Raw genomic sequence first — 72,089 nt, forward strand, 5'->3', positions numbered from 1 at the left:
TAGAGGATATTTACCATTTTAAACTAGGAAAAGAAAAAACGAAAGAAGTTATATTTTTGTCAATAAACAAACACTTTTTTCATAATTATAAATATTTTAATTGAATTGATAAAGAACAATATAAAGTGGTGAACAAGAGATAAAATAATTTTATTTATCTATTATTAAAATTTTACTCTGTAAATTAGCCCATGATTTACACATGCTTTGAACTTGTGAACCGCCTTGACCAAGAATAATTTTTATTTTGATGGTCAACAATTTTATGGAAATTAATAATTCAACTTAAATTCTGGTTTTTACTTTTAATATTTCAACATTTTTTTAAAAGAAAGTTATTCAAGGCCAAGGTCCATTCATCTAAATTTGATTTACTTTCAATGAAATTATGAAGGACAAGGGTTTCATTTAATGTAAGTAGGGCTGAATTGGCATTGAGCCAATATCAAATAACGGTCAATTTGTGTTCAGTTTGAATTTAATATGACTAGTTTGAGTTCGATTCGTTTGAATTGATAATAATAACACTAAAGAAGAAGAGTCGTCCACGGATAAGAAGAAAAAGAAGTATTAGCAAAAGCTTTAGTGTAACAACACCAAGGCAACAATTTCAAGTTAAGGTGTACTAATTGATCTTTCTTCAGATCAACCTCGTCTCAAATTTAGAATGTCCACCTCGAGCTTGATTTGTTTGAACTGGTAAACAGTAAAATTGATAAATGCAAAGAATAAACCAAAAAGAAAAAAAAATAATTGGCGGGACAAGCTCTAGTACAACGACACCGGTAAAATGTCAATCTTAAGCTCAATGAACTGATCCTTTTTCAACTCAAGATTGCCTTATACGAGCCAAACATTTTCTCTACTTTTCTTGGTAGCCAAACACCTTCTAAGAACTCATAAAGAATAAGAAGATCAATGTCATAAAATAAGCATCATTTACTTCAATCAGCAATACACAGTACAACATGCTAGAAAACATGTTTACCTCATTAAATAGAGATGCTTCAATGGACGAGTTGAAAGCAAGATTATGGAGGCATTTACATGTTAAGCAATCAGTAATTGCCCGAATCAGAGAGACATAGAGCAAACCTCAAACATATGTGACCAGTTTGAAGTAGACAATAAGATACACAGAAAGAGAAAAAAGGGCAAGGACATGTTGCCAGAAGAGAACTGCTGAAGCCTCCTTGACTGCATAACCCCTCAAGCTAGCAATTGCTCCCAATAAAATGGCACTCGGTGTTGTGTACTGCAACAAAAGCACGAATCTAAACATTGTATCGCCATTGACAAAAATATTCCATTTAGCAATTGATGCAATGATCCCAATTCCTATCAAAGGAAGAACTAAAAGCCTAGCGATGATTATACCGATTGTAGTTCGATGCCCAAGTTTAGATTCATTTGGTCCCTCTGCAAGCATACCACCAAGAACAAGCATCACAGAAGGCACCATTGCACCACCTAAAATTTCTAAAGTGTCAGTGATGAAAGATAATGGAGCATCATATCCGAAAACAAAAGCTTTTAGCTGAGGGACAGTCCCAATAATGATAGCGAAGAGAGAAGCGATTGTCGGAGGTTGAAGTATGTGTTGGATCGGAGTTCGTTCAGCGACAACTCTGAACTTCCTGACAACCCGGGGTTCAGCAAGACATCTAATGGACCTAGGACTGCTAGCACTGGTAGCTTCATCTGTGAGATCAATGTCTGGAAAATTGGTCTGAGATAGAGCAGAGAAATTGTTGAAAATCCTAGCAATTGAGGGTTTCTTCGAATGCTCAGTTTCTTTGTCCTCAATGCCTGGCCATTCAGCTTCTACAAGAAGAGGCCTACTATGTTCATTAACAGCTGGTTGTTCCTCAATGACATCGCCTTCCTCAACAATCTCGTAATACTCCAATGGAGGCTCCATCATGTGATATACAAGTGTGTACACAAGAATAACAGAAACCCATTGGGCAAATGAAACATATGCCACCCCTTTAGAATGGCAATCACTTCCAAATGGACTATCCTTCGTATGACAAACCGATCCAACAATGGCCAAAGGCAAATTCCCACTATTTCCAAAGGCAGTCATGATAATTGTAAACCTATTGAACTCTGGAGGTGGCCGGCATATAATCACCACCAAGCAACCGAGAAAGAAACCAACAAGTGTACTTACCAAAACATTAACAGGGATAAACCACCAAGAATAAATGTTCTCCAGACTAATGCTTTCACCCAATTCAGTAAAGATCAAACAAGGCAAAAATAGGGCAAAAACCAGCTTACTTAATAGCTTAAAAGTTGCTCTTGGGATCATTTTGGTTTTCGGATTTGCGAGAATTAATCCAATAACTGTGAGGGACAAAAGTTTCAACAAAGGAAGTATAGCGCTAAGCGCATCTTGCCCACTGGACTCCATACTTTTATGATAAAATCCTGCAAGACAATCCAAGATTTCTCCAATTTTAATCACTTTCAAGATCAACAACAATACACAAAGCACAATCAAATTACATTCAACATCATCTAAAGCTCAAAAAATTCGGAGTTCCAACAAGGGATCCAATTTATAACACCAAATCAATGCAATTAAAACAAGGGTTTCATAAATCATTCACAGAAATTATCAATATCCCACGAATAAAAATCAAAACTTTAACCTAATATTCAAAACAGGCGACATGGGTTCTGCATATTATCAAAAAATGAAATAAATTAAGCAAAAGAAAAAGAAACTCGATAGAATTGCAACAAAAAATTATGGGTTTCATAGCTAAAGCTAATCTGAAAAAACTGGAAAAAAAAATTGAAACAAAGAGACGAAGATGACTTACAGGGGGGGCGATATGATAAAAATAAAATTAACCAGAGATTCACGGGAAATCTTTCATATTAGTAGTGCCAACATGCAAGTTGTCACATCCAATTGCAGGACGAGGATCTTAATCCACACAAACACGGTTATGTGAGCAAAGCCCACTCTAATAATTGAACCAGAAATATTTACATATATTAAAAAAATAAAAAAAAACTTTTGACAGGATAAGTTAAAAGAGTAATAATATATATATATATATTTATTTTTAATTTTAAATTAATCAATCACATATAAAAGTATTTATATATATATATATTTATGATTGATTTATAAAATATTATTGTTTTTTAGATAATTTTTTTAGTTTCAAATTTCTAAAATAATAATTATTTATTGTTACAGTTTTTTTAAATATAGAATAAAAAGTTCTTAAAAGTTAAAAAATAATAATTTCCTCTTCTCAACCTTTCAAGTTAGAGAGACATGAAAATAGGGTTGACACTGGGCCTTGTCGTTTTGGGTTGGGCCAAAAATGTACTATGTCAAAGCTCACGATATTGTGTTGACCCACCAAATATGACCGGTTTGGGGTAAATTATGTCTTTTGTGGATTTTTGTAGAGAATTGACCCACAAAAAAATATTTTTTATTTTTTAAAATTATCATAATTGCTGTGGATTGTGGTAAGCTAGCTCATGTGCCTTCCCATGAAACCCCAATACAACCTGCTATGTTTATGAGTCATTTCCAAAAGAAGTTGGTCATGTCAACCTATATACTGGCATGGCTCACAGCAAAGTTTACCTGAATACATCTTTTTCTCTATAAAATTGAGCTCAAATTGAACAAATTGAGTTTAAATTAAAAAATGGACACGTTTACATAAAATAGTTAGAGTTTGAACTGACATGAATATTTGAGTTCGAGTGCTTTGGATTGATAATAATTTAGTGAGCCTCAAGTCATTGATCTTGAGCCAATTAAGATTGAATCGAATCTTTTAAATTCAAACGGTTCTCAAATTGGGTGTTGTTCAGACCCAAATTGAATTAAATCTATAAAATTTTAGACTGAATTGAATTATTTTTTACTTGTGTTATATCGTATGATATATGCCAAATATTATATAATATTAATAACCACAAGAGACGTAACTTTATCATTTTAAACCATTAGCCATCTACCGTCCTGATTTTTCCATCTTAGGCTAATTAGCCAACAATTCTCCCTTCAGACTTCTGCATCTCCATTATTACATTGAGGTCAAACACTTACATTTGGCCAAAAACTATAACTTATAACAAAAGCAAGTCTTATTTCTTTTAACTACGAGTTTTCTATTAGAGTTTCAAGTCTGGTTATATTTAAAGGAAATCTTTATAAAATTGATTGAGAGTCATTATAGATATAGCCCCTTATGAGGTTTAGGGTAATACGGACTTATTTATAATTGTACTATCCTAAATTTTAATATAAATTTCTTGTATTTATAACTATATATATGCATTATTAGTCCAACCATGTAAAGCTATATTTCACTCAATGCATGATTTAATTTTTAGATAAATTATGTGATCATGTATCCATTATATCAGAACGAAAGAGAATCATAAAGAGAGAGAGGGGATTTTTAATATGGTTTGATACATTATTTAAGAACTTATATTCATAGTTATATTATTTAACTCTGAAAAAATTGTTCGGATAGAATTTATTTAATATTTATAGAAAGAATGCCCTAAAGGAGACGTGAATTATTTGAGATCTCTTGTTAGGTTTTTTTTTTTAAAAAGAACTCTTCCTTTATCTTAAGAAATCTATTGGACATTGATCTCTTAATTCCCTATTGCCCTTGATGGTTATAAGATGACGAGGGAAAACTTCATTTGCTAAAATCTACTATGAAAATATTAAAATTAATAATTTTTTTTTCTAATCAGACCGAAATAAGGATGGAAGGTGATCTAATACACTTCACTTGCATGCCAAGATCCAGTCAATACTCCTCTACCTTCTTGTTTGATTTGGTGTCATTCTATGAATTTGGTAAAAGTGAAATTTTCCCTTATGACAATAGTTTCTTCAATTTCTTGCATAAAGTATTCAACATTTTTTTGTGTGTCAAATATCTTGGTGGACTATTTCCAGAAATCATCTCAGAAGATTGAAGTTCTCAGAAATATCTTGCTGGTTTTGCATGCATAAATTTGCAGTACAAGAGGGTAAACTTATTAGCTGAAAAAAGGTTACAAGAAGATGGAAAAAAAATCAGTTCTGAATTGATATAGTTTCTGAAAACAAGGCACACTTGAAAATGCCAAGAAGAAAAAAACAAGGAGAAGAGTTTGTACTTAACTCCTGATGGTGAAATGACTAGTGATAAACTTTCTTCAGGACTTGTTTGAATGATTCCTTCTTCAACAAATCCAGTTCTTTCCTGGCAGAATGCTTTTGCTTTTGTCCTATGGAGTTATTGATTTTGCAGAAGACTTCAAAGTCTCGCTTACTGTTGCTTTGGCGCCGTGGGGTCTTTCAATTTAATATTACAATTATTACCTAAATACAAAAAAAAAAAAAAAAATTAGTACGTGAATTATATAGATATAATATAATGAATAATAAAAAATATGTTTGCAAAGAAATATTTTTAAAATTTGTATATAAAAAAATATAAAATATGTATATATGAGTTTGATATGATATATTGTTAATAATATATTTTTAAAAATACGATAATATCATAATAATTTTAATACTTTTCATGAATTTTTTATTAAAAATTAATATTATAATTAAAATATAAAATATTTAATTAACTGTTAAACCTAATATAACATAATATATAATCAAAATTCTTTGTTTAATAAGAAACGTGTCAACCAATTGAAAAAAAAATTAATTAATTAACTTAAATTTCAGACTCAGATCAGAGTAAATCTTTGTACCGACCATAGGGAAGAAAAACACAAAATTAAAGTTATAAATTAATAAAGAAATATTGTTAAAGTTTTTTTAAATGGCAATAATATTTTCATAAATAATTGAAAATAAAAAAGATAATTTTGTACTTTAAATTTAACAAAAAATTTAAAAATATAATATATAATTCACGTTTAATATTAGAAGAACATATAATATATGTTTTATATGTTTTAGATTTAAAATTTTTTTTGATCATATTCAATATGTGAATAATACACTAATAATTTACGAATTTACTAATTAGGATGATTAGAAGGAAGGGGTTGATTCCAATTAAGCCAAACTGAATAGGAGCAAGGTCAAATCCATAAGGTTTATCTTGAATTGGAGTTTGCCCAAGTTTGGAGAAATATTCTGAAAGTGTCCTGGAAAAAACAGAAGGATCACTAAATAAGATAATAAAAAATTCGTCAAGAAAAAGAGTCGTGGAGAAAAAAAAAGGAATATTAAAAAAATGTAAAATCATTGAAAAAATAAATTTATAAATGACTTTTCTACGAGTTATTAGATTCAAATTCAACTGAGACTATTCTAATTTGAATTTAATTTCTTTTCGGTCGAATAAAGTCCAAAAGACCTATTCCCACCCTAGGTTATGTGAAATTTTTAATTTATATCTTTAACTTTTAAAAATTCAAATACGTATTATTCTATTAAATTTTACTAATAAAGTTAAGGATAAAAATATTATTTAGTTAAAAATATTTAAAAAACTAAAAACTTATTACTTTTTTCCTCTTTAGTTTAAAAATTTAATAATTTTCCCTATTCTAAAGTTTAAAAAGTAATCATTTCTATCATAAGATTTTGAAATTGTCATTGGGGACGATAAACTTTGTTGTTTTTATTTTTAGTCTCTCTCGTTTTCTTTTAGCAAACTTACCGATCTCTCTCTCTCTCTCTCTCTCTCTCCCAAATTGTCTTCGTCTTTAATGAAGACTGCTGACGATAGAGGGCGAGAAAACATGATCAGATACGGTGATAATTGTCGAAAGTGATGATGATTTCAAAACCCTAAAGGGAAATGATATTTTTTAAACTTTAGGTGAAAAAAAAAAACTGTTAAATTTTTAAACTTAGAGAAAAAATATAATAAATTTTTAATTTTTTAAATATTTTTATATAAATAAAATTTTTATTTATAATCTTAATAATAAATTTTAATAAAAATATAAATTTTTAAATATTTAAAAATTAATATTCATAAGTTTGGATTTGTGCTTAACCTTAGATGCGACTAAGACTTTGGGCCTTTAATTATTGGCATAAATATTATTATGCATGTGGTGTCACTTCAGGCAAATTTCTGGGATTTTGTCCACTAATTTTACCGCAAGATTCTTACCTTTCTCTTTTAGGCTTCTCTTTGTCAAAAAGAGTCAGTGATTTTTGCTGAATATACACCTTGTACCATGTGACCTACTCATCTATAAAATTTAAGCAAGGAATAATCTCTATATACAATTATGAGGAGATTGGAAAAATTAAAATGAACATTATATATATACTACAAAATCTTTGTGTCTATTGCAAACGTGTATATGCAGTAGTAAACTGTTCCCTTCCAACTTGGGCATATACGTACTACATGATTTAAAAGCAAATCGTGAGTAACTAATAATGAAAAGGAAGTAAAGAGGTGGCAGTCTAGGGCAACCAAGTGAAGGCAAACGGGCTTATAGGTTTGACACGGTAGAATTGACTGTGTTGTGCCTCAAGTACAGCCATACTCAGAGATTCAGCATTGGGTATTCTTTTTGAAAGGTTCAAGCTAGGTTATAGGTTTTGCCTTGGTTTAGACTTACCAGGAGTACAAATCTCTCAACCAATTTGTGTAAGGATAATTTATTTATTTTTCAATGTTGCACATGAGTACTCCACTCCTGCACTACTAGATTCAGAAGCAACTATCCCCACCTTGAACTTTAAATCTAAAATCTAAACCCTAATAATTATAAAGTTATTTTATCTTCTGATTAGTTTGTATAAGAATGATTTAATCTATTTTTCAGTGTGACACATAACTCCACTCAAGCACTCCCTAAACTTGAAGTAACAACCATTTTGAACCCAAAATCCTAGACCTAATTGTTAGGAAAACGGCTCCAAGTCATGATGATTTTATGAAAGGATAACTTAATGCATTTTTCAATGTTAAACATTACTCCACTCTTGCACTCTCCATTCGTGAAACAACTTTCCATCTTAAAACCTAAACCCTGATTATTAGGTTAGTAATTCCAACTATTGATCAGTTTATGTCAGGATAATCTAATCTTTTCTTTAATGTTGCACATGACTCCACTCTTACACCCCCAATCTTGAATAAACTCTTTACCTTAAATTCTAAATTCTAAACTCTAAACTCTAATAATCAAAAAACAACTCCAATTACTTATGAGTTAGTGTAGAAATGACTTAATCCCTTATTCAATGTTACACATGACACCACTCCAACATTTTCCAATATTAAAACAACTCCTCACCTTAAATCCTAAATTATAAACTCTAATTATCAGGAATTCGACTCCAACTATTGATATATTTATGTAAGGATAACATAATCCCTATTTTAATGTTGCACATAGCTCCACTTCTATACTCCTCAATCCAAAAACAACTCCCCACCTCAACCATAACACAAAAAAAACCTACAACCTTATGCGCTCTTCTCATGTTGATGCCCATATCACAATGATTTCATATGATACCGTGACAAAATGCCTGGGAAAGCAAGAAAGTAGAATAATTCCTGGTAACCAGAAAGAGAGTAGTAACTAGAAAAGCCATACAAACAGAAAAGGTTTTGGATTCCACTGTAGTTTCACTTAATGATTTTGCGCCATCCAGCTGTATTGAAATGATATATTTACCAGATCACTATACGCACGAAAATTTTGAAACAGTAAGGTCTGATCTCCTTACCCAATTCGAAAGGCCAAAAATTTCATATAATTTTCAAAAAAAAAAAATCTCTGTTACTGCCTTAAATCTAGAGCTCAGCCTGGCACTAGATTTGTATTTCGGCGTTAAGATATTCTTTTTTTCTATTTAGAGCTTCGGGGTTTCACTCTTTCTTCCTCGTACCTTGCATTTCTAAGCCCTCCTATAATATTTATTCTTCTTTGAATAATTTGGTTCTTTCTAGGGCGGGCTCTTTTCAGTAGGGTTTTGTGAATAAATGCATGGAGGGAGCTTCTTCAGTCCAGTCCGAGGCAGTGGCAGGCTGATTTTTAGCTGCTGACTCGTTGGTTCAATAACTCGTCATCAGAAGAAGAAGAACAAGAGGAAGAAGAAGAAGATGGATATATCAATTAATGATCAGTTTCTGATCCGACGATGCAGGAGCTGAGTTCAGTCATGGCTGCCACGTCTTGGACTGAAGGGAGCTCCCTCTTTTGAGTTTCATTAAAATCTTATATATTTGCATATGGGATCATTCTACTTCTACACTGCCATCATCCTCTTCTTCTTCTTCTTTCATATCTTCATTAAAATCTGTAAATTATGGCTAATCCAAACGAAGTTACATAAGTATATATTCATACTAGCTAGATATGTATATATAGTTTCTAATTATTTGCAAGATTACAGAAATTAACTTGAAATATAATGTTTTAAATTTGAAAATTAACAATTTTATTTTTCTAATCAGACACGAATAAGGATGGAAGGTGATCTGAAACACTTGCTTGCCAAGGTCTGGTCGCTACTTCTCTACCTTGTCATGTCATTCGGTGTCATTCTGTGAATTTGGTAAAAATGAAATTTTCCCTTATAACAATAGTATCTTCAATTTCTTGCAGAAAATTTTCAACATTTGTTTGTATAAAATATTTTGGTCACTATTTCCAGAATCATCTCAGAAAATTGAAGTTCTCAGAAATATCTTTGCAGGTTTTGCATGCATAAAATTGCAGTAGAAGCTGGTAAACTTAATAGCTAAACAAGGTAATAAGATAGAAAAAATAATAATTTCTGAATTGATACAGTTTCTGAAAACAACTACAAGGCACACTTGAAAATGTCAAGAAGAAAATAACAAGGAGAAGAGTTTGTACTTAAACCTGGTGAAATGACAAGTGATAAACTTTCTTTCAGGGCTTGTTTGAATGATTCCTTCTTCAACAAATCCAGTTCTTTCCTAACTATAAATACAGTCTTCATGGAGCAAGCATATACAGATCCCTGGAAAAGAATTCTATTCTAACCGAGATGGTTCATTTCTAACTCTATATATCTCAGAAATTTGCTTAATTTTATTATATGAGAGATATTGTTGTAGAAGTGTTCCTTGGTCTTGGCAGAATGCTTTTGTTTTTGTTTTATGGAGTTATTGATTTTGCAGAAGACTTCAAAGTCTCGCTTACAGTTGCTTTGGCGCCGTGGGACCTTTCAATTTTATATTACAATTATTAGAAAAAAGGGGTTCATTCCAATTAAGCCAAACCGAATAGGAGCAAGGTCAAATCCATTAGATTTATCTTGGAATTTAACCACCCCTCCCTCTCCCCGAAAAAACCATCTCTGATATCAACGATATTCTCTCCACCTAAAACTATTGATCTGTGTATAAGAAGCAATCCGATGGTGGTCAAGCGGCAAAGAAAAATTTGAAGAGAAAGAGAGAGAAAAATGTGATTTTTCAAAGCCAAAAAGTTATAAAGAAATGTGAAATGATTAATTTTTAAAATTTGAAGAGAAAATATAATAAATTTTATATTTTTTAAATATTATTAATAAAATAATAATTTTATCTTTATTTTTAATAAAAAATTCTAACAATAATTTGATTATGTATAAAATTTTAGATTTTTTAATTTTACAGATATAATTTTGAAAATACATTAAAACTTGAGTGAGAAATAGACCTTTGGCCAATCACTAAACTGAGACTATTCTAACTTGTATTCAATTTCTTTTGGGTCGAATAAAATCTTATCTAGCCCTAATAATTAAGAAGGAAATCACAAGCTTAAATGATCATGATAATAATTTAATTATTGGCCAAAAGACTTATTCCCATTAAGGTTCGATGAAATTTTAAACTTATATTCGTTAATTTTTAAAAACTCAAATACCTATCACTATGTTAAAATTCATTGTTATAGTTAAAAGTAAAAATATCATTTAACTAAAAATATTAACAAAACTAAAAATTTATCACATTTCATCTCTTAATTTAAAATCTAATAATTTTCCTTCACCCAAAGTTTAAAAAGTGACCATTTCCCTATAAGGTTTTGAAACTATCATCGGAGATGACAAACTTCGCCATCTTTGATTGTCTTCATCCCTAATCTCTCTCTCTCCCTCCCTCCCTCCCCAATAAACTTACTCTCTCTCTCTCTCTCCCTCCCAAATTGTTTTTGTCTCCAATGAAGACAACTGATGATAGACGGAGAGAGAGAGAACATGGTTAGAGGCAGTGACGACCGCAAAAAATGGTGATGGTTTCAAAACTCTAGGAATAAAATAGTTATTTTTCAAATTTTGGATAAGAAAAATTGTTAAATTTTTAAATTTATGCAAGAAATGTATAAATTTTTAATTTAATATTTCAAGTTAAATAACACTTTTACCTTTAATCTTAACAATGAGTTTTCACAGAATAATGAGTATTTGAATTTTTAAAAGTTAACGAGTATGAATTTAAAATTTAACCTAACCCTAAGTGGGAATAACTCTTTTGGCCTTTAATTATTCATATAATTATTAGGCCAAAAGACATTCTCATCCAAGGTTTGTTGCAAATCCAAATTAGTATCCGTTAAGTATTGAAAATCTAAACTCTCACTCATGGACTATTAAATTTAACAAAAAAGTTAGTTCTAGAGGTAAAATCATCATTTTATCAATAAAAATATTAAAAATAATAAAATATTATTTATTTCCTCCTAAGGTTTACAAAATTAATATTTTTCCTGTTAGATTAAATTTTAAAAAATTATATTTTCCCCCAGCTTCTTTCTCCAGTCCCCTTCTCTATCGATGACCTCTTTGTTTGCCTTCTCTCTCGATGACAAATAGTCTGGTGGACTCTTTAGTTTTGGTATACAAATTTTGTCATCTTGTGGCCACATCTCATTGTTGTCGAATGAGACAAAATTGAACAACGATAAAATTATACATAATCAGTTTTAAACTTTTTGTTTGATCTATAAAAAACATCGATCTAGAAGAATTGTTATCGAAAATGAAGGAAGATGAATTAACGAAGATTGGATTCAGACAAACAAAGTCTTCATCTGTTTTTGTCTCTGATGAGGACAAACATTGGAGGGAAAACATAACCTATATGCAGTTTTAGGGGGGAACACGAGATTCGTCATTGGAGGGAAGCTAACTATTGTAGGCCAAAAAACAGGATGGACTGGAAAAAAAAACTCTACAAGGGAAAAAAATTGATTTTTTATAATTTAATGCTGAAAAAAAATTCATTTTTTAAATATATAGATGCATGTGCTGTCACTTCAGTCAAATTTCTGGGATTTTGTCCAGTAATTTTACTGCAAGTTTCTTAACTTTCTCTTTCAGGTTTGTCTTTGTCAACAAGAGCCAGTGATTTTTGTTGAAGATCCACTGTGTACCATGTGACCTACTCATCTATAAAATTTAAGAAAGGAATAATCTCTATATATAATTATGAGGAAATTGGAAAAATGAACATTATATATATACTACAGAATCTATATGTCTATTGCAAACGTGAATGTGCAGTAGTAAACTGTTCTCTTCAAACTTGGGCACATATGTACTGTATGATTCAGAAGCAAATCGTCAGCAACTAATAATGAAAAGGAAGTAGAGAGGTGGCAGGCAGTCTAGGGCAACCAAGTGAAAGCAAATTGGCTTATAAGTTTGACACAGTAGAATTGACTGTCTTGTGCCTCAAGCACACCCATACTCGAGATTCAGCATTGTGTATACTTTTTGATAGGTTTTGCCTTGGTTTAGGCTTACGAGGAGAACGAAACTCTCAACCAACTTATGTAAAGATAATCTATTTATTTTTCAATGGTGCACATGGTTAGTACTCCACTCCTGCACTTCATAATTCAAAAGCAACTATCCACACCTTGAACTTTAAAACTAAAGCCTAAACCCTAATAATTAGAAAAGCTATTTCATCTTCTCTTATTAGTTTGTGCAAAGATGATTTAATCTCTTTTTCAATGTGGCACATTATTCCACTTATGCACTCCCTAAACTTAAAACAACTCCCCATCTTGAACCATAAATCTTAAACCTAATTAGGAAAGCGGCTCCAATTTCTTATAATTTTGTATAGAGATAACCTAATCTCTTTTTCAATGGGAACAATACTCCACTCCTATACTTTCCAATCCTGAAGGTTGAAGCAACTTTCTACCTAAAACCTAAACCCTAATCATCAGAACAACGGCTTCAACTATCGTCAAGTTTGTGTATAGATAATCTAATCCTTTCATCAATATTGCATATGACTCCACTCTTGCACTTCCAATCTTAAATCAACTCCCCACCTTAAATTCTAAACATTAAACTTTAAACCCTAATTATCAAGAAAACAACTCCAACTACTTATAAATTTATGTAGGGTGACATAATCTCTTCTTCAATATTATATATAACTCCACTTTTATATTCTCCAATCTTGAAGCAACTCGTCACCTTAAATCTTAAATCATAAACTCTAATCGTTAAGAATTCAACTCCAACTATTGAGAATTTTGTGTAAAAGATAATCTAATCCTTTTATTTTTTTTAAATGTTGCACACAGCTCCACTTCTACATTCCTCATTCCAATAGCAACTCCCCACCTGGATCACAACACAAAAAAACCTATAAACTTATACACTCTTCTCAAGTTGATGCCCTTAGCACAATTTTTTCTTATCAAACCCTGACAAAATGCAAGCGAAAGCAAGCAAGTAGAATAATTCGTGATAACCAGACAGAGTAATTAGAGAAGCCAAACTAACTGAAATGGGTTTGGTTTCCACAGTAGTTTCACAGAATAATTTCGAGCCATCCAGCTGTATTGAAATGATGTATTTACCATATCACTGTACGTACGAAATTTTAGAAACAGTAAGGTCTGATTTCCTTACCCAATTCCAAAGGCCAAAAATTTCACATAATTTTTAAACCGACTCTGTCGCTGCCCTAAATCTGGAGCTCAGCCTGGCTCTAGATTTGCATTTCGGCGTTTCAAAATAGATATTCTTTCATCATTTTTTTTCTATTTATAGCTTCAGGGTTTCACTCTGTCTTCCTTGTGCCTTCCTTTTCAAAGTTCCTCCTATAATATTTGTTCTTCTTTGAATAATATGGTTTCTCTTTAGGGCTCTTTTCATTAGGGTTTGTGAATGAATGACTGAAGGGAGCTTTCTTCAGTCCAGTCCGAGGCAGTAGAAGGCTGATATTTAGCTGCTGACTCGTTGGTTCAATAACTCATCATCATCATCATCTTCATCAGAAGAAGAAGAAGAAGAAGAAGAAGAAGAAGAAGAAGATCGATATATCAATTAATGATGATTTTCTGATCCGACGATGCAGGAGCTGAGTTCAGTCATGGCTGTCACGTCTTGGACTGAAGGGAGCTCCCTCTTCTGAGTTTCATTAAAATCTTATATATTTGCCCATGGAATTATTCTGTTTCTTCTAAACTGCCATCATCATCATCTTCTTCTTCTTTCATATCTTCATTAGAATCTGTAGATACTAATTCAAATAAAGTTGCACAAGTATATATTCATACTAGATATGTATGCATTGTTTGTAATTATTTGTTTACATAATTACAGAAATCAGCTTGAAATTAAATGTCTTAATGGATTTCTATTACAGATATCAACGCTAAAAAGAGGATAAAGATGAAGATGGAGATGGAGATGGAGTACTGTGAAGGATGTAACTAAGTTGGATCCCAGCTGTCATTTAATTTCTCTGTGCAAAATGCTTAATTGATGTCATTTTGTGTATGGACTGATGAAGAATTTGGAACATGTATAGAATAGTTGCCACCACTATATACACCTTTAATCTCTGTGCTATTGTTTTGAATGTGTGGAAGTCATGAAGGTACTCTCTAGTTTCTGTGGTTTTCAACACAAATCTTTATGTTGTCAAGCCTTTGTAGCAGAGAAAGACTAGAGACTTGAGGTTGTGGGTAAATCATAAGTTCAAATCTCATCTTAATTAATTGCATATGCGATTAATATATATTTTGATAAAGTGTGTTCTTGTTTGCTAATAATTTAGAGAGAGTAGTGGTGGATTTGAGCGGAACGGTTCGTTGTCTAGTTTACACGAGTAGAATTTGAGCTGAAACAATTTTGGCTTTTCGAGCTTCATTCATGATCGATGCTGGTACCAAAACTCACCTTGTCGTCGGTTCTTTTTCTTCTTTTGCTCCCACTATTTTTCTTCTTTTCTGGTGCCACCTCATGAACCCAAAGTCATTTAATAATTTCTTTGGAAGATTGTAAAAATTGTTGTGCAAATTACGCCTACCTCAGCACAAAATTAGAGTAATTAATATAATTAAATGATGTACTTTATAATATATAAGGAAATAACTCAGTCTAATCACCTTCATATATGATATAGCTTTATCTGAGAGAATATGAATCCCAGCTGAAATTCCTTTGTTTATCTCGAACAATTCGAAACAAGCCATGGCAGAAGAAATTAGCACACTCAAAATGATCAAAATAACAATCCCCAAAGCAAGCCTGGTCTGTTATTCATGAATTTAGCTCCTAAAACTTCACATATTATTGAATCATAACTTGTATAGTAAGTTTCTGCTATTGCATCCAATCCTCCGAGGCCTTGAAGTGCTTTTCTGTTCATCTCATGAATTTTCTTTCTTTTGGAGAACATTCATGTTCTCGTCGCTGATTCGACAATAATTCTGATAGTTCTGGCAATCATGAAGATGATGCTAATGATCTAGTGGACTATCTCCTTTACTAGCAAAAACCCTATAGTTCAGGGTGGAATTCAAGCCAAGTCTGGACAATGGTTAGTTTGAACTTGGCTCAAATTTAGAATAATGAGTTTGATTTTGAGCTAGAGTGGACTCGAATGGTGAGCGATGACTAGACAATGAGTCATAAGAAGGAGAAAGAGAATAATAACTAAAGAATGAGAAAAATCATCATAGAACAAGCCAAGGAAGAAAAAGATTTGTCAGAGTAAAAGAGCTTTGGCGAACAATCAGTGATGAATCCTCAAATTCGAACCGAACTTTAGAGTTGCAGTTTCAACATGATTCTGGCTTATTCAAGAAGTGAAAATGATGATGAATCCATGGAATGGGTTTAAGGAACATAGGAAGATGAATAAAAATTATATGTACAAACAAATATTAGTAACTTATTTATACAAATTGAGGCGACAATATATGATTAAGTGGTATAGATATTTATTTATTTTTATCACTTCAAAATCACTGAACCACATATTGTCACATGAGATTGTACGAAAATATATAGAATTTGTTTAATTTATACTTGTAACATTACTCGTGGGAAGATTTTGAGAGGTATTTCTTTTGTAATTGAGTAAACAAAAGGATTAGGCATGTGATTAAGCAAGGAGGAATGCGGTATCATATTTAACTACCAACAGCTGCAATTAATATTTGATTAGTGTGTAATTAAAGATTGATTTTATCTAGCTAATGTTTTTGAATAGTAGTTTAGTTTCATGTTTTAGTTAGATATTTACAACTAGATCTTATTTGAGCCATTCAACCCTAGATCATTATTTAATTCGAATGAATCAAGTTTGAACTGAAAAATTTTAGCTCAAACTCTGTTGTCTTGTTGGTGTTGTTGCATTAGAGATCTTCTCATTGGTGATTATTCTTTTTCTTATTTAACAATATTTTTTATGCGAACAATTCTTATTCGTTGACTCTTTTTTTTCTGTTTTAATGATACTATTCATCAATTGAGCAAGTTAAGTTTGATTTCGAATTAATAGTTTTAAATTATAGTCAAAATCAAATTGATTTTTATTTATACTCAGTTTAGTTTGATTCAAATCTATCCTTAATTGTTATTTATTCAAACAAATAATAAATAAATAAGAGATATCTTAGTACAATTTGTGTTTAATTTTAATTAGAATATGTAAATCAGATATATAAATTTGGGTTAGAAATGTGACATTGCAGGGGGTTTTTACAATAATAGTAAGAACAATTTGTATGTGATAAAAAGAAAAAAAATTTACAATTTCCAATGAAATTGATTTTATTTAGAAACTCATAAAGAAAATAAAATCAATGACTTCTAATATAATATAAGATTTTATAATTATTTCTCTTGTAAAGATATAATAATATTTTAGATATAAATAAAATAATATTATTGGTTGATTTTGAATTAGAAATAAAGTAAATAATTAAATCAATTAATTATACGATGATAAATCAATTTTTTTATTTGTCAAAACTAATCTTAATAATAAAATTGTATACAAATATTATATACAATTTTGTACATAAATAATAACATGTCACCATAAAATTTAATGTTGTTTTATTTTTAATTTAAAATTATTTAATTAGATAATAACATATCATTATTTATGCATTTATCACTTCTCCTAATGTTAACGAACATAATAGTTAAAAAAAAAAAAAAAACCTAAAAAGTCTTCCATGAGAAGGGGCTTATTGAACATTTGAATTAATTGGCTTGACATTTTGATCTTGAGGACTGCCTTTTAATTATTGAATTATTATTAGAATTTAAGTTCCTACAGAGTTGATAAAATCTAATGAATTACTTGATAGATATAAATGATGGGTTCATCTAACTGAGAGAACAATTATAATAAAATAACATTTGAAATTGAATGTGTTCAACTTCCAATTTGATTTATTCTTAATTATCATTTTATAGTTTTATTTGATTTAAACTAATTAACCTTATACAAATATTAAAATAATGCCTTGCATGCTGTTCAAGTGCATGTATCTTCGATGCATTTCTTAGTGATCAAGTATGTGATAGAGTAGTGACTAGGGTGAGATCCAACTCAGATCGAACATGAACAAAGCCAAATTTAAATTTGTTTCAAATTTAAAAGAGTTATCCCATGGTTAGTTTAAGATTGAAAAACTGAAAATTGAATTCAACTTTAAAAAAATTTTACTTCATATTTGATCTAAATTGACACTAACTCAAATGTTTGCACCGACTCAATAAGTTTGGTTTATTTTTAAGGGTGAATTCGAATTGAACCACACCAAACCTAGGCTAATTTGAACTTGGATGAGCTTTGGTTTATCTATAGTGGTGGATTCAAATTTAATGGAGCCAAGCTTGAGGCTAACTTGATCTTGGATCCAATGTGTAATATACAAGAAGAGCTTGAGTTAAACTTTTTCGAATTATCATATAATATCTTGAAAAGTCATTGATAGTTGACACAATGTCATTGATAAAATAAGCAGTATCATAATCTAGGGTAAGTCACTTCAATTCTCCCTTTATGCTTCTCATTGCAAGAGAGTGGCGATGGTAAGTAGTATTCTTTATTGTAAGCACTTCAAAGTAGGACAATAACCGAGTCAAGTCATTCATACGCTATTTACAGCTCAATTCGAATATTGTTAAATTGAACTCAAACCCATTATTCCATTGTTTGATGAGCTCATGACTATAATATTAATAAAAGTTTAAAATCTTTTACTTATTTCCTAATTTTGAATATATGAGACAATTTATAAATATATAAGATTTAATTGTGATTTTTTGAGCTAAACTCAAGTAAACCCTTTTTATCTTGTGCTTGAGTCTAAATCTCCTAAATTTGTTAAGCTGAAGCTCAAGTTTTATATAAAACTAATCAAACCGAGTTCAAACCAATACTTAACTCGATTCATGAAGCACTCAAAAATATTTTTCCAAATGCACTTAGAAAATGTTTCTTCGAAAAGGTCGATGATGCACTTAAACAAAACCAAAAATGCTATGATTTTATATTGTTGTATGCGTCATCAAATTATAAACTGAAGCTCAATTGGCAAAAGTACTCCAATCCCCTCATTAGTCTTAACACTATTCTATTTCTTGCAGAAGTACTTGCGTAGAAAGCACTTTTACATAAAATCACTTCAACAAAAACCCTAAAATGAAACCATATTTTCATTAAGACTGGATTCAAATCGAGCTAGGTTAGAGTCAAATCCATCTTTAGCTCAAATAAGCCAAATCGACAACTCACTAAAGTTCAATGCGTTTGTCCTACTAAAGGCATTGTTTATCCCACCAGTAATACTATTCATCTATTCGATAATATTATTTATCTCACCGATAGTCTTTCAATGATACTATACATCAATTCAAACAAGCTCAAACTATACATTATAAATTTAAATCAAGCTCGAATTGGCTTTTGTTTAGGGTTAACTAGACTCAGTATGAATCCACTCTCAATTTTTCAAAGACACTGATAAAACGTTTGTAGGGAAAGTGCATTAAGAGGCTTCAAGATACTCGTAAAAATATATGCCTCACACATTATCAGATCTAACATCCCTTGAATTGACTCACTACATGCATGCCCATGAACCATTTGGAATAGAAAACCATGGCTTATTTAGGTGGCATGAACTACAAACTGAAGCTTAATCAAAAATAACTTCTATGCTCTTGCTAGTCATAACACTATTCACAAAAGCAATTGAAAGTACTTCTATAAGAAGCCCTTTCAAGTAAAAAACACATAATCAAAAAGCACATCAAAAAACTCGAAGAACTCTTAAGAGTACTGCCTCTTTGTATGTTATCAGATTAATACAATGCGTGAATAGATTGACCAAATGCATGCCCATGAACCATTTGGAAAGGAAACGATGGCTTATTTAGGTGGCATAGAGAGAAGCGCCATGCAATATTATGTTTTTATAGAACCAGCTCAATGTGACCCAATTTAGGCAAGAGGCCCCCCCTTTTATGGCAAGACATCTCCGTTACTTAGCACCTGTATGAGATAAATTAATAACAGTGACTCATCTTATAATGACACTATGGAATACCTAAACAATTACAAACCTTCTAGGATAAATGGAATTACTTGGTCAAGTGGAGGTGGAGTTGGAGGTGGATCAAGCTGCTGGTTTGATTTGACTTGCTCCATCAGAGGAGCCGAGTCAGTTTCTAAAGGTTCAAGTTGTAGCTTCGGTTGCTTTTGCCCAAGAGGCGGTGGCTCAAGCTGCTTGTATTTGGGCTTGTTTTTCTCTAGGAGAAGGTAAGTGATGCAGTACCAAAACAATAAGATTTTACTTTGAGCCATCACTGTATCCCCAATGCGACTTCCTCCAAATGAAAGCCGTTCTAGAGCCTGCAAAATGGGAGGAAAGAACAAATTATCTTAGCAGGTGTGTTACAGTCGATCAATATAAACAATTACAAAAAATATGATATTTTGGAAGTTAATTTAGTAACATGTTTAGCTTGCGAAATGCCCAAGAACATTTTAGGACCTGAATCTGACTTATGAGTTTACAAGGTCTGCGAAGCATCAACATGATCTCTCACAAACTCTGGTTTAGGATTGCAGACTTCTATCAACCAATCCTACCTAAATATTTCTTGTTACAAAACCGTGTATAGCAGGCAAAAATACTCATTGTCTTTGAATCGGTCTCAGGATTTGCCTATGAAGGGCTGCATGTTCAGCAAATGAATATTCATATCCGTATGCTACATTATACATAAGAAACAGCCAACAATTTTTGTATATCATAACACTAAGAAGCTTAAAATTGGAATAAATATCTTACAAAATAGTTTACTACTTCTATAGTTATGTCCCGGTCTGTCAAAATAATTGTGCTCAGCCTTATGACAATTGCATGGTCCTACCATTTTCCTGGTACCATAAAGGGGTTTACAGTATACCCATGGTTTTACAGAATATATGGAATTAAAATGTGAAAATTTATTTAACTTAAATAAAACAGACAGGCTAGTAGCTTCCCCTCACCTGTTCTCCTGTTTGAATATCAAATGAATTCTGATGATCGAATTGAAGACCACTAAATTCATTGATGCAAAGCCCTTGAAAGGCCCTGAAAGAATGTGTAAAAAAATCCTGTTATTAGAATGAAACACCCCCAGAAAAAAAATTTTAAAAAAGAGAGAGAGAGAGAGAGAGAGAGAGAGAGAAAGGTAGTTCACATTGACAAGCAATGGTTACTTTACCATCTTATCAGTGAAACACGGGGAATCCAGCGGAAGATAATTGGTGTATTCTCTGCATTGACATAATATCCTCCAAATACAATAAAAACTGTCATAAGTGAGGGCCCCACAGCCATTGCAGCTTCTGTGGTTGGAACCATAGCCCCTACAGTTAGGCCCATTGCAGATGCAGCAAAAGATTCCATAGTCACTATTCCACAGAACCTTCCAAACCTGAAGAAAAAGAATTTCAAATGAGTATTGTCATCCACTATGATGAAAACAACCAATATAAACTTGCTGCAATATTGTTCCTATACTCTTGAAGATAAATCAGCAGGCCAATCTAGACATAATGAACTGGCCACCTTTCAGAATTTGTAATGACCAGAGTGGTGGAGAGAGATTTTCTCTATTAAAAAAAAAAAAGAAAAAAACCTGGACAAGGAAGGATGAAGACGAGCCATGGGGTACAGCACAGCTCCAAACATTAGAGGAAATGCTGCCCCAACAGGAATCTCAGCTATTAATTTAGAAAGCAGATAGGGGCCTAAAGTATAAGACCCCTTTGCACGTTCCCTGTCCACAATTGCACGTTCTTTAGGAAACACACCCACAGTCTTTGTTAGAGCAGCCATTGCTGTGTTTATAGCAGTGACCTGAAGAACAGAAATGACCATTAGAGGACAAAACTTGATGAGTAGTGTTATGTGCTCAAACAATGACATGTTACAGTGTAATTGTTTAGTTTTAAATTAGAGATAAAACAACACAATCATATGGTGACATATCATTGTTTGTGTACATAGTTTTATCGTATCTAAGACATCAAGGCTCATTGCCACTCACAATTTGTTTATAAATATTGTTTCATTCGCGCTTAGACAAACAACTAATCCAATATTTTTAACTAACAAGATTAGACTACCAAAATTTCAGCCATGCATTTGGCCTCTTCACAGCAGATATCAAAGGAGGTTGAAATTTTTATGGACTTGAACTCTGTTATAAGAAAAGTGGTGAAGAGTACATGGTATTGCCCAACACATCCAAAGAAAATCAATCAAAAGCTTCTCAGTTAGTATCATTTCACCAAATGGCTAACTGACAAACAGATATTTTATATATCCATATTTTATTTTAAAAGAAAGATAGTTTACTCTAGTTTGTTATCACACCTATGGAACAAAGGACAGCCTAAAGTATATCTTCGCTGATGGATGTTTGCTGCAATTCCATAAAATTTTCTTAAGGAAATTTTCTGTTACAGGGGATCAGTAGCACCTCATACCTGAAGCAGTCCCATCCTGTCTTGAATTGATGTCTGAGATCTTCCCATTTTCCAGAAAACTGACCCAAATATTATAGCTGAAGCAACTGACATTCTTGCTCGAACTTTGTTTGTTGGTCCATCCCTAGAGGCCTGGTCAACCAAGTGAAGCCATCATTTAGACAAAAGCAGCAACTCATTCCAGTAGAAGTTTCCACTATTAATTACAGAAGTACGATTATTATTGGTGTATGTTATATTTTACGAGAACTTATTCATAGAGTACTACATTGGTTCATAGCATCTCCTTAATTGTTGCTCCACTGACAATAACTGACTTGAAGTCAACTGAAAAGAACTCTGTTTTAAAAGTATTTGCCTACCTTAAGCAAATGAAGCAGCTTAATGAACAAGCTCAGACAAGATAGTAATTAAAAAAGAATTTTGAATTTATACAGCATTATCATTGCAGTCCATGTTCAGTCCCGCAATTAAGAGGTGGTAGAATATATATGTCGGTCAACTCAATCCATCTATGAATAAAAGTAATGTATTATCAGTAAGTCCAATCATGCAATTCAAGGAGAGTAAAAAAGAAATTTTTTGTATTTGAGTTCAGTGAAAGTAAGCAAATCTATTCAGTGGCAGTTGAAAGGCCAACCTGCATCCATGCACGTCTAAGGAGCAACCAGAATTGCCTCAACCAACCGCCTTTCTTAACTGTAGTATTCTTCCTTAATTTCTTAAAGTTTTTGGAGTCTTCTCTTCTTTTAAGTGGAGTGGCATAAAGAATTGTCGATGACTGTTGCGAGAAAGCCTCAACCAGAGCATCTATCCTTTTCTGAGAAGCGTAGACACTTTCAGAAGAGCTGTAGTCAATGGATATGAGATCAGCAAGAAATTCAGCAGGATTCACATGATCTGGGCAACGATACCTGTAGAATTAACCATCATTAATTTCAGGCAGTGTTTTCAACTATTAGTCAAAATACTGTAACTGACATACACTCTTATGAACAAACTGCCACTACCATGCGTCAACATTCTTTTTCCTTTTTTCCTTAAAGGAAGTCACATGTCTATACATGCTATGCTATTCACAGCAACCAACAATATACATAAACTTATGAAAAGTAAATAGTTTACATGTCTATTGTTCTTTTTCAAGCTATATCCTGTTATATGAAACATGGATAGCCACATGAGTCTGGCAGATTCACTTTGATAGGGTTGCATCTAGCTCTATTTTGTGAATTTCGGAGATTATCCCATACCTCCTAAAATAAGTTTAATTCAATATGAGGCGTTTTATGTCAAGTCTCCTAGCTCACCGGTTCAAGAAGAAGTTTTGCATAATTAAAATATTATAGAATAAAGGTTTAATTAGCAACCCAAATTTTGAGAAGTATGCCAATGGTTCATCACGAGCAGGACCCGCATAAACAAGCACACCCTCTGTTAGCAGCACAATGTCGTCAAATTTACTATACACAGAACCTCTCGGCTGGTGTATGGAGCAGATTACAGTATGCCCATCTTGTGCGAGCTGTCGTAGAGTTTCCATTACTTTCTCTGCCTGAAAAGCGTCAAGCCCTGAATGCACCATAGGTGAATTTGCAGCAGATTAGCAAAACTTCAATTACTTCAGCAGTCAAACCATTTATATTATCAAATTAATGATTAATGGGAAAAAATAATTGACATTTAGTCTCTGTATCTGCATTTTATCCAACCTAGATGCATAAATACAAAAAATTTCCATTTAAAATGGCACTTGAAAGCATCATCAGGCAGGCAAAGCAGCTAAAGTAAGAGATAAATAAAAACTCTCAAGCTTAACTGTTCAATATCCTGCAATGTTGATTTCCAATCTTAAGTTTGTAAAATTACTATATTCAAATTAGATTGAAGTATATTCAAATCAGATGCAAATGGTAAATCAACATTTAATTTGATCAAAATATCCCCTTTGTGCTATGTTGTACTTTTAGTAACAATCTCATGTATTTTAAGAATGCTTAAACTCATGGTATTTAGTTTATATATTTTAGATATTCTAAATTCTGGAATAATGCAAGGAAAAATGGTTGAGTTATTCACAAACTTAAATAAGTAAAGTCTAGTTTTTTTAGCCACTATTATTAGGAATTTAAGTTTGAAACTGAAGTTTAACCTACTTGATAGATTACAAGCCTGAATGAGCCTAAGAAGCTCAGAAGTGGTTTAATTTATTTGAAAGCCATAAAAGAAAGTTCATAGTATCACAGGGTTGCCCTGAATACATGGCTTGATATATGAAAAGATGCTTCATTTATTGTTTTTCTCTTTCTATGCAGACTGTCCATGACTTTTGCATCTATCTCCCTATTTCCATAGCTGGTAAGCATATTTTGACAAAGCCTGTATGAATTTTTAGAGATGTTTGCAGATTTCTTGAAGACATAAATTTTTTGTAACAATTTAGTTAAAAGATGATACATTTCTATTCATATGTACTTATCAAATCTACAGCCAGATCAGATGCAAGACAGAAAAGTAAGAGAGGCAGAGAGCTATCAATACCAATCATAAGAACAGAGTTACATAAAGCACAATTACCAGTAGTGGGTTCATCAGCAAATATGACAGATGGGCTTGCAATCAGTTCACATGCAAGGGATAGACGTTTTTTTTCACCCCCACTGATTCCTCGCACTTTTGCATCACCAACATTGGAGTCAGCACAACTAACCTTAAAAAATAGAATAAAAGTGACAATCACAAAGAAATTTTGAATTAGAATAAAAATAAACGTATAAACCAAACAGAGTATGATTATTATTTATCAACTTATTTACAGTAAACCACAAATAGATGTCATATAAGAAGAACATAGACACCAAATATTGGGGAAATGACCAACATATATGTGAGAAAAAAAATCTTCCTAACTTTAATCGACAAAAAAAATCAAGTAAGCCTTACCAAGCCTAGCTTAAATAAGAGGCTGTTCACATATTCATCTCTCTCTTCTACAGAAGATATCTCTGGAAACTGAAGTTCAGCAGCCAGAGAGATTGTTTCTCGTACAGTCAACTGTGAGAAAAAAAGGTCCTCCTGTCTCACAAAGGCAAACCTGCAACAAATTTAAACACTCAAAATCTGATCACAAGCATAATCACTAATCCAACTTAAGATATGCATCCAAACTAAACATACTTATAAGCTTTGTTGGAATTAGGCCTTCCATTGACCTCCAAAAGCCCAGATAAACATATACGGGGAGATGACATTAGCTGACCCGCCAGAACATTTAACAATGTTGTTTTTCCCGACCCTGATGGTCCCATTATAGCCAATAATCTTCCAGGTTTTGCCTCTCCACTTACATCTTTAAGCAAAAACCGCACCTGTGAATTTAAACCATCAAATATTATGTTTCTTGTTTCCTAAATTATCAAAAAAAATTGCCCTCTATTGTATATAAAGTGGCCATTCCCCACGCGTTCTACCTAGTAAACAAATAGCATCTTGTTTGGCTCTGGAAAAAAGGAAAAAGACAAAAAGAAGAAGAGACTCTTGCTCTAAATTAAAATTTTAAAGCTGAATTTCAGCCTCCATAAGCCAACCTAAAAAGCACTTTTCAGGTAAAAAGAAAAGCACTTACCACAAAAAATATTTCTACAAAATCACTTCCAAACGCACCTCAAGTTTGATTCAAATATAATACAACACGATAAAAAATCATTTCTACACAATTTCGAATCAACTCGAAACAGATTTCAATTTACAAATTAAAAACTAAAATACATTTCAATTCAAAAAGAAAAAAGAAAAAGAAAAAGAAAAAGAAAGAGAAAAAGAAAACTCACAGATTTTGACGATTTATCAGAGAGGGAGCACGTGATGTTACGCCAACGGATGGTGACAGGGACAACTTTACCGTCAACCTGAGCTTCACTGCTATCGTTACCTTCGGCGACGTCGTCATTTTGGTCATCATCGTCACTAACGACAGACTCGTTATTATCCGGTAATAAAGCCGGGCCGGGCCCGGAAAACACGCGGAGCAAAAGCGTCACAGCAACAGCCGCCAGAAGCTGGCCCACACTGTTCCCGCCAATTCCCGCCGCTAGCTGGACCACCTTCTTCCCGCCAAAACGCACCATCGTTCGTTTCTTGTTGAAGCAGAGAGCTTAACTGCCACTGAACTCGACTAGTGGAGCTTAAAGCTTTTCGGCTGAATTAAATGATAATTTAAAAACAAAGATACGGTGTCTGTAACTGTAATTACAGAAACGGTGTCGTTTTGGAAGTTATTTATGATTGAAATGTCAAAATTTTTGCGAAAATCTAACGGGGACCCTGGCTTTAGGACACGTTAGCATTAAAGGATAAGGTGGGTTAATGGGTCAATAACGGGCCTTACTCTACTTTATAGAAATTTACAAATTGTATTTGTTCTTATAAGCGGTGGATTTTCCACCACGTGAAAGAGACTTTGGTCACAAGGCAACGTAAAAACATTAAATAACTTTGGAAATTTGCTTTGGAAAATGGCCATCACTTTGACTGGAGGGGCTGCAACAAGGATACACCATCCTTTCTTCATTTGTAATGTGTACATCTAATAACAATTTTCCCAAGTTCTCCTTTCATTCTCCTACTTTCATTTTTTCCTGCTTGCGTCTACTTTATTGATCTTCTTACCTTGCTTATTTTAATTTTAAAATCCTTTACTTGTAATTTTTTTATCATATTTATAACACATTATTAGTATCATTAATTCAAGTATATTTTACTCTTAATTATCTTTCAATTATGTTATTATTTTATTTGTATATTATAAATACGGATATCCCAATTATGATAGTATTTTATTTACATAATATAAATTATTGATGTTTTAATCATTGTTATCTTTTATTTAATTTTTCATTTATATTTATATTATATTTGTAATTTAAAGTTTACAAAATTATGAATTTGGATTTGAAGTCACGAATATTATTTGTAACCCAACGTTTATAAAATCATGAATTTAGACTTGAAGCCATAAATATTATTTATAATCTGAAGTTTACAAAAATATGAATCTGTGCTAAAAGTTCTAAATATTATTTGAATATTTATTTTTATTATAGTAATTGTATCCGATTTATGACCTGAAGTTTGTAAAATCTTAAATATATATATATATGAGCTCGAAGTGTCAAATTTCATCAAAATCTTTATTTTATAATAACTATATCACATTTACAATCTGAAGTTTATATAAATTATGAAAAATATGAACTTGAAGTCTAAAATATAATCAGAATACATATTATAATATTTTGAATATTAATTACAAAACCAGAAGTTTTATAAATATGAGATAATATATGAACATGAAGTTTTCAAAAATTAATATTAATATTTCTCTTATAAAATTGGTTATTTTGTAAATATGAGATAATATTTAAACTTGATTTTTAAAAGATCAGCTCATCTATATTATCTACAAAACTAGAAGTTTTATAAATATGATAATATATAAACCTAAAATTCTTAAAATTGGATGAATAATATTAAATAAGTTTTTTACACGACTCTCCATCTTGAATATATGAACCTTAAGAAATTGATTAAATAAAATGTCATAGAAGGATAAATACAAGACTACCATTTTTCATCATCACATCTCTGAAGGATTGCAAACTGAATATGTGGATATAATGGTAAATCCACTAGATTCATGAAGAAATTTAAAAGATAAATTTGAACATCAGATTCAATAATACTCCCAGTGACTCTGTAATTTAGTACAACTCTGCGATATTCAGAATTTTTTCCTGATTGACATAATGTGGAAAAGAAAATATTCTCCACATTTTTTTTATAATAATATGCTCCTGTAGTAGCATTATCAGAAGAAAAATTCCGAATTAATATTTTATTGTTAATTAAAAACCATCAAACTGACCCCATAAGTATTGTATCATTTTCTAAAGTGAACGTAACTTTCAAAAGTAGTTATCATGGGTGTGAGTAAAATTATAGATAAAATAATTTTTGATCAAAAAATGGTTATAATAGAAAATCTCGGTCATATCACCAGAAGTTGATTAAGACTGAAACGAAATAAATAATAATGCAAAGTAAACTACAAAACAATAGACGTGGTCATAAATATCATTAGTTGTGTACCTATAGTACACACAGACATTGGGTGGATATATATTACGCATCTATATGAATTAAATTTTTGATAATTTAGATCTTGTTAATCTAATGAATCTTAATGTTTCAAAACTTTTTTCAAGAATAAATTATGAGTCACTTGAATAGTGACATGAATGCCCAAGATTTTTATAATTAAAATCCATCACATATTATTATTTTGGAGTTATGAATATTATTTTATATTTTATTATTATGTTCTTCTTCCTTTCAATATTTTGTATACGTTATGAGTTACGTAATCTTTAAATGAAAGGAAATGGACTTTAAAATTAAAGCATTGACTTCAAAAACTGATAATAGAGACATGTGTTTAGTGGATAGTACAACAACGTACACAATCCTCAAGGAAAAGAAATTTTTCTTAACTTTAGAGCACTAATTGAAGCTAAAGTAAATGTTATTTCAAGATCAATAAATCTAATTGAAGGCTCTGGAAGAGCCATAATTTTGTTAAAAAATGAGACCAAATTAAACATCAATGATGCATTATATTCAAGTAGATCCAGAAGAAGTCTATTTAGTTTTGAAGATATAAGAAATAATGGTTATCACATTAAAACTATGAGTAAAAATGGTGCATAATTTATTTATATAACTGGTAATACCTCCGAAAGAAGACTTATATTAGAAAAAATACCTTTTTATCATTCGGATTATATTATACAATCATAAAGATAATTAAAACTTATGTAGTATCGAATCAAAAGTTCTCTGATCCAAAAGTATTTATACTTTGACATGATCGTTTAGGTTCTCCAAGATCTGTAATGATGTATAGGACTGTTGAAAATTCACATAGACATGCATTAAATAATCATAAGATTTTATTATCTAATGAAAAATTCTACACTACCTATTGTCAACGCAAATTAATGATAAAATCATCTCCTTCCAAAATTAGAGTTAAATCTTTATCATTCCTATAAAGGATGCAAAAGGACATATGTGGATCTATTCATCTACCAAGTAGGTCATTTCATTATTTTTATGGTCTTAATTAATGTCTCTGCACGATGGTCTTATGTTTGTTTATTGCCAACTCAAAATGTTATATTTGTTAAACTGTTAATACAAATTATCAAATTAAAGACACATTTCGTAGATTATTCGATCAAGTCAATACAGCGAGATAATGTTGGTGAATTTATATATAAGACACTTGATGATTATTGCATGTCTATAAAGATTGATGTTGAACATCTAGTTTCGCATGTCTACACTCAAAATAGATTAATTGAGTCTCTTATCAAACGACTCCAGGTAATTGCACATATCTTATTTCTAAGAACTCAATTACCAACTTTTATGTGGGAACTTGTTATATTATATGTTGTAACATTAGTTCGTTTACGACCTTCTTTTTATCATTAATATTCTCTATTTTAATTAGTTTTTGATCACCAACCTGATATATCTCATTTGAGAATATTTGATTGTGTTGTATATGTCTTTATTGCGTTTCCTTAATGCACAAAAATAAGACCCTAATATTGTTTGAGAATTTATGTTAGATATAATTCACTATCTATTATCAAATATCTGAAACCATTAATATGTGATCTTTTTACTATATGATTTATATATTATCAGTTTAATGAGTCAATATTCCCACATTTAGGGAAAAATAAAACATCTCCTGAAGTTAGACATGAACTTACTTGGTACGTACCTATCATTTTTCATCTAGATCTTTACACATCTTAAAGTGAAACTGAAGTGCAGAGGATAATGCTTTTATAAATTATTGTCAATCAAATGTTCGATACATTTGTAAATACGATAAAAGTGACAAGATCACTTGTTTCAGCTGCCAATGCACCAGTAAGAATTAATATGATTATTGAACTGTCCATTCAAATCTTAACTGATTAATCTACTATACGCTAGAAGCTTGGTAGACCTATTGGATCGAAAGATACTGTTCCTAAAAAAAGAAAGACAAATAATCAAACAAATATCAATCATGATGATCCTAAAATAAATGAAAAATTCACACTTTTTAATATTCCTTCAGAAGAGGTTATGATCTCTGAAGAGACTCAAATCTCTGAAGTGGTACAAAATCATAAAGAACAAGAAAACAAAAATATTAAAATATCTTTAAATTATGCTTATATATGAGAAATGTAAAATCGTGAAACTGTTAACATTGATGATATATTTTTATTTGCAGTAGCTACTGAAATTATGAATGATGATGATTTTAAACCACATACTGTGGCTGAGTACATACAAAAATATGATTAGCCTAAATAGCAATAAACAATTCAAATAGAATTAGTTTCTCTAACAAAACGTTAAGTGTTTGGGTCTGTAGTTGCAACAACTCAAGACGTACAACCCATTGGATATAAATAGATATTTGTGAGAAAAAAATGAGATTGTTAGATATAAAGTCAGACTTATAACCTAAGGCTTTTCTTAGAGGTCGGGTATAAACTTTGACAAAACATATGCACCTGTGATAGATATAATCACGTTCAGATATTTAATCAGTTTAATAGTCTTTGAAGGGTTAGATATCTATCTAATGGATGTAGTTACTACTTATTTATATAAAAACTTAGATACTGAAATTTATATGAAATTGTTTAAAGCAAAAAGAGTCAACTCAAGAAGCATGTACTCAATTAAATTATAAAGATCATTGTATAGATTAAAACAATCTAGATGAATGTGATACAATCGCTTTGATGAATATTTGAAAAAGAGGACTATGTGAATGACCTTATATGTCCATGTGTCTTTATCAAAATATCAAAATCGGGATTTGTCACTATGGTAGTTTATGTTGATGATATAAATTTAATTAAAACTCTTGAAAAACTCTAAAAAACTATTGAATATTTGAAAAAAAAATTGAAATGAAGGATTTGGAAAAAACAAAATATTGTCTTGGCCTACAAATTGAACATAATTTAAATGGAATACTTATCTATCAATCAACATATATTGAAAAATTATTAAAACGTTTTAATATGAATAAGGTTTATCCTTTGAACACCCAATGGTTATTCAGTCTCTTAATTCAAAAAATGATCTATTTTGTCTTAAAGAAGAAGATAAAAAGATATTTAGTCTTAAAGTATCGTATCTTAATGTCATTAGAGTCTTGTTATATTTGGTCTAATGCATTAGACTAGATATATCCTTCACAGTAAATTTATTAGCCTGATTTAGCTTTGCACCAACTTGTTGCCACTAGAACGGAATCAAACATATACTTTTTTACCTATGTGAGACTAGAGATTTGAGATTATTTTACTCTATCAAATCTCCTAAAAATCTTAGTTTAGTTGAATATGCAAATGTCGGTTATCTTTCTGACCCCTATAAGGTCTATTTACATACGAGATATATTTTCACTTATAATGACACAACAATATTATGATGCTCTACCAAATAGACTTTGGTTGTAACATCTTCAAATCCTTCAAAGATTCTAACTCTTCATGAAGCAAGTCAAGAATGTTATGGTTACAATCTTTCATCCATTATATCTGGAATACATGTAGTCTTCCTTCTACAATAGACACCTTTTTCATATTATATGAAGATAATGCAACATGTATTGTCTGAATTAGAGGTGAATACATCAAAGGAGACATAACCAAACATATCTCACAAAGTTCTTTAACACTCATGAACTTCAGCAGAGCCAAAAGATTGATGTCAAACAAATAGATTTAATGACAACCTTGTAGATTTGTTAATCAAGACATTACCAACATTAATAGTTGAAAAGTTAGTGTATAACATCAGTATATGACAGCTTAACAAGCAACCAAATTAATCTCAATACAAAGAAGGGGAGCATTCATCAAAGGGAACATTTATCAAAGGGAGAGAATTTTTTAAGTTTATCACATATTGGACAAAATGTACACTGTACTTTTTTTCCCTTTATTAGATTTTGTCCTAGCAAGGTTTTTAATACGACAATTTTAGCATGTCCAACCTCATTTTATAAGACATTAAATAATTATATTCCTTTACTTTGATTTTTATTTCACTGAGTTTTTCCTTAGCAGAGTTAATATAATTATCTGAAAGTAGTGAAAATTCAAGAGAAAGTGTTATAAATGATGGGTTTTCCACCACGTGAGAGAGACTTTAGCCAAAAGATAATGTGAAGATGTTCAATAACCTTGGAAATTTGCTTTGGAAAATGGCCATTATTATAAGCAAACTCCACCAAGGGCAACATTTCTACCCATATAGCTTTATGATCCAAGCAACAAGCTCTCAACATGTCCTCTAAAATTTGATTAACCCTCTCCGTCTATCCATCTGTTTGAGGATAATAGGTTATACTAAATGTCAAATTAGTACCCAAAGATCTTTGGAGACTCTTCCAGAAAGCTGATACAAATCTTATATCACGATCAGATACTATGGTCTTGGGTATCCCATGTAATCTAATAATCTCTCCAACATATAATCTCCCGAGTTGATCTGTGATAGCAGTATCTTTGATAGGTAGGAAATGAGCTGACTTGGTTAATCTATCAACAATCACCCAAATAACATTACATCCATTCTGAACTCTAGGGAGTCCACTGATGAAGTCCATAGAGATATACTCCCATTTCCATTCTGGAATAGGTAGAGGCTGAAGCAACCTTAAAGGTCTCTGGTGTTCGACCTTAATTTACTGACAGGTGAGACATCTAGTAACAAACTCACCTATATCATTTTTTATGCCTAACCACCAAAAATATCTTTTTAAATCCTGATATATCTTTACACCTTCGGGCTGAGTAGTGTAAAGAGAACTATGAGCCTTTATAAGAATTATCTGTCTTAATTCAGTTATCTGGGGAATATATACTCAATCTTTGAATTTGAGAATTTCATTCGATATTTGAAAATCTGTCTCGAGACCCTCTTAAACCTTCTGAACTTTATGTTGACACCATTCATCTTGTGTCTGAGTCTCTCAAATCTCATCTATGAGAGTGGGTTGAATCTCTAATCTGGCAAGGGCTTTAATCACAAGCTCAATCTGCTCTTAGTCCATATCTCTCTGAATTTCTCTCTGGACCGTCAATTGTGATATCATCACGTTTCTACTAAGAGCGTTTGTAACCACATTAGCCTTACTTAGATGATATTTAATATCACAGTCATAGTCTTTTATTAACTCGAGTCATCGCCTCTGCCTCATATTTAATTCCTTCTGAGTGAAGAAATATCTGAGGCTCTTATGATCAATATAAATATTACATTTTATCCCATACAAATAGTGTCTCCAGATTTTCAAAGCAAAAATTATCATTGTTAACTCCAAATCGTGAGTAGAGTATCGGGTTTCGAATTCTTTCAATTGTCTTGAGGCATATGCTATCACCTTGCCTCGTTGCATCAACACTGCTTTTAAACCATCGTGTGAGGCATCAGTGTATAAATCATACTCAACTCCCTCCTCTGGGAGTGCTAACACAAGAGCAGTAGTCAATATTCTTTTCAATTCTTGGAAGCTTGTCTCACAAGCATTTAACCACTGAAATAGTGTTGCTTTCTTTATGAGGGTTGTAAGAGGTCTAGCTAATCTGGCAAATCCCTCCACAAACCTCCGGTAATACCCCACCAAACCCAAGAAACTACGAACCTTCTTAACTATCTTTGGTCTCTGCTATTCGACTATAGCCTCAATCTTATTGAGATCCACAGATATACCCTTTGTTGAAATTACATGCCTCAAAAAGGTAACTCTATCTAGCCAAAATTCACATTTCAAGAATTTGGTATATAGTTGTTTCTCTCTTAACCTCTAGAAGGTAAACCTCAAGTGTTACTCATGCTCATCTCGACTGCGAGAATACATTAAGATATCATCAATGAATACCATAATAAATTTATCTAGGCAGTCATGGAATACCCTGTTCATCAAATCCATAAATATCGCAGGGGCATTTGTCAATCCAAATGGCATCACCACAAATACTGCAGGTGAAAGCTATCTTGGGTATATCCTTCTCTGCCAATCTCACCTGGTGATAACCAGATCTCAAATCTATCTTAGAAAAGACCACAAATCCTTTTAACTGATCAAATAAGTCATCAATCTTGGGTAATGGGTACTTGTTCTTAACTGTGATTTTATTTAGCTCTCTGTAATCAATGCACATCCTCATTGAGCCATCTTTCTTTTTCACAAATAGGATGAGAGCTCCCCAAGGAGAATGGATCGATCTGATAAAACCATAATCTAATAACTTTTGAAGTTGCTTTTTCAATTCTTATAACTCGACAGGGGTCATTCGATAGGGTGCTCTTGAAATAGGGGTTGTGTCAGATGTTAACTCTATACTAAACTCAACCTATCGCTTGGGAGCGAATCTCGATAGCTCACTTGGAAACATATCTGGAAACTCACATACCACTGGCGTCTCATCAATAGTTAGGCCTAACTCAACCTTGCTCACTACATGAGCCAAATATCATGTACACCCTTTTTTCAACATTTTACTAGCTTTTAACATACTGATCATTAAAGTCCGGATATGACTCTCACCAAACTCGAATTGAACTCCAAAGTCCAGGTTAAATCTCACTTTCTTCTTTTTACAATCAATCTCAGCTTCGTATCTCCCCAAAAAGTCTATCCCTAAAATAATGTCAAAATCTGGCATTTTGAACACAACCAGGTCCACTAGTAATTGTCGACCCTGAATCATAATACTCTGTCCTAGTAGCATCATCTCACTAATGATTGACTCCCTATCAGACAACTCAATCATAATCCTCTAGGATATTAAAACGGGTTACAACTTTAACCTCTCAAGCAAACTATTGGTTACAAAACAATGACTAGCCCCACAATCAACTAAAACATAAATAGGAGTATCAAGATAGAGAATCTGACCTATGACTGCTAATGGATTAGCCTTTGTTGGTCCCTGAGTGATCGTATAAACTCTAGTTGTAGCCCTTATAATAGGTTGCTGCTGCTCTACTCTCACTAAGGCAGCTGTACAAAAACAAACAATATGTCCAGGCTGACTACATCTGAAACAAACTGTCTAGTCGATCAGACACTCTATTCTATGTTGTTTTCCACAATTCTAGCAAGCTGGTATCTCATGTCCTCTTTGTTTCTTTCCATTCTTCCAGTTTTTTTTCATACCTTTGAACTGGAGAGGTCGTTTACCCTTCCTTCTTGCTCTGAAGGAGGGTCTCTCTGTGTTAAAATTGAACCACTACTTATCGGGAGAACTGGCATGGCAGTAGGAGGTGTAACCTTTTGCCTAGTAGTCTAACCAAACCTCCTCCTCACAAAAACCTCTATCCTTAAAGCTCTATCGAGGGCCTCTGTATAAGTCCTGGGTGGCTGCGCCCCTGTCATAACATCTCAAGCTATCTTTGGATATAGCCCGTACACAAACTTCTGTATACGTCTTATCTCTGTACTAGCTATCTCAGGGGCATACTGGGACAACTAATTAAACTTTGTGGAATATTCTTTTATAGAATCTGTCCTCTACACTAAATTAATAAACTTTTGGGACCTAATACAAGTAACATTGGTGCCCCTATACTCTGCCTCAAATCGACGCTTGAACTCGGACCATGTCATCTCTGAGACATTAACTGTCTCCCTGACTATGTTCCACCATATTCTTACCCTTGACTTGAAAAGATAGGTGGCATATCTCACTCTTTTTTGGTCCGTCATGTCAAACAGGGTCATTGCACTCTCTACTAATTCCAACCACTCTTCAGCTGTTATTGGGTCCTTTGCACTATCAAATTTTTGAGGTTGATGCATACTAAGGAGGTTAAAAATAAGATGCAATTGAGTCCTTACTAGGGTTGTCGTAGATGCTGAAGTAACCTCTCTTATATCATATCTCTAGGTTGGCAGCGTATGCGCCGGCTCATTTCCCTGTGTCGGAGCACCTCTGTGCTCTCTCATCATCTTTCTGAAAATCTTTAGCACATCATGTGTACTGAGTGCCCCTTAGGGTACCTAGGGGACTGCTCCTTCACTCTGGCTCCTTTGAGAGGGATCTACTAGTGTTCAACTCATAGGTCCTGAAAATGAACACATTAGTCTTATGAAACTCAGCAGGTATAAATGAAAACTTAACTTACAATGATCGACTGCGAGGGTGGTCAGCGTGGCTAGAAGGTATTCTATCTCTATGTTACTTTGGATTACTCTATTTTGTTTTAGAAAACATCTTTTCGGTTCCCAAAATCATGCTCTGATACCAACTTGTAACATTCTTTTCTAGAAGTACTACCTATCGAAGGAGAAATGTTACGAATTAATATCCGGAGCGTCTATTTTTTTCTTTTAAAATACTTTAAATAAATGCATCACTAAAAGTGTTTAGAAAGTATTCCAAGAAAACTAAAAATCTGGAAGCAAACAAAAGATGTATATACTCATATGAAAACTCATCTGAAAGCATTTGAAAATATGGAGTAATCATATACAACTATACAATCATCTCAAAAAGGTTAAAAGTCGACAAGAGCATGTCACTGTATGCATACAATATAAACCAGAGATAACTTACTCCAACCGGATCTATTTTCGCTGACCTGACCCTGCCTCGCAGCTACCTCGATCACCTATATCTGCAATCATGAAAGAAAAGGAAGTGAGTGATAAGAACACTCAATAAAGGGAAAGAATTAAGTAAACTATTTCCTTTCCTATTCTAACTCACTCTCGGGACTCAACCTCACTCATAACCCCCATAAGAAATCGAGGGGATAATCTAGTTCATGCTTTACTATTTGGGTCATACTTTGTCCCATCTGGTGTCTATTTGATACTTTCTAGAAGCTGACTATAGGAATTTAACACTTTCCTAAGCTCAAGCTTTCTTTCTTTCTTTTACTACAACATTTCTGAATCTGAATTAAGCTATACTGCGAGCATACCTTACTCGGGGTCTATATCCTACTATGGACTTGTCTTACTGTGGATGTGCCCTACTACGGGTGATATAGTGTAAAGTGTCTCCTTATAATTCATAGCATGCATGCGTGCCTTATATCATACTATTCTTACTTCCATCTAAATCTACACATAACTCACTAGACAATATTCTTAGGACGAGCACTAAATCTTGAGCCCCAAATTCCTTTTTCTTGCTTTTATTTTTTTGTCTCTCTCCTTTCTTTCATTTCATTTCCTTTCCTTTCTTTTCTTTCCCAAAATCTATGAAATACTGTTCACAGAACAGTCATTTAGCAGGGTGTCCTTCTTTTTCATACAATTTAATAGCCCAAACAGTTTCTAATTCATACAAGCTATATATCATTGAAAAGAGGATTCAAAGAGCTTTTCAACAAGCTATAATAACACTCATCATTAATTAGATAGGACAGTCAAAATGTAAGATGAAATCAATGGCAAAAACAACCTCTCCTCTATTTATTTGGTAAAATAGTCCATTTGGTTCATACAATATTTAATAGTTCAAACGATCTCTAATTCATACAAGTTATATATCAGTGGAAAGAAGATTCAAAGAGCTTTCCAGTAAGCTATAATAACATGCATAATTTCTCAAATAAGGCAGTCAAAATGTGAGATGAAATCAGTGGCAAAAACTCTCCCCTGTTTATTTGGTAAAACAGTCCTTTTGGTTTATACAATATTTAACAGTCAAAATGTGAGATGAAATCAGTGGCAAAAATAACCTCTCCCCTGTTTATTTGGTAAAACAGTTCGTTTGATTCATACAATATTCAATAGTCCAATGACATCTAATTCATACAAGCTATATATCATTGGAAAGAAGATTCAAAGGGTTTTCCAACAAGGTATAATAGCACTAATGATTCATTAGATAAGACAGCTAAAACATGAGATGAAATCAATGGCAAAACTGTAAATATTATCTAACTCTTTGCCATTAACAAAATCACACACATAGGCACCCCAAATGGCAAAACAACATTTCTCAACTTCAAGATCATCATTTATAACATAGATCCAAGGAGCCAAAAGCCTAAAACATGCAACATATCAAAGATGATACCTCTTACCTTATTTCAAACCAATTTTTTTACAAGTTGGCTTTATTTTCCTTGTCTTGCTTTCTTTATCACCAAAATCACCTTAAATCAACACCAGAACATGCTAACATATTCATATAACATGCATCCAATACATATATAGGTAAAGGGAAAAGGAAGAGATCTTTTGGTTACCAAGGCTTTCAAAGTGCTTCATTTTCTTTTCTTTCCTTACTTGTCTTCCAAAACTCCTTCAAATCCTTCCTTTTTCTTCAAAAAGCGAAGAAAAAGCATGAAGAAGGCTGCCTTTTCTGGAAGGGATGGGAAAATGATGGAAAAAAGGTGTAAATGTTGCCTTTTTTGACTTTTCTCTCCATATATAATCTTTATCTTCTTTCTCTTTATCTCTTTTTTTTTTCTTTTTCTTTTTGTATTTATATATATATATATATATATATATATATATATATATATATATATAAACACACCCATACATATATATATTTAAAATGAAAAATATCTCAAAACAGAGTCAAAAGACATAATTATCCCTGGAACATACCTAAGGATATTACATTCTCCTACTTTCATTTTCTCTTACTCACATCTACTTTATTTATCTTCTTCCCTTGCTTAAAGTTTACTTTAATTCTAAAATCCTTTACTTGTAATTCTTTATCATATTTATAGCATTAGTAATGTTAGGATTACTTTTTTTTAAGTATATATTACATCACAGGACTTATTCCCACTCAAAGAATACTTTTTTTTCCAAGTTTTCCCTATTAAATTTAAAATACTCAAACACCCATTCATTTGTTAAATTTTAGTGTTATTATCAAAGGTAAAATCGTTATTTAAAAAAGTAAGAAACTACAAATTTATTACATTTTCCTTCTCAGATTTAAAAATATAATAATTTCACTCCACCCAAGGTTTGAAAAATGATCATTTCTCCTCTAGGTTTTTTTAGCCTCTATTCGATGAATATCTCTTTCTTGGTTGTTGTCGTTCTCCCTCCCAGTTGGATTCTCTCTCCCTTCCAATCTTGCCTTTCCCTCTTTTGGTCCTAGAAGATAATTCGTCATCTTTGTTTAAGAGATGAGGAGGGCTAGGGGAGGCGGTGACGAAACTGAGAGGGAAAGAGAAGCCAATCAGGAGGGAGAACACCGACAACCAAAAAGGAGCTGTTCACCAGAGAAAGGAGAAAAAACCTAAGGGAAAAATTGTCATTTTTCAAATCTTGGATAGGGTAAAATTATTAAATTATTAAACTTAAGGAGAAAAATATGATAAATTTTTTTTGTTAAATAACGATTTTACCCCTAATAGTAATCATACAATTTAGTAGATTGGTTGGTATTTAGGTTTTTTAAAGTCAAGGGAGGGAAACTCAGGAAAAGAGTATTCTTTGGGTGGAAATAAGTCCTTTGGCCTATATATTAACAGAAAAAAATCGAAACCTAAAAAACAAGGCTGTGGGGAGCAACATAAACAATCAATAAAGATGTGTTACTATATCATTGAATGTTAATTTATTTTTAATCTAAAATTACCTAATTATTAAGAAATCATCATTGATATTCAAATCGATATTTATTATAAGTATATCAATTTATTTTAATGATTGAAATAACGTATATGATACATATGATTTATGATATGTGTGGTTGCAAAAAAAAGAGATTACTTTGATAATCTATTTGTTTTATTATTGATATTACTTTTTTTTGTTCATTATATAATAAAATATTAAGATAATTTTATCAAGATATTTAACAATTATCAAAAAAATCTTTATAATAATTAAATACAATAATTATTTATATATATATATATCAAAATATTATTAATTTATACTTATAATCATTTATGTTTAAATTAATATATATTTATAGTAATTTTTTAGTTCTCAAATCAAATACACCCTTGAAGAGTAATAAAATATTAATGGTACATTATGGAAAATAATTTAAAAGGGAGTATGAATGAATACCACCCTTTAGATATTGTCACTATTTTACTTTATTTATTCAATTTTTAAGAGAAAAATCTCTTCTTTTCACTTAAAATAAGGACCCACTTGATTATTTTACTCTTGCTCAATTTTTAAAAAAAAATTATTCACTTAAAACAAGGAGTCATCCAATTTTATTGTGATTATTTTGCCTTTACTTATTATTTTTTAAAATAAATTTTTTCTTATTTTAAATTAAAATAACAAGTTATCCATTATATATTTTTAATCAAAACACAATATTTATACACGTTAATTTAACGGACAATAATAATTTATATATATAATAATCATATATTCATAAGGGATAATAACACTTACAGGTATAAAGTTATCATATTTATTTTATTGAAAGAACTATTTTATTGAAAGAACTAAATTTTCAAAATTTTCAATTAAATAAATTAAATTATTAGAGTTTCTAATATAAGAGCCCCAACTATCAATATTTTCTATTAAAGATATTGAATAAATATAATTAAAATTATTTATTTTATTTTATTTTAAAAATAAAATGATTAATTTAATATCTTTAATAATAAATAATAAAAGTTTAATTATTTCAATGGAAAATTGAAAAGTTTTGCCCTTAAACCCTTGGGAAATAACAATAATAAAGTTTGATCCCTTTGGTAACTAGGGGATAGCTTAGTAATTTTGTCATTTTCATGGTTTAAGTATAAAGTTAAAGGACTGCCATCTTATTCTTTTAAAGAATAGCATATCCACTTAAAACAAACATAGCCGAACATTCAGAAACGCGCTCTTGTGAACCTCCTGCAGTTCAGTTATTCTTCTAGCGCAGCAAGGCAATTTCCTACAGGCACCGTTGTCCATCTCCCTAGAAGCAACCTCGAATCATCTCTCTGCACGTCACACAAACAATAACACCGACCTGACCCTCACCACGTGGCAAAAATCTATATGTTACTCATATTAATTTCCCTACACCTGCACACACCTGCACACAGATTCCATATCCATGTCCGTCAAAACCCTTCACACCAGGCTTCTTGTAGTTGTATTTGTCTCCCAGCACTGTACCTGCAGTGCCTCCAGCACCAGCCAATAGGATCCTGCCATGTCAACACGTGGAGGCGGAGCCCGCCTGATGACGAGCTGTAAATCTAATTTTCCTCCGATCTGCTGATCTTTCAAGATAATGGCGAACAACTCTAAAGAGGAGCCGAAAACGGCGCCGCAATCCGATCGCTGGTACAATCTCACCCTCGGCTCTTCCTTCAAAGACGATTCGTCTAACAAGTACTGCACGCTGCGATGTAAGTCAAGTCGCTCGTATCACTTTTTCGATCCAAACGTAGCTTAATTGCTTGAATTTTGAACTTTTTTTTTAATTGATATGATCGATTTATTGACGCAGTTCTTGATGGATTAGTATTATTTAATTATGATAATAATAATTAATTTATCTGTATTTTTTAATATTTATTGAGAAATCATTGAATTTTTTGTTAATGGTTGATTGATTTTTATAATTAATTTTTTAAAGCAGGCTTCAGTTATTTGATTGCTTGAATTTTGAACATTTTTTGTTGATATTATTGATGCAATTATTGATGGATTAGTGTTATTAGATGATGATACTAATATTTAATTTATTGTTATTTTTTTAATAAGTTTTGGAATTGCTTTTGAATGTAAATTTTCTGGAAATCATTGAATTTTTTTGAATTTGCATTGCTGTAGATGAATTTAAGCCAGCTTCAATTGATAAGACCAAGCCTGGAAGCTTGCACAAGAATAAGGACAATAGGGTTTCTGTGGAATTTCATAACAATCAGTTAGGAAAACCTAAAGTGACATTTGAGGGAAGCAGTGAGGATTACAAAGAAAATGATGCTGTTTTGCTTTTTGATGGTCAGACATTCCGGTTGGAGCGGCTTCACCGGGCAGTCAAGCAGCTTAGGCACCTTCGAATGCCTGGCGAATCTGCATCAGCAGTTTCGGCTGCGGTTGAGCCAAGGTTATCTCCAGTTGGGAAGGGTTCAAAACCAACTCATATAAGTAGAAACACGTTTCCTGCTGTGCCAGTGAGTTCTCTTTAATAGTTGATTGGTTTTCTGAATTGTTCATGTGCATTTAAATGGTTTTTGGGAAGTTTCAAGATGCTAATAGCTGCAATTTGTTTGAAGAGGAGCCAACTGAATGCAAGATAACTCTTTTCCCTTCATAACTTGAAGAATAAGTATTTTAAATATCTGTTGATCATAATAGTGAGCTCTTCTTATGATGTCCAATGACTAGAATACTCAGGTCTCTTTTAACCTTTGTAGGAGGGGGATCAATCCCAAGACCTCATGTATCAGACTAAATTATTGTTCTTAGAAAATATCTATAGTACTATTGAAAATCAAATAACCATATAGACCGAAAATAGAAATTTATGAGTACATGGAAGATTTAATTGATGATAAATTCAAAATCTACTTGGTCATGGCATTTGTTCTGCTTATATGAAATGTATGTTCATTGTTTCAAGTGGATCATCCATATTCTTTTTTTTTAATCTTCTTCTTCTTCTTCTCCCTTTTGTGAACTCAATCATAACCAAGGGTTGAATTGTTTTATTTTCTAGTTTATTTGTTCCAGTTCTATGAATTAAAAAAAAAAAATTGTCATGGTTATCTTCTTTTATGTTTAAAGCTTTTTTTTTAACTGTATTGAACAGGTTGAAGTGGAAAAGATTGATATTGGCCAGCCAGAGAATTCAGGTTTGTGTAATTTGCTTTTGTTACCAGTATTTGCCTTCTGATTATTGGCAAGGATTCTCAGTAAGCTGAAAATTTACTAGCAATTATATAGTGATAGGCACAATAAAAATGAGTTGCAAATTGAGGCATTACTTTAGATTTCTTAATACATAAGATTAGGCAAAATATAATTAAAGAATAATGGAAAATAAAATTAGTTTGTCTCTTATACCACTATTGAAATTAAGTGCTGAACCATGTTTAACAATTTTCTGTTTAAAATCTTATCTGTAATTTTCCCTTGTTTTTGGTTTTGTAAACCACACTAACAAACTGTGGCTTGAATCAAATTTCTCTTGTAATAAAGAAGTGGAGAGTTAAATCTGTGTGTATGTTGAGATAGCAAAATTATCGTTTGCAAGGACACGCTAGTGGGTCTTGGTTCTTCATATATATTATGCTTGCTCATTAGTCATTGTGCATCTCGGTTGTGCCTGGTGACCTTCTTACATGCCTTCTTAGAATCTGTTTTGTTTATTTTGACCAGCAAACATACAATACATAATTTGTTTGTTATAGGAGGATCTACAACCTTCTGTTGTCTGTCTCCTTCGGCAATTTTGACTTCCAGCCATCCTTGATCTTTTAATGAGAGCCCAGACTGACCCATTTTTACATAATTTTGATTCATCAAACGGCATTACAGATAAATGCAATTGAGACAGTTTGTAGTGATCTCGTTGTTTTCTGAGCATTTATTATATTGTAATTCATAATGATGATACAACAATCTTATGACAGGTGCAAAACCTGCTGGTAAGGGGATTGCTGATCAATTTGATCAACCAAATTTGTCTGCCACCTCACCGGGGTCTAAAAATGATGAAGGTGACGAGCATCAAGATATAGATTTGGTTGACATCTTCGGCGATGGAAGCCCCGATGATGGAAATACCACTGAACAAAAAGCAGATGTTGGATCTGATATTAAGGTGCCCCGACACCATGACACTGATGATGAGATTGCTGATGTAGATGATAGTGGTGACGAAGCAGACAAGGGGCCAAATGCTGCGGAAACCCTTAGAGCTCAGGTGAAGGGGCCAAATGCCGCGGATGCCCTTAGAGCCCAGGTGAAGGGACCAAATGCCGCGGATGCCCTTAGAGCCCAGGTGAATGCAGCGGAGGGGGATGATCGGTCCTCAAGCTCTAGCAGTAGCAGTGGAAGTGGAAGCAGCGGTACTGGAAGTGGTAGTGGAAGTAGTAGCAGCAGTGATACTGAAGGCAGCGATGAAGACTCAGTTAACTCTATTTGAGGACTCGAGCTAACCATCGGAAACTTACAAGTAAACAACCTTCCAAGGGAACCAAAGAATACACAAGGTATCAATATTTATACAAATTTTCCTGTCATACACAATGTAATAAGCCATCCTAATTTTCTGGGAGAATGTTTTTGCTTAATTTCTTTAAGATTGGTGTGCAAAAAACTGTAAAGATGTTATGATGGCCCCCTTTCATAAAAGGGAAGCCAAAATTAACGTATTTTATTTATTTTTGTAAGGAAAAACTAAATCCGAGGTGACTGATCGCAACTTTTGCCTGAAATCAATCTGGAAATTTTCTGCCAAATGAAGGAAATTCTTTGTTCAACTTCATTGTTATAACCTAGAACTATCAAACTATCTGGGTTGAATTAAACTTGAACTTAAGTCAATTTAAGTTTGATTCAATTTGAGGATCAAACTTTATTTAAACCAGTTCGAATTTGGTTCATTCAAGGGAAATAAAACTTGAGTTCAGTTCAAATTTAGCTACAATATCTAGCAGAGTTGAATAAGAAACGATTAAAATGACGTTATTTTGATATATATAGATTTAAATGACGTTGTTTTAGTCTATTCGAATAAATTTTTCAAACTTGCGAATTTGATAAACAGAACATCCCTTAAACTGGAGCTCACTTGAGTTAAACTTATTTTAAACTCGTTTAAATCAAACTAATTTTTGAGTTTTTTGAGTTTGGTTAAACTTATTTTGAATCTAATCTTATAAATTATCGTAGTTTTTTCTCCTAAAAATAACCAAATGGATTTTTTTAATAAATAAACTAAACTCTAGTATTTTTTTATTGAATGGACCAAACTCTCATATATTCCTATAAAATTGATTAAATTTTAAATATTTTTATTAAAAATATCGAATAAATAAAATTAGAGTTATTTTTTTTGTTTTGAAAATTAAAAAATTACTTTTATACCATCAATAAGAAATAAAAAAATAGTTAAAATTTAATCTATTCAATTTGAAAAGTTTGACTCTTTAAAAATAAAATATGGTAGGTAAAAGATGTGATGGTTAGATATTTTAGGTGTTGTAATCCCTTATTTTAAGTTGGGAGTTTTTGATTCACAATATTGAAAACTAAAATAGAAGATATATTTTAAAGAGTTTTCTTTATTAACACCCCAAATTAAAACCCAAGAATGGGAGTTTTTCATTATAATTTTAATTTCCCTGTGTTTTATATATATGGAATTAAATAATGAAACACTATATTTAGGGAATTATATAGTACAATACTATAAATATGCTTTAAAAAGCATTCACAATGAGGTGTGGATTCAATTGAAGCTGCTTGGGTTTCAACCGATATTCGATTCGAATGAATTAAGTTTAAATAGAAGAAATTTTAGTTTGAGTTTAGTGTGAACCTACTCATTGTGTTAACATTAAGGGTATACATAATTCGATTTAAACTATAAATTTATATCGATCCACTCAAAAATTATAATTTAGTTTGTAAAATAGTTTGATTTGAATTGATAAATTTTTTAAAAATAGTTTTCAGTTTGGTTTACAATTTTAACAATTTTCAGAGTGAACCAAATTGTAAACTGTATTTTTTAAAATATATCTATATAACTATATTTGACAAAATTTGTCAATAAACAATTAGATATACAACTTGTTTTTTCATATTTATTTTATCATTATATATATATATATATATATATATATATATATATATATTTATTATATATATTTATATTATGTTTAAAAAACTATAATTTAATAAATTTTATTATATATTAAAAGTAAATAATTTTAATATATTTAAATCATAATCTAAACCAAACAAAACCATATTTTTTTAATTTAGTTTGGTTTAGTTTGATTTGAAAATTTTTTAAGCCATTCTTTTTAGTTTGGTTTGAATGAGCACTTAAACCGTATCAAGTTAGATCGTGCATACCCTTGGTTAACATTGTCATGCCAAAGAAATTGACTCATCTATAATTGTTTTTCTTTTTTCCAGTAATTTTCTTCTTCCTTGATAATTATTTTTCTTCTTTAATGATTTGAACAAATTCAATTTAACCTCAAACTATTTATTTTGGATTCAAGTCAAACTCAAACTAACTCTTGTTATATTCAATTTGGTTCAAATCCTCCTTACTTAAAAAAAATACAAAAATAAAGAAATTCACTTTAAAGTAAGACTATATTTAAATTCAAAGTTTAAATGGAGATAAAAGCCTGAAGGCCTTGCAAATATATGTTCTGTGCAATTCAAAGATCATTGTCCTTTGCTAAAATGCAATCACAGATAAAGAATTGAAATTTTTTAACCCATATAACCTTTGCATGAAGACAAGACAAAATTGGAAGGAATTTTTTGGTTAATTTATTTTGGGAAATTGTTAGGCCTGCCTGCCCACCTACTTCCAAACCAAGTTAACCATATTGTCTTTTAATAGTCCTAGCAATTTGATTTTCTGTTTTGATAATATTCTATGTACCAAAGGTTAGTATTAATAAATACAAATAAATTAATATGTTATCGTATAATTAAATTAGCAATAAAATATATAATTAGATTATTCAATCATATTATATGATAATACATCAGTCTATTTATGCTTGTCACTTATTGTAAGGGTAAATATAAATCAAATTAAGTCTAAACACCCCTTGACTCAATTGAAAATTGATGTGACTTGAGTTCATAGAGCCTCAAATAAACAAAACGATCTCATTTTAACAATTGTTCGATATGATTCGAATCAAACTCAAATCGAATCATTTGTCTGGATCACAAGCCATGTCAAACCAAACTTCTTTTAGCTCGACTTTGACTTAGTTTCAAAAATGATATGACTCTCTTGGGATAAGTTCAGTTCAAGTTTGATTTAAACGAATTTAAACTTACCTGAATCAAATCAAACTAGCTTTCGAAATTGAGTCAGCTCAATTTGGATCCAATCTCAATTGTTATCGTTTATATATAGAGTGATGTTATATGCATTTATAATTAATACTAATTTTGATACTAATAATAACATATTATCATATAATTAAATATTATTTTATTCTAAATTTAAAATATCTAATCACAAAGTAATATTACCCAAATAAGTATTTTAATTATACATCTACATAGTTTTGTTGGTTTACCTAAATTATTACTCTTTCTATTTTAAAGTGAAAGCAGTGTCACTTTTTTTTGAAAAATGTGTATCTTTTTGGGTTATTTTAACTTGATTAGGGATTGTCCTATCGGTGGCGGTGGTCATAATAAAGGTAGGTACGAAGGTGGTGGCGAAGGTGCAGGTATGAACTGTTATAACAGTAATGGGTTTAAAATTTAGAGATACTAGCTTTTTAAATCTTGGGATTTTTCTTGTACTTCAAATGAGTTTTGAAATATTCTAAATGAGACGTTTAATTTGAGTAATATTTTATTATCAAAATAAAAAGATTATTTTAAAGAAAGATTACTTAGAAGATTACTAGGTATAAATGATTATTATATTTAATAAAATTTGATAGGTATAAATAATTATTGTGTTTGGGTAAAAGTAATAAAAGAATATTAGTAAATTATTTTATTTTAATGCGCTTGAATATAATTATTTTTAAATATTTTTTATATTATTTATCATATTAATTGAAAATAAATTTATTTTTGTATTAAAAAATTAATAAATAATAATATAATTATAATAAAATCAAGATTACCTTGGTAATATTTAAATATTTAAGGTGAAGATGGTAATCAGATTCCTACCTATATTACTTATCACATCAGTATTAGTAATAGAAGATTACTGTAATTTTTTATTACTAATAAACCAAATAAGGAAATAAAAGATAGATTACTGGAACCAAACGGCCTCAAAGTGTTTGGGGAAATAGAGAAGGAATTAAATAGAATAGTTTTATGGAAAGAAAGGAATTTAATAAAATGATTTAAAGTGAAAAAGCGTGCTATGAGATTGGGTTTAGATGAAAGGAATTAAATAAAATGGCTTTTAGGAAGCAAAGGACTAAAATTTTGATTAAAAATTTTATTGATTAAATGATAGTTATACCCTTAACATTAATGAATTTTGTTAAAGTTAATGTCTGATGGGTGAAATTTTATATTTTCAAAAGTTAGCAAATGAGACTTTAGAAAAATATCAAACCTTGGGTGGGAATAAGTCTTTTGGCCTTTTAGATTCAAGTCAAACTCAAACTAACCCTTAAAATATTTCTAGGATATACAATTTCTTATTTTAGTTTATTGTGTATATTAGTTTTCCTATTGTATAATTATTTTATTTTTCTATATACGGTATAGGGTGGTTATCGTGTATAAATTCATATATGTATTAATAGACAAAAGTTATACAAAATTTATCCTATTCAATTATTTTGTCATGATATCATAGCTCTAATATACATACATATATAAATACACACACACATATATATATATATATAGTTGTTGAAATAAACTGTCTAACTATTAATAAATTAGCTAGACCACGTTCTTAGGCTCTGCAATAGTTAATTTACTTGTTTCAGTCCATGGTTGTCCTGGTCTTTAAGAGTTTCTTTGTTATCTCTTTGCACATTCTATTTAGTGTCTGATTTTGTGTTGCGTTCTATTATGTGTCAGTCTATATAAAAACAACTTCAGTGGTCATGAATAAAGTATTTAGAAAAAGCATTTTCTTATCTTCTTTTGATAGCATTTTCTCATCTTCTTTTGATAATTTAACTGACATTGGTATCAAAGACAAAAAAAAGAGAAAGTGAGTGAGAGTACCACGGTAGTAGGTTCGAAAAAAAAAAAAAAATAAGCAGTATAAATAGAGTGGGAGTATTTTGCAACAGCAGAACCAATACTCTACAACAGCAATGGCAATTGAGAGCTTTGTTCAACTAGCAATTCCTCGCTTTTGATGGTCATTATGATCATTGGAGCATGCTAATGGAAAATTTTCTTAGATCAAAAGAATACTGGCAAGTTGTCTCCGAAGGAATTACTGAACCAACAATAGGCACATTACTGATAGGTGCACAAAGATCAGAACTTGAAGGGTTACGGCTAAAGGATCTCAAGACGAAGAATTATCTCTTCCAAGCTATTGATCGTCTAATCTTGAAAACTATTCTTTCCAAGGACATTTCAAAGCAGATTTGGGATTCTATGAAAAAGAAATTCCAAGGATCAGCATGGGCAAGGAAACAGCAGCTTCAATCACTTCGCCAAAAATTTGAATTACTTCGAATGAAGTCAGGAGAATTAGTTTTTCATTTTTTTTCAAGGACAATGGCAATTGTCAACAAGATACAGGTTCATGGTGAGAGGACAAAGGATGTGACTGTAATCAAGAAAATTCTTCGTTTGATGATACCTAAATTCAATTATGTGGTCTGTTCAATTGAAGAATAAAAAAATCTTGATTTTCTTTCAATTGATGAACTGCAAGGTTCTTTGCTAGTTCATTAGCAGAAAATGAACCAACAACAAAACAACGAGGAGCAAGCATTACAAGCCTCATCTAATAATAATCTTTTGGCTTAAAAAAGAAGACATCGAGGAAGAGGTAAAGGCAAAGGCAATAATGAAGGAAGATACTTGCAAAATCAGTAACCTCAGAATGATCACTACACACTTCAAGGAATAGGAAGAAGCAGAGGCAAAGGAAGAAGACGTGGAAGCCCCCAATCAATAACTGAACACCCAAAGTCAATAAACAAATCAAACATGCAATGCTATCGATGTCACAGGTATGGACATCATCAAAATGAATGTACAACTAACTTGTCCAAGAACAATGGAGAAAAGTTCAATTTTGCAGAAACACATGAGGAGATATCTTTGTTGATGGTTTGCCATACCAAGGAAGAAACCAACAAGCACTTGTGGTACCTGGATATTGGTTGTAACAATCATATGTGAAGTGACAAAACAATTTTTTCCTATCTAGACGAGTCATATAAGAAATGATGTGAAGTTTGGTAACAACACCAAAGTTTTAGTTATAGGAAAAAGACAGGTAACCATACAAACCAAAGGGAACAATATTCAAACAATCTCTAATGTTCTTTTTGTTCTAGATTTGAAGACTGACTTGTTAAGTATTGGTCAATTGCAAGAAAAGGGCTATGAGATCACAATTAAAGATGGTGTGTGTTGCATTCATGACGTCAAACTAGGCTTGATTGCTCAGGTTAAAACGATAGCAAACAGAATGTTTCCTCTTTATTTGCACAATGTTTCACAGACTTATTTCTCAACAAGATTCGATGATGATGTTTGGTTGTGGCACTTTCGATATGGTTATATAAGTTTTGGTGGTTTGAAGACACTTCAACAAAAAGGAATGGTGGTTAGGCTTCCAACATTCTCAACTTTGATAAAAGTATGTGAAAAATGCATCATTGGCAAACAACACAGAGATTCATTTGCAAAAAGAAAAACACAAAGAGCAAGAAAGTTATTGGAAATTATGCACTCTAACCTTTGTGGACCGATCAATCCTGCTTCCAATGGAGGTAAACAGTATATTATCACTTTCATTAATGATTTGAGTCGGAAAACGTGGGCTTATTTTTTACAAGAGAAATCTAAAGCTTTAATTGCTTTTAAAAGCTTTAAAGCAATTGTTCAGAATGAAGCAAGATGTCCAATTTAGGTGTTGTGCACAGACCATGGTGGAGAGTATACCTCGCATGAATTTACAGAATTTTGTGACACACATGGCATCAAACGATAACTGATAGCAGCCTACACGCCACAACAAAATGGCGTGTGCGAAAGAAAGAACCATACAATCTTAAATATGGTGAAAAGTCTATTAGCGATGAGCGAGGTGCCAAAGAGTTTTTGACCTGAAGCTATTAATTGGAGCCTCCACATTCTGAACAGAAGTCCAACTCTAACAGTTCAAAATATGACACCAGAAGAGGCATAGAGTGGTCACCAACCAACAGTTGATCACTTCAAAATTTTTGGATGTATAACTTATGCACATGTCCTAGATGAGAAAAGAAAAAAGTTAGATGACAAAGGTGAGAAATGTATTTTTCTTGGAGTAAGTGATCATTCTAAAGCTTACAAGTTGTACAATCCTCACATTGAGAAGATTTTCATAAGTAATGACATAATCTTTGATGAAGACAAATTATGGAAATGGAATGAAGATGGAACTTAGCAAAATATACTTGTTGACTTTGAAGATGGTAAACAACCACATCAACAACTTGAAGAAGAAGTAGTAACGGAATCATCTACACCCATAATTGAATGGTGATCACAAGGATTAGAAGGAAGCCTGCATGGATGGCTGACTATGATGTAACAGAATTTGATCAAAGTGAAGATCCAGTCACAAGCTTTGTTTTGTTTTCAGATTGTGATCCTTTAACCTTTGACAAAGTTGTTCAACATTCAAAATGGAGGAAGGCAATAGATGAAGAAATTGTATCCATAGAAAAAAAACAATACTTGGGAGTTAACTGAACTTCCAAAAGGACAAAAGACCATTAGAGTGAAATGGGTCTACAAGATGAAATTGAAGCAAAATGGTGAAGTAGACAAGTTCAAGGCGCGCTCAATAACAAAAGGTTACAAGCAAGAGTTTGGCATTGATTACAAGGAATTTTTTGCTCCAGTTGCACGACTTGACATAATTAGATTAATAATTGCATTGACAACACAGAATTCATAGTCTATTTTCCAATTAGACGTCAAATCAACCTTTTTACATGGAATATTAGAGGAGCAGGTATTTGTTGATCAACCCCCTGGTTATGTTAAAGTTGGACAAGAAGGAAAAGTGTATAAATTAAAAAAAACTTTATATGGACTAAAACAAGCTCTAAGGGCTTGGTATAGTCATATTGAAGCATATTTTTTGAAGGAAGGATTTTTAAAGTGTCCTAATGAATATACATTTTTTATGCGATTTGAAGGTGATGGAAAAATGTTCATAATTTGCTTATATGTGGATGACTTAATTTATACTAGCAATGATGAGGTGATGATTCAACAGTTTAGGAATTCCATGATGTCTGAATTTGACATGTCTGATCTTGGTCTAATGCATTATTTCCTTGGCATAGAAATTGTTCAATTTACAGGTGGTATCTTTATCTCTCATAAAAGGTACCTACAAGAAATCTTGAAAAGATTTCAAATGGAAAAATGCAACCCTGTGAGTGCACTAGCAGATTGTAGGAAGTTTGATGTACTTAATCGCAACAAGACTAGACATTATGCTTGTTGTAAGTCACATCAGCAGATTCATGGAATGTTCAAAAGAGATGCACCTCATGGCTACAAAATGAATTTTACAATATCTACAAGGAACAACAGATTATGGAATATTGTACAAGAACAGAGAAAAATCAGATTTGCTTGGATTCACAAACAATGATTATGCGGGAGATCAAGATGATAGGAAAAACAAATCCGACTATGTCTTTATGATAGGGTTAGGAGCTATTTCATGGTCATCAAGGAAGCAACCCATTGTCACTCTTTCAATTATTGAAGCTGAGTTTGTAGCAACAACAACATGTGTTTGTCAAGCGATCTGGTTGAGGAATATACTTAAAGACCTTCGTTTCAATCAAGAAGGTTCTACTCCAATTTACTATGATAATAGCTCTACTATCAAGTTGTCCAAAAATTCAGTTTTACATGGAAGAAGCAAACACATTGATGTCAAATCCTATTTCTTGCGTGACCTTATGAAAGAGAAAATAGTTGATCTTATTTACTGCAGAAGTGAGGATCAAGTTGCTAACTTGTTCACAAAGCCCCTCAAATTAGCTATGTTTCAAAAGCTCTTAAAATTGCTTGGAGTATGCAGTATGGAAGAATTTGTGCAAGGAAGTGTGCTTTGAAACCGAGCATCATTAAACTTATGTTGAAAACATTAGTTTAAGGGAGGGTGTTAAAATAAACTGTCCAATTATCAATAAATTAGCTAGACCACATTCTTAGGCTCTACAATATTTAATTTACTTGTTTTAGTCCATAGTTGTCCTAGTCTTTAAGAGTTTCTTTGTTATCTCTTTGCACGTTCTACTTAGTGTCTGATTTTGTGTTGCTTTTTATTATGTATCAGTCTATATAAAAACAACTTCAGTGGTCATGAATAAAGTATGTAGAAAAAGCTTTTCCTCATCTTCTTTTGATAGCATTTTCTCATCTTCTTTTGATAATTTAGCTGACAATAACCACCACTCCTTGAGTTTGAGAACTTTCATTTCACTCCCATAACTTTTTATTTCCTTTCTTGACAACATTATCTCAAATTTTGGTAGCCTTTATAGGTTTCTTATTTTTAGTTCTCTCGTGTTCGGTGCAACTCTCATTAGTTTTCCCTTTTTCAGGCAATATTTGACTTCTCCAAGCTATTTACAAATTTCCGATTACTCCCTCAATTTCCAATGATCGATGAGTGTATTGGTGTGTTCCTTTTCACCATTTGACCATGGTAACTCCGTAAAACTTTTTTTCCAACAATGAACAATACCTCCCAATTCTAACAAACGAGTTTGTCTTCACTTGTGGGATCATTCTTATCAATCGAACCACCATCTTTTAGTTTCTAGTAGACGAGTTTGTTCGGTAAATCATTTTCCTAGCTCTCAGATCTCTAGTGACCAATTACCTAGCATGATTTTCCAGCTTTCACACCTATTAGTTGGGTATTGCGTTTTTCTTAATTTGATTGTTGTGTTGATGTATTTTGGGTGTGTTTGGGTGATTGTCGTTGTTTGGAGTTTTTATGTTTGTGTGTTATATTTTGAGCTTATTGAATAGGTGTTTGAGTTGGGCTTTGGGTTTATTGGTTTGGTTGCTTTAAATTTTGTTAGGCTTCTTAGATTTGTTGGGCTTGTTGAATTTGTTGGGTTGATAATTTTTGGGCCATTATATAATTGGTTTACTTTGAGTTGTTTTGGAGTTAGACTTATATTCCTTGGTTGTGCTTATTATTAGAGGTTTTACCTTCGTGGAAAAGTCAAACATTTTACACTATATTAATATTATCTTTAATGATACTAACTATGTTATTTAAGCCCAAAAAATATCTAGTTTTCTTAAGTGTCAGAAATTACGACATTATGTCATTGGTGATATCAGTAAACGAACTAAGGGCAACACAAACGAAAATTCTCATTGTATTGAGATGCTTGAAGAATGAGATAGTAAAGATTATCAAATTACTACATTGTTTCGTAATACATATACTCTATCAATCAAACTTCAATTTGGACATCTTAAGACTGCAAAAGAAGTGTGGGATTTACTTGCTAAACGATGCTCTACTACAAATGTCATTCATTGATGCTAGCTCAATGGCATTCTTAGTCGTATATATAAAAAAGCTAGGTCAATCGATTAATGGCTTCCTATATAAAATGACTATTCTACGGAACCAATTATCTTTGCCTAAACCAAAATGACATGATGTTCATGATGCAGTTCTTTATGCAAAAGAATAGGATTAATTTAAAGTTTATCAGTATACTATAATATTAAATTATGAATTTGAATAAGTAAGATCATCTTTGCTACATAGGGACACTTTTTCCTAATCTTGACATAGTGGTTACAAAATTATGTGTTGAGGAGACTTGTTTAACTATCATAAAGTTTCGATAATCTTTATTATCTACTGATACTGTTTTAGCTACTCATACTTCTTCTTTACCTCAACGTAAGGTAACTCGTTGGCACTATCACAAACTAGGTCATATCATCTTTGAATGTTTTAAGTTGCAATCCAAGCAAGGTATTGGATGATACAATCAATCCAAGTCTAAATCTAATATGGCTTTTGCTCACAATACAACTACTATTACTATTGAAGATCTGTCTTTTGGTCCTTCCTTTACAATAGATAAGCTTCTTAATCAAGTAGAGTAGACCTTGACACTTTGAAACAATCCTTAGCACAAGCCATCATTAATACTTTCAATTCTTCTATTTTATCTACCATTTTAAGTACATCCTCCTCTTGGTATTTTGACTATGCTTGTTGCAATCACATAACTACTAAATCTCACATTTTCATGTCTAAAAAGATTGTGTCTAATTCTCTTATTATCATACTACTAATAACTTATGCTTGTCTGTTAGTCACGTTGGTGATATCACTATTACCACTTTATCATAATGTAAGACCTTTTTTGTTCCTAAACTCTCACTTAATCTTATTTCTATCGAAAAATTATGTGATTTTGGTCTTGATATACATATTTCTCGTCATGGTTGTTATGTACAGGATCCACAGTTGGGAGAGATCTTTAGAACTTGGTGTAAAGTTGATCCTCTGTTTGAATTGACGTCTCTTCAATTATCTTCCCAATTTACATCTATTCCTCCCAATGTTTCAAAGTGAATTGCCTTTTTGTCCTTTTCAACTTGGCACTCTTGCCTTTGTCATGTTTCCTCTTTTCATTTGAAGTATTTATGTTTTAGTGGTCTTTTAGGAAATGTTAAACATAATGGTCTTGACTGTGCTTCTTGTGAATTTGGCAAATATCATGTTTTGTCCTTTAATAATAACACTTCTATTTCTTCTAATATTTTTGACCTTATGCATATTGATATTTAAGGGCCTTTTCCTATAGCTATTATGGGAGGAACCACATATTTTGTGATTTTCATTGATGATTATTTCTATTTCACTTGGATATATTTTATAAAAAATCGTCTCATTTACCAGAGATTTATGCGACATTTGTTGCTCTTGTGAAAACTTAGTTCTCTTATGTCATTAAAATTGTTTGAGCAGATAATACTAAGGATTACAAAGATGCTAAACTTCTTAACCTTCTTTCTCAACATAGCATTACTGTTCATCAGCCTTATCCTAGTACCTCTAAACAAAACAATCGGGCAGAACAAGAACACAGGCACATCCTAGACACTATTTGTACTCTTTTGATCTTTGCCTCATGTCCTAAACAATTTTTGGGAGAAGCAACCCTTATCACTGCCTCAAAAGTATTATTTACCTAACCGTCACTCAATCAGATATAATATATGTTGTTCATATGGTTAGTCAATTCATGGTTACACCTCTTACTACTCACTTTGTTGTAGTGATTCATATCTTTCAATATATCAAAAATACCCTGTTTCCCGATCTTTGTTTTTCTGCTCAATCCTTACATATTCTGATATTAATTGGGCAGGTGATTCCACAAATAAATGTTTCACCACTAGTTATTACTTCTTTCTAGGAGATTCTCTAATCTCTTGGTTTAGTAAAAAAACAAATGGTTATTTCTTGTTTAAGTACAGAGTTAGAGTATAAAGCACTTATAAACACTGTTTTTGAATTTTTTTGACTTTGATGGTTATTATAGGATGTGAGAGTTTCTCTACAAAAAACTACAAACATCTATTGTAATAATTAAAGTTCCATTTAGATTGCCTACATTGATGTTTTTCATGAGCGTACCAAACACATTGAGATTGATTATTACTTTGTTTACCCTTATTTGGTCAATGACACCCTTCACCTTGCGTCTTTATCCTCTATTGACCAAATAGCCAACGTCTTCACCAAAACTCATCCTTCAGAACACTTTCATAACTTATATCACAAACTCAAGTTAGTAAACTCTTTATCCGCTTGAGTTTGAGAGGGGATGCTATAATATTTCTAGAACATACAATTTCCTATTTTAGTTTATTGTGTTTATTGGTTTCTTATTGTATAATTATTCTATTTCTTTGTATAGGGTGTTATCAAGTATATATTTATGTATGTATCAACAAACAAAAGATATACAAAGTTCATCCTATTCAATTATTTTGTCACTTTTTATATCCAATTTAGTTTAAATTCACCCTTATTAAAAAATAATACAAAAATAAAGAAATTCACTTTTAAGGTAAGATATATTTAAATTCAAAATTTAACTGGGACAAGAGCTTGGAGGCCCTACAAATACATGTTGTGTGAGATTCAAGGATCATTGTCCCCTGATAAAATACCTTTACAGATAAAGAATTGACAATTTTTAAACCCATATGACCTTTGCATGAAGACAAGTCAAAATTTGAAGCAACTTTTGGTTAATTTATTTTGGGAAATTGTTAGGCGGCCTGCATGCCCACCTACTTCCAAACCAAATTAACCATATTTGTTGGAATATTTAATGGTGAGATTAAACTATGCTTACCAAACTAAGATTTTATGTCAAATCAATATAAAAATATTTAGTTTCGAAAACGTATCTAAATTCATAGCAGTGGAAACTCATATGGTTGAATATTTTCTATGTTTGAAACCCACTTGCAAGGGAATCCTCTCAAAACCATCTAATAATAGGATGTGAATAAATTAAGGTTTAGATTGGGAACCTTAACCTCTTTATATTGAAAGTATTACATTTTATATCAGCCTATTATAAATAATAAAATATAATAATATGGTTTTTACTCATTACAGAGCTCATACCAAAACAACATTAATGATGTGTTTAAAGCTCAAAAAATTTCATAACTTTATTTGATCATAACAAAATGGGCTCTAACGTTATTACCAGACATGACAATGGGTCGGGCGAGGCCTAAAGCTCATATAGTAATGGGCCTCAGGTCAGGCCTACCTATACATTTTTAAAAGCCCAAATATAGGGTTAAGTACACCCATTTAAACAATTTTTTTAAATTTAATTAAAAATTTTAAATACAAATTATTTTTCAACTATTAAAACTAAAGACAATAACTCGAACATTTTATTTATATTTCCTCATTTATGGTAAAGAAATATTTTGATTGCATGATAAAAAATATTATAAGTTTATAATATAGTATAAATAAATTAATTTACATATTGTATAAATTACAAACATAAATAATATATATATATATATATTATACTATTTATTTATTCATTTTTAATATTTAAATCTCTGAATTCTTTTGATATTTGACCTATTTGTAATATTTTGTAATGATAAAATTAAAATGAAAATAAAATTATAAACACAAAGAATTATTATTTGTGATTCAAATTTTTTTTAAAGAGAGTTAATAAGAGAAAATAAGATTGAAAATATAATAAAAGAATTAAGATAGAGAGAAATTGAAATTGAAGAAGAGTTGGATTGGTTTATATAGAGAAAAATAAACAAATAAAAAATAAAAAAATAACCTTAAAAGCCAAATTAGAAGCCAAATTCTATCACAAAGGCATAAGCCAACAACTTCTGCTTTGGTAGAAGGGCAGAAACCCTTCTGTCATCTGCTCTTTGATTTTTTTTTTAATTTTTACTTTTTAAAAATAGTCAAAGTCGGTTGACCATAGGTTTAATATTAAAGTCCATGGTTTGACCTAAAAAACCCATGGATCAAGCTTAATATGTTATAGTGTCAAGTCAGATCTTATCAAGTTGAGCTTCAAATTTGTGTTTTGAATCGGGTCTCTATTTGGGTCAATCTAATTGACATGTATAGACATTATCTAAACTGTTGACAATATGCAATGTGTATCATTGTTAATATGTAGGTCCAATATTAGAATTAAATAAATAAGTCCAACAATATTGTCTTTTGATAGTCCTAGCAATTTGATTTTCTATTTCAATAATATTCTATAAAGTTGAGTATTAACAAATACAAACAAATTAATATGTTATCATATAATTGAATGATTTTGAATTAGAGATAAAGTAGATAATTAGATTACTCAATCACGTTATATAATGATATATCAGTTTGTTTGTATTTGTCACTTGTCACCAAGGGTGAATATGAACTAAACCAAACCTAAATACCTCCTAACTCAAATTCGACTCAATTGAAAAAAAAATTGAATCGAGTTCATAAAGCGTTAAATAAATAAAACAATATTATTTTGATAATTATTTGACATGATTCGAATCAAGCTTGAGTCAAATCAAACCATCGGTTTGGATAGTGAGCCATGTCAAAACAAACTTCTTTTAATTTGAGTTTGACTCAATTTAAAAAATGATATGACCGTCTTGTCTCAAGCTCGGTTCAAGTTTGACATAAATGAATTCAAAACAAACCGAATCAAATCTAACTAGCTTTCGAGATTAAGTTAACTCAGTTCGAATCCAATCCCAATTGTTGTTTATATATAGAGTGATATTGTATGCATTTATAATTAACACTAATTTTAGTATCAATGATGACATGTCATCACATAAATAAGTATTATTCTATTATTAATTTAAAATATTTAATCACATAGTAATACCATCCAAAATAATATTTTAATTATAAATCTACAAAGTTTTATTTGTGTGCATAAATTATTCCTCTTTCTATTTATTTTTATACAAGATCGGGTCAAAGACCCAAAAAACAGAAGAAAAATAAACATTAATTTAAGTCTAAACCTTTAATACTTTATGCCAAAAGGATCTCTTATAATCTCATTGGGATATCCCCTTTCTATTTTAAAATGAAAGCAATATCTTTTTTCTTTAAAAAAATGTGTTTTTTTTTTTTGGGTTTTTTAAATTTGATTAGGGATCTCTAGCCAAGAGTAAGTTTTTTTTTTTAATTTTCATAATATTTAAAACAACATAAAATGTATTTTGTATATAATAAAACTATACAAATTCAGTTTAAATATTTAATTAAATAGTCATATTATATTTAAAAATAAACGGGTAAATATTATGAGATCATGAAATGCTATGGCTTTATAATATGTTGAATTTGGATAATCCAAATAAAAACGATAGTTTGCTGTCTGACTCTGACCAACCAATTTTAATTTAACCCCTGAATTTTATCAAATTCTTATCATACCTTTATAATTTCTTAAATCTTCAAATACCCCTTTGAGCCGGCAATGTGATTATGTGACCTACTTATTATGATCTTGTAGACCAAGCCCTGGTGCTGCTCCTTTTAAAATTTTCAAGTAAAAGAAAAGAACAAAACCCATTTTATTGTAAGTATATTACAAGACTTTTATTTGGTCCTCAAATAGATGCGATCCAAACTGGCTCTAGTTCATATTGTTCTTCAATTTAAATAAATTAAGTTTAATTTAAAGTTTTAATTAGATAATCTTAAGATTAATATTTTATCGATATCATTGTATTAAAATGTTATTGACTATTTGATTTTTTAATAATTTTTTTATTTTTATGAGGATGATTCTTTTTCTATTATGATGTTATTATTCACCAATCAAACGAATCAAATTTTATTTTGAGTTTGCCATTTTAGATTCTAATCAAGCTTGAACCGATTTTTATTTGGATCTAGTTCGAATATGTCCTAAATCTATACAAAATCCATTGTTAAAGATACAAGGATGCCTAATAATGACAAACTATAGGGGTTTCTCAATTTTTGCAACTACAGGTTGTCCTGGACGGGAAGTACAATACCAAATCACGGTAATAAATTAAAGAGAAAACGACACCGTCGCTCAACTTTTCTCGGGGAGCGTGTACTACAAATCTTTGCATCTCAAAACCAGTGGAGAATTCTCAAACCATCCCTGTAGTTTCGAGTTTCCTATAAGGACAGTTGTTCCAAAATTCTAACATTTTAATCCTTTAACTCGATGTACTTTAAGCCTATGGTATATAATGTGTTTGTTTACCAAACTAATTATTGATGAAAATAATTATTCCAAGCTAATAAAACTATCCTTCTAACAAAATAAAAAACACATTTCTGCGGCTACTTTTGCATATTTTTACATCACAATTAATAAATAAGTCACCATGGATTTGTAATTTTAATTAAGACAAAGGACAAAGGTTAGGGATGACAAATATGAAGGATACTTGCATGAAGTTTACTCAGCCTAATCCAATTCATAAAAGATGGATTGGGTAAATTTTTGTGGGTTGTGTGTAGGTAGGATTATATTCGATTTAAACTACTTAAATTTACGCTGAATAAATTAAATTTGAGTTAAAGACTGAACTCATTTTTATAAATTTAATCAAGTTTAGAGTTGATATAGATATTTAAATTTGAGATAGTTTAGATCAAAATCAAAGTTAAATTATTTTTTAATCGATTCGAGTCAATCAAAATATTCAAGTTTGATTCAGTTTGAATTGAATGAATATTTAAATTATTTTTGAGTCAAATTTAAATCTCAACTTATCGAACTCGAATTAATATTAAACTAGCTATTATCAATTTCAAACAATACCTAACGTGAAATTACAAGTTGAGGCTTAAACTTTAGTATTAAATCAATTCAAACTTAATTCATTTCAATCAATGACTCTAACTCGGTTGGTTTGATTCAGGTTTGGGTAAATCAAATCAAATCCAACACCATGTGTAAACCCATATTTACCCATTTCCAATTGGGTTGGGCAACACCTAACCCGTAAAAACCCGTGGGTAGCCGACAACTTTACTAGGCTATCTCCTAAAACAGAGATTTACCAGCACGCACAACGACGCGCGTAGGGATTTACTCCAAAAAAAAAAAAACCTGCTTACGATACAAAATCAAAGTCCAACCCCAACTTAAAAATACAGTTCTTTCTTTTTCTTCATTCAGATCAAAGGACTGAATCCTCATCTTCTTCCCAAAATTTTACATGTCATTTGTAAAAACCTAACCCTTAAAATATACCCACTTGAGACATTGTCTTTGAGCTTTAAACCTCAGTTTTTGGTGATTTTTGAGGCGCCCATTAATGATTAATCAAGAGAAAGTGAGAATTTTGTAGTGGGTTTTTGATGGGGGCAGAGAAGCGATGGCTTTTCACTCTGTTTTCGGCTGCATTATTGTCACTCTTGTTACTGTTACTCTACTCTTTCTCAACTTTTAGTAATTCTTCTTCAAAGCCTTTCCCTTCTATAATTCATCACGGGGCTCACTATCCTCCGGCTTTTGGTTACTATATCTCGGGCGGTAGGGGTGATAAGGACCGGATCTTTCGTTTGCTTCTCGCGACTTATCATCCCAGAAATCGGTATTTGTTGCATCTGGGAGTCGATGCGTCGGAGGAAGAGAGATTGAGGCTCGTTGCGGCGGTTAAGTCGGTTCCGGCGATTCGGAGTTTTGGGAATGTTGACGTTGTGGGGAAGCCTGATAGACTCACTTACATGGGGTCCAGTAATTTGGCTGCCATTCTTCGTGCGGTTGCCATTTTGTTGAAGATTGATAAGGGTTGGAATTGGTTTGTTTATTTGAGTGCTGCTGATTATCCTCTTGTTACTCAAGATGGTATGCCTTTTTTTCTTAATTTATTTTATTTTCATATTTCAAGTGTTTGATCTTTTTGTGTTTTGGTTTAATGGGTTTGGTTATAAGTTGAGGTTGAATTTTTGTGGGAAACTTTGAATTGTTTTAGTCTTGGGAAATATTGAATATGATCTTAAAGGATGATACTGTTTAGTAAAGTTTTTGTCAGTTTCTTGATGGTATCCATAACACTCTTATTATCATGTTTGAGCTCGGTTGGGTTGATAGATGCCTGGGATATCAGCTTAACCTTCTTTTTGCATAGACTGGGGACTCCAAGTGCTCTTACTTAATCTTATTTTAGCTGATAACCTGGTTGACCAATATAAAGGGTCTTAATGTAGCAAACTCAAAACTTGGCCTTATCTGTTATTGATCAGTTTATTCTTTGTTTACTGATCCATCAGAATGCTGAGATTGGTGTCTTCTTGCTTGAGTTGTCCTTTAATTGGCCGAGTTGCTGACAAGAGTGCTGGTTGTGTTTGTTGTTCTTCTGAGGTGTTGTCTATTGCCTTAGACTGTACTCTCTCATCCGTTTGCTCAAGCACAAAAATCAAACATATGACTTGAGGATTTTTGATATTGTTCACTCTAAGAGTATTGAGCTTCCTTCTGTTTGCGCATTCATTTGTACAAACACAAAAATGCACACATAGGAATAGCGGATTGTTGGTACTGTTCATTCTGGGAGCACCGGGCTTCCATCTTTGCAGTTAGAATAAATTTGCTCATGTTTAAGAGATGGATCCTGAAAGAGCCAATACTACATTATGACTAGGCCATAGGTGAATTACCTTAAAATTTTGTCTGCGGTGGCCTTAAGGTGACTGCTTTTCAACTTGATACTTAGCTTTTATGGGTAGGAACTGCTGTACTGCTGCATAAAGGAGTAATTTCCTGCATTATTGTGCAGGTTAAGTGGTCGCATTAAGACTGAAAAATAGCTTAGCGAAACTGTGCGTGTATGGGAGAATCTGCTGCTTCAATATCTGTGACCAATTTTTATTTGCCAACCAATTACTTAGGGAGCTCTTTGCCCCAGTACAAACTTATTAGTTCAGATGTTATATTGGAAACCTTAGATATTGACAAAAATCTTTTGTCTTAATAGTAGGAATCATTTGTTATTGCCTTAAGACTGACCTGGGGAGCTTATTGTGTGGTTATATGTCTCTTTGCCTGAATATTACGTTTGGGCTGATAACTATCAGGTGGTAAATTTAACGTTGCAGATGCTGATAATAAGTAACATGTTAGTCGCCCTTGTTCTAGAACACAATGGCTTTGGAGCTATTTTCCCCATGATTTTCATGTGTCACCATAATGTTTTGATGTTATAAACCTCATACTGTTTCAGTTCACCTTTAAATTTTTTTGGCAAAAGTTTATGGTTCATATACAAATTATTTACTTGTCTTGATCCTCTGAATGATGAGCTAGTCCTTTAATTATTTGCTTTTGCTTTCTGCTTTCAGATCTAGCCCATGTGTTCTCTTCTGTGAGGAGAGACCTCAATTTCCTTGATCACACCAGTGACCTTGGATGGAAAGAGTAAGCAAACCTTTTTTCTCCAAATTTCATCATCTTGAAGTTGCAGAGTTTAGATGAAATCTTAAGCATGTTGGTCTGTTGTTGATGCAGAGTTCAAAGGATCCAACCTATTGTAGTTGATCCAGGGCTCTACTTAGCAAGGAGAAGCCAGATTTTTCAGGCCACAGAGAAGCGAGCAACACCTGATGCTTTTCAAGTATTCACAGGCAAAGTCCTTTCTCGATAATATGCTATTTGTGCTTAATTATGGATTTGTTTATGGGTCTGCTGTATTTCTGTTGATGTTGTACTGAATGGGTGGGTCTTGCATTGCAGGTTCACAATGGTTTTTCTTGAGCCGACCTTTTCTGGAATTTTGTCTCTTTGGTTGGGATAACCTACCTCGAACCCTTCTCATGTATTTTAACAATGTAATGTTATCTCAAGAATCCTATTTCCACTCTGTCATTTGCAATGCACCGGAGTTTAAGAATACAACTGTAAACAGTGATTTAAGATATATGATATGGGACAATCCTCCAAAAATGGAGCCTCACTTTCTAAATGCCCCTGATTTTGATCAAATGGTACATAGTGGAGCTGTCTTTGCAAGACAGTTTGAGAAGGATGACCCTGTGCTGAACATGGTTGATGAAAAGATCCTCAAGCGTGGACGTTATCGAGCTGTCCCAGGGGCATGGTGTTCTGGCCGAAGAAACGGGTGGATAGATCCTTGCTCCCAGTGGGGTGACGTCAACATATTGAAGCCTGGACCCCAGGCGAAAAAGTTAGAAGAGACCATTACAAACCTCCTCGATGACTGGAACTCACAGTTGAATCAATGCAAATGAAGGTCAGAAAACTGCTTAACATTTTGAGTATTGGCGCAAATTTTTGGCATCACAAACATGTAAAATGTTCCACGGCTACTGTCAACTGAGACATTCTTTGGTGTTAAGGCCAACTTTTGGAGGTTACTGAAATCACTCACAGGCTGTAATTGTGTTCATAAATGGAGGCAGAGTGAAGAAGGGGAGAAAGGAGAAGGATTGACATTGAGCTGATCGATCAATAAGAGGGTCTCCCTAGTTTGCCGTCATTTGCACGTTGTATTTTCTACCTATCTGGTTTATTTATTAGACAGTACTTGGATTCAGAAACAGTTCATTCTTTAAATTCTAATTTGTTGTATTGATCTCTTTACCATATTTTTCTCTCTCTTTCTCGGACCAATGTTTGGTTTGGCTGGAGCTCGTATGCGGGCGATTACTTTTTTCTTTTCGGTGATTTTTTGGATTTAAACGGTTTTTTTTGGGTAATTCAAGCAAGTAAAGCTCAATCTTGCTCGATCCATCTATACTGTGCGTGCTTATTTGCTTGTATCAATGGGCAAGGATCCATCTACGATGTTCTATCTTGACGATTTTTAACGAGCCAAATTTGATTTTGAACTACTCATTTTGAATTCGATCTAAGCTCGTACTCATTTTTGTTTGGGTTTGACTTGGATCAAATCCACCCACACTATGCATGCCCTTTTGCATGTAGCAATTGGCAAGAAAGGATCAAACATTTTCACTACTTACTAGTTTTAAGAAGTTGGAAGCAAAGTTTGATTCAATCTTTTGGCAATAATTATGGTGGATTTGGTTTTAACATCAATATCAAGTTAGAGCTCTAACTTAATAATTTAGTCTATTTGTCTATCTGATGATATTATCATTATATTAATAATATTGTTTATCTCTCTAATAATATTATTTACTCTATCAATAGATGTCCGATAATATTATATATCATATTCAATAAATTTGAATTTAAATTTAAATTGAATGTTTTAAATTCGTTTTAAATTCAAGTCGACCTTAAAGCCGGCTCAATCGAAATAAAATTCATCTTGAAAAAAGACTTTGAAGTGACTACCCAAAAATAATTCTAAATTAATCCATAGTTTCTCCGTAAACCTTGGATTCCCAAGAAACATGAAAATATATCATTAAATTTGTCAATTAAATTAGCAAAAAAATTGAAATAATGTTGCACTTGGAAAGCTAAAATATTTGATTTTGATATACCCTTTACAGATTTCAAACATATGCTCTTTAATTTGAACACCTCACCTTTCACATTTAAACTATCCTTTAGGGATTTTTATAAGTTAATAATATTTAGTCAAATTATATATGATACTCGTTTATTGCCACGTAGATTATTTTCATTTCACTCTTTCATTAAATTGGTTTTTGGGAGGCCTTATTAAAGATTAATGACACATGTAATGTTTTAAAGCTCGTATCAATCGATTAATTGGGTTTGATTGAGATTTGATAATCATTTTAGTTTAAATCAATATTTAAATGTATTTTAGTCATTGAATTAAATAGTCCTAACGTTGAATTGGGCAAATAGTGTCAAGGCAATTTGATCAAACCGTCATACTAACATTAGCATGCCGCATGCTTCCCATGCACATTGTTTTGCAAAATTTTGCATTTGGATCAATTCCAAATAATCGCAAAGGTTGGACACCATACCAAATTGAGTACATGTATTGCATGCCACTAGACCATAATTCTAATTAATTGAATATTTGTATTAATATTTATTTAAGGGAAAATGATTAATGTAACATAAATTTATTAGGGCTAAACAATGTTAGCCAATATTCTATGAATTAATTCTAGGATACATCTAATAAAATGTGGTTGGTCAAGAATGTTTAACTCCAAAGTCTCTTTTAAACATTGACTATGTGTGCAATGTCTTACTCTAAAATCTCAATGATTAGGTGATATGAATAGTGACAAGAAAATCCTCTCATTTATGGTTAAAATCTTCATTTCATTTAATCAATTAATCCATAAATTTAAGAAAAAAACAAATTTTTATCATCTAACAATTAGTATTTATTAAAAAAAATCCTTCAATAATAAAAGTTTAACAATTTTACCCTAAATTCCAAACTTCCTATAAACAGAAAATTTATTATTTTTCAATAAAATAAATAATTTTTGCACATAAATCATACTTTAATATAATTAATAAACTATTTTCATCAACTATAAACAACTTTGTTGTTAATTTATTTTTTATTTTAACAATTTTAGATTATAAAATATTTGAGAGGCTCACTATTAAAAATAAGGATAAAACAAGTATTAATTTTAGGGCTTAGCTATATTATTATTAGAATCTGTTTTCCTAAAACATTTCCCAATTTGTTTTCATTATCATCGGTCATAAAAAAAGTAATGTTATGTATACATATTTATTTTATTTAATTTAGACATATAAATAATATGTTACTATATAATTAGATATTATTTTATTTTTATTTTAAAATTATTTAATTTTATAATAATATATTTAAATAGTATAAAAAAATATGCTCGAATAGTTTTTTGGTTAGGGAAACAGAGAGAATCTCAAAAACAGAACCTCCCTAAGAAAATATAGACAAATCAAGACTCAGTTCAAACATAACCAGAAAAGAGAAACCCACCAAAGCCTTCAAGACTGCAGCATTCACGACTGATCTTCTTCTCTGAGACGACGGTTTTGGCTCCGGCGCTGGCATCGCCGGCAAAACATCACCGATCCCCAAAACGGCAAGCCAGTCATCGGCATACACATCTTCAACAATAACAACTTTATTGACTAACAAGGCCTCCTTATCCTGCCTCAATGAGACAGTAATTTTATACCCTTCTAAGAATGTGGGCACTGTCGTTGGATAGTCTAGACGAATCAGAACCGGCCACGGCATCAGGCACGGCACCACATGACGGAGAAAGACCACCGAGTAATCGGTGAAATTTCTGAAATAACCCTCCATTTTCTCATCCGGAGGAGCGAACACAGTCAGCAAAGCTGGCTCCTTTATCATCCCCAATTGCATTTCAAGAAATGACGCCATAATTGAGTACCCTTTGTCTTTCATTTCCTCAATTGCTGCATCAAAACTCATCGAGCCATCATCATCATCTTCCTCCTCGTCGTCGTCACGTGGAGATGCTACACAATCAAGATTAGGCCTTGGAGAGGCACCGAAGTTTGGATCAAAGAACTTCTCAATCCCGAAAATTCTCAACCACCCGTCGTCGTATATCATTGAGCCGACGTTAACCTTGACGCCGTTAAGCGAAATAGTGTCTTGGTCACAACGAGAAGGCGGTGAAGTGACGAGGAGAGTGTGGGGAGGGGATAAGGTTGGAATCTTGGAGTTGAAAGGGAGGGATTTGAGGAACTGGGGGGTCAGAGATTGGGGAGAAAAGTGGAATTTCAGAAGGGAAAGAGACCGCTGGCCGGATGAAGAAAAAGAAGAGTTGGAGGGAGTGAAAATGGTGAGGTATTCAGAGTGAGGGATCAAGTTCTTGGAGCCGAATTCGAGCGTGAGAGCCAGCGAAACAAAGCCGGAATTCGAGACAATTTCGACGGCTTTGGAGATGGAATTGTCGGACAGAGAGAAAGAGGAGAAAGAGAGGAGGGAAAATAGGATGAGAGAGATTAAAAAGTTGGCCGCCATTGATGGAGATTTGAGGTCATTGGCAGCAGAGTTCGGTGTTCTTTTGGTTAGTTATGGTTGTTGCAGAGGAGCGGAAGACGTTGGTGAAGTTTTGGCGGGAACGTGTTGACACGTGGCGACTGGGTTTTCTTGATTTTGAGAGAGAATAATAATAAAAAATTCCGAATTCGGGAAAGTAGTTTGTTTGGGGAATGATGCCGATTTTAAGCTACAGTCTGCTCTAGTATGGCTTCATACAAGAGAGTTAACGTAGGTTTGAATTTGGCAAATTTTGACATATGTAAGTTTAGAGCTTGGTATAATAGGTGATGCTAAAATTTAGATGCTGTGAGTTTACATTATGGATAGGCCAAAGGACTATTTTCCACCCAAAGTATGTTGTTTTTCTAAATTTTTTCTTTTTATCTTTAAAAATCTTAAATACCTACTTGTGATCAGTTAAAATTAAATGTAGAAAGAGCAAAATAATCATTTTATCTATAATATTAAAAATAAACTAAAATATAATGTTCTTTTTCTCCTTTAAACTTTGAAAACTAAAAGTTTTCCTCCAATTGAAGTTTAAAAAAATGACAGTTTCCCTCTACAGTTAGTTTTCAAATCTCCAGCGCTAAATCTGACAACATTGTCGATTGTCTCTCCCTCCCGAAGCTTTCTCTCCCTCCGACGGTCTCTCTCCATCCATTTGGACATCTGTTCGACATCGATCTTCGTCTTTCTCGATGAAGTTTTTCATCTCCCGATCAGGGGTCCAAATGGGTGGAGAGAGACCGTCGGAGGGAGAGGAAGCTTTAGGAGGGATAGACGGTTGGCTTTGATACCGAATTTGGCATCAGAGATCTAAAAATTTGTAATACCCTCAGGTATGTTTCAGGGGTATTTATATCTTTTGATCCTGTTTTGAGATATTTTCAATTTTAAATATATATATATATATATATATATATATATATATATATATATATATATATATATATATATATATAAAGAATTGCAAAAAGATAAAGATAAAAATAAAGATAAAGATAAAAAGATAAATATGCATATAAAGAGAGAAAAGACAAAAAAAGGAAACTAAACTTTTTTCATCATCTTCTCCTATCCATTCTAGCAGCCAGCCTTCTTCATGTTGTTTTCTTTTGTTTTGTGAAGAAAAATGAAGGAATTGAAAGGGTTTTGAAAGATAAAATAAGAAGAGAAAAAAAGGAAACACTTTGGAAGCCTTGGTAACCAAAAGATCTCTTTCCTTTCCCCTTACCTATGTTTATATCTATTTGATGCATGTTATATGAATATGTTAGAGTGTTTTGGTGTTGATTTAATGTGGTTTTGGTGATAAAGAAAACAAGATAAGGAGGAGGGAGCTAACTTGCAAAGATTGGCTTGAAACAAGGTAAGGGGTACTATCCTTGATATGTTTCATGTTTTTTATTTTTGGTTCCTTAGATCTATATTATAAATGATGATTTTAAAGTTGAGAAATGTTATTTTGCCATTTGGGGTATCTATGTGTGTGATTTTGTTCATGGCAGAGAGTTGGATAATATTTACAATTTTGTCACTAATTTCGTCCCACGTTTCGACTACCAACACTCTGATGAATCATGAGTGTTATTATAGCTTGTTGGAAAGCTCTTTGAATCCTTATTTCAATGTTATACAACTTGTATAAATTAGAGACTGTTTGGACTGTTAAATTGCATGAATAAAAAAAACTGTCTTACCAAATAAACAGTGAAGACAGTTTTTTGCCACTAAATTCATCCCACGTTTTGGTTGTCTTATCTGATGAATCATGAGTGTTATTATAGTTTTTTGGAAAGATCTTTGAATCTTCTTTTCAACTATATATAGCTTGTATGGATTGGATACCATTTGGACTGTTAAATACTATATGAACCAAAAAGACTACTTTACCAAAATAAACAGGAAGTACAGGTTTTTGCCACTAAATTCATCTCACGTTTTGACTGCCTTATCGGATGAATCATAAGGGCTATTATAGCTTGCTGGAAGGCTCTTTGAATCTTCTTTTCAACGATATATAGCTTATATGAATTAGAGACCGTTTGGATTATTAAATTGTATGAACAAAAATACTGCTCTATCAAATAAATAGTCCCGTGATCAATATTTCATAGTTTTTGGAAAGAAAGATAAGGAGGAGAAAAAGGAAAGGAAGAAAGAAAGAAAGGAAAGGAAAGAAAGGAAAGAAAAAGAAAAGAAATACCGTTTGAACTGTTAAATACTATATGAACCAAAAAACTACTTTACCAAAATAAATAGGAAATACAGGTTTTTGTCACTGAATTCATCTCACGTTTTGACTACCTTATCGGATGAATCATGAGGGCTATTATAGCTTGTTGGAAAGCTCTTTGAATCTTCTTTTCAACAATATATAACTTATATAAATTAGAGACCGTTTGGACTATTAAATTGTATGAACAAAAAGACTGTTTTACCAAATAAACAGTCTCATGATTAGTATTTCATAGTTTTTGGAAAGAAAATGAGGAGAAAAAAAAAAAGGAAAGGAAAGGAAAGAAAGAAAGAAAGGAGAGAAAAAGAAAAGAAAGAAAAGCAAGAAAAGGAATTTGGGGCTCAAGATTCAGGGGTTGTCCCTAGAGTATGGTCTGGTGAGTTATAGATAGTTTTAGATGGAAACAAGACTATTAAGATATAATGCACGTATGCATGCTATGAACTATGAAATGGTACTTTACACTAAACCGCCCGCAGTAAGGCATGTCTATAGTAGGACAGAGACCCATAGTAGGGTCTGCTCGCAGTAGAGCATGCTCATAGTAGAGCACAATTCATATTAAAAAATGGTGTAGTGAGAGAAAAAAAGAGAGCTCAAGCTTAGAAAAGTGTCAAATCCCTATAGTCAGTTTCTAGAAAATATCAAATAGACACCAGATGGGACAAAGTATGATCCAAATAGTAAAGAATAAACTAGATTATCCTCTCGATTTCTCATGAAGGTTATGATGTGAGGTTGAGTCCCGAGAGTGAGTTAAAATATGAAAGGAGATAATTTACTTAATTTTTTCCCCTTACGGAGTGTTCTTATCTCTCACTTCTTTTTCTTTCATGATTGTAGATTCAGGTGATCGAGGTAGCTACGAGGTAAGATCAGGTCAGCGAAGATAGACCCAAGCTAAAGCTAATTATCTATGGTTTTTTTTACATACATATGATACTATTGATTTTTGACCTTATTCAAATAGTTGTATAGTTGTATCTAGGGGCATATATATGATTACTTTATGATCTTAGATGTTTCAGATGAGTTTTCATATAAGATATATATATCTTTTGTTCGTTTCTAGATT

At 31.9% G+C, this 72,089-nt stretch overlaps 5 protein-coding genes across 8 annotated transcripts; 2 read left to right on the plus strand and 3 right to left on the minus strand.

The window, feature by feature from the left end:
- Window positions 1–919: 919 nt before the first annotated feature.
- Window positions 920–2,989, minus strand: LOC123217329 (protein PIN-LIKES 2). 2 transcript variants are annotated; one of them, XM_044638296.1, is made up of 3 exons: window positions 2,835–2,989; window positions 1,378–2,436; window positions 1,159–1,255 (listed from the first exon to the last, which is right to left on the minus strand). In XM_044638296.1, the coding sequence occupies exons 2-3, from the start codon at window positions 2,417–2,419 to the stop codon at window positions 1,215–1,217; spliced, it is 1,083 nt and encodes a 360-aa protein (XP_044494231.1). In that variant the 5' UTR covers window positions 2,420–2,436; window positions 2,835–2,989; the 3' UTR covers window positions 1,159–1,214. The 2 variants fall into 2 exon arrangements, with proteins under 2 accessions (XP_044494230.1, XP_044494231.1); XM_044638295.1 differs by having other exon boundaries at window positions 920–2,436.
- Window positions 2,990–19,381: 16,392 nt separating this feature from the next.
- On the minus strand, window positions 19,382–26,486 carry LOC123217158 (ABC transporter G family member 7). Of its 2 annotated transcripts, none has more exons than XM_044637962.1 (12): window positions 26,114–26,486; window positions 25,461–25,651; window positions 25,227–25,377; window positions 24,861–24,993; window positions 23,654–23,855; window positions 22,924–23,197; window positions 22,284–22,415; window positions 21,431–21,651; window positions 21,014–21,226; window positions 20,796–20,880; window positions 19,884–20,150; window positions 19,382–19,790 (listed from the first exon to the last, which is right to left on the minus strand). In XM_044637962.1, exons 1-12 carry the CDS (start codon window positions 26,408–26,410, stop codon window positions 19,761–19,763), a joined length of 2,196 nt encoding a protein of 731 aa, XP_044493897.1. In that variant the 5' UTR covers window positions 26,411–26,486; the 3' UTR covers window positions 19,382–19,760. The 2 variants fall into 2 exon arrangements, with proteins under 2 accessions (XP_044493897.1, XP_044493896.1); XM_044637961.1 differs by having other exon boundaries at window positions 19,862–20,150.
- A 14,756-nt stretch (window positions 26,487–41,242) lies between these two features.
- Window positions 41,243–44,828, plus strand: LOC123217268 (ELL-associated factor 2-like). 2 transcript variants are annotated; one of them, XM_044638177.1, is made up of 5 exons: window positions 41,243–41,744; window positions 42,172–42,515; window positions 43,154–43,196; window positions 43,977–44,308; window positions 44,348–44,828. In XM_044638177.1, the coding sequence occupies exons 1-5, from the start codon at window positions 41,627–41,629 to the stop codon at window positions 44,489–44,491; spliced, it is 981 nt and encodes a 326-aa protein (XP_044494112.1). In that variant the 5' UTR covers window positions 41,243–41,626; the 3' UTR covers window positions 44,492–44,828. The 2 variants fall into 2 exon arrangements, with proteins under 2 accessions (XP_044494112.1, XP_044494111.1); XM_044638176.1 differs by having other exon boundaries at window positions 41,245–41,744; window positions 43,977–44,828.
- A 17,133-nt stretch (window positions 44,829–61,961) lies between these two features.
- Window positions 61,962–65,434, plus strand: LOC123215690 (beta-glucuronosyltransferase GlcAT14A-like). Its single transcript, XM_044635894.1, has 4 exons — window positions 61,962–62,678; window positions 64,172–64,247; window positions 64,338–64,453; window positions 64,563–65,434. The coding sequence occupies exons 1-4, from the start codon at window positions 62,189–62,191 to the stop codon at window positions 65,075–65,077; spliced, it is 1,197 nt and encodes a 398-aa protein (XP_044491829.1). The 5' UTR covers window positions 61,962–62,188; the 3' UTR covers window positions 65,078–65,434.
- Window positions 65,435–67,668: 2,234 nt separating this feature from the next.
- On the minus strand, window positions 67,669–68,751 carry LOC123217596 (putative fasciclin-like arabinogalactan protein 20). Its single transcript, XM_044638684.1, has one exon. It carries the CDS (start codon window positions 68,749–68,751, stop codon window positions 67,669–67,671), a length of 1,083 nt encoding a protein of 360 aa, XP_044494619.1.
- Between the last annotated feature and the right edge of the window lie 3,338 nt (window positions 68,752–72,089).

Source organism: Mangifera indica, chromosome 5, assembly GCF_011075055.1.
Source record: "Mangifera indica cultivar Alphonso chromosome 5, CATAS_Mindica_2.1, whole genome shotgun sequence".
Lineage (NCBI taxonomy): Eukaryota > Viridiplantae > Streptophyta > Magnoliopsida > Sapindales > Anacardiaceae > Mangifera > Mangifera indica.

Coding starts and splice junctions, on each gene's coding strand:
- LOC123217596 (XM_044638684.1), bottom strand. CDS start 68,751: ATGGCGGCCAACTTTTTAATCTCTCTCATCCTATTTTCCCTCCTCTCT.
- LOC123217158 (XM_044637961.1), bottom strand. CDS start 26,410: ATGGTGCGTTTTGGCGGGAAGAAGGTGGTCCAGCTAGCGGCGGGAATT. Junction 25,378..25,460: donor AATTCCAACAAAGCTTATAA/GTATGTTTAGTT, acceptor AATTTGTTGCAG/GTTTGCCTTTGTGAGACAGG. Junction 20,881..21,013: donor CGTGTTTCACTGATAAGATG/GTAAAGTAACCA, acceptor ACATTCTTTCAG/GGCCTTTCAAGGGCTTTGCA.
- LOC123217268 (XM_044638176.1), top strand. CDS start 41,627: ATGGCGAACAACTCTAAAGAGGAGCCGAAAACGGCGCCGCAATCCGAT. Junction 41,745..42,171: donor CAAGTACTGCACGCTGCGAT/GTAAGTCAAGTC, acceptor GCATTGCTGTAG/ATGAATTTAAGCCAGCTTCA. Junction 42,516..43,153: donor ACACGTTTCCTGCTGTGCCA/GTGAGTTCTCTT, acceptor TGTATTGAACAG/GTTGAAGTGGAAAAGATTGA.
- LOC123217329 (XM_044638295.1), bottom strand. CDS start 2,419: ATGGAGTCCAGTGGGCAAGATGCGCTTAGCGCTATACTTCCTTTGTTG.
- LOC123215690 (XM_044635894.1), top strand. CDS start 62,189: ATGGGGGCAGAGAAGCGATGGCTTTTCACTCTGTTTTCGGCTGCATTA. Junction 64,248..64,337: donor AGTGACCTTGGATGGAAAGA/GTAAGCAAACCT, acceptor TTGTTGATGCAG/AGTTCAAAGGATCCAACCTA. Junction 64,454..64,562: donor TGCTTTTCAAGTATTCACAG/GCAAAGTCCTTT, acceptor CTTGCATTGCAG/GTTCACAATGGTTTTTCTTG.